The sequence below is a fragment of the Melopsittacus undulatus genome, chromosome 5 (genome assembly GCF_012275295.1).
Source record: "Melopsittacus undulatus isolate bMelUnd1 chromosome 5, bMelUnd1.mat.Z, whole genome shotgun sequence".
Lineage (NCBI taxonomy): Eukaryota > Metazoa > Chordata > Aves > Psittaciformes > Psittaculidae > Melopsittacus > Melopsittacus undulatus.
In genome coordinates this window covers 37,969,744-38,036,757 of record NC_047531.1, presented here as the reverse complement: position 1 = coordinate 38,036,757, position 67,014 = coordinate 37,969,744, and the positions used below count along the sequence as shown (strand labels likewise).

Here is a 67,014-nt window from a genome sequence, read left to right as displayed (position 1 = left end):
GACAGAAACAACAGACTTCACAGTAGCCGAGACCTAGGACCCATAACTGAAACGTCAAGGAAGGAGGCACCATTTGGCGACAGTGACACCTCATCTGAGACAAACAAACCAGTTCCTGAGGTCATCATCTCTGAAGCTGAGGAGGAAGCACTTGATGTGCTGGGCAAACCAGATCCACAAACAGGGCGCAACACAAACATGCCAGAAGAGAAGCTCCAAAGGAGCCTAACTGAGACAAATGTGAGTCTTCTGGACGATCCTTTTTTCCCCCCAGAAGTCACTACATACTTCCCAGGCTCTGAGGTGCATCAGTCACTTCCCACTGTGATAGGGGAGCCCAAACGTGAACCCTATGTTAGTAACTTAGCCGGTTTCATAACGGATCAGGAAAGAAACATTCAGCGATGGAGTTTACCGAGCTTCCATAGTCAAAATACAACATCAAATGCTGACACTGCTCCACCTTTAACAGATTCGGAGACATCTTCACAGCAAAGAATCCCCAGTGATGGAAAAAATGTTACTTCTGCTGCTGCTCCAGAGATGTTTGAGATGCAGCACCTGTGGGAAAACCTGGATAGTAAAGAAACAGCCATAGTGGAATTTTCTAATGAGAAAAGTGAAAGAAAACTTTGACCATGCTTGCTCTGGGTTTGACTGAACTTCTCGTCCTCTCTCGCAAGTGGTTCTCACACGGGTTTGCTGAAAGTGCGAAGGGCAGAACACAACACTCACACAAATCCTAAGCAAGAGGAACTGGGCACCCAAAGAGAATGCACTATGGTGACATGCTTTAAGCCACTTGGTTGAATCTGTGACCTTGTAGGTAAAACTGTAGGGAGCCTCAGGAGTGAATGCAAGCTAGCTAGCACACATGGCAGCGAGCTGTGCAGGCTCACCCACTGAGTTGCTCAGGAAAGCAGAGGTGGCTCTTCTGTCCACTTTGGATCCACACTTAACAATGGGACCTTTGGCCGCTCCTTCATATTAAGGCCCATGACATCTCTGTAAGATCTACCAACAGTTTCAGTTTCCACTCAAGTGGCTAGAAGGGGAGGTGTGGGCTCAATGCCCTCCTCAGCCTGGAGAGATTCAACCCACCATCTCTGCCTGCAGGAATGCTTGAAAAATCAGTCTCCCCACATGTGTGGGGCAAAAGCCCCCCCTCTCCTGCTGAAGCTGTGCCACTGTAAAGTGGGGAAATAAAAGGATTAAATGTTTAACTTCATTAAGAAAGATGGAAGAGGCAAAACTGTTTATGAGCTCCTTGGAGCATGTATACGTTGTACCTAATGGCTGTTAATTGTAAAATGCTGCTCCCATGTGGCCTCCTTGGTGATGCCAGGACTGTGGATCTCTCTCAAGAGGTGATGGAGCTGCAGGAGCAACTGAACTTAGGACTCCACTCTTGCAGAGATCCTCAGATGGAAGGCTGCAGATATCCCAGGTAGACAAGTAAATGGCCCAGGACCGCTAGCAAAAACTGATCTCTGCTTCCTTCCCTGGTCTGCTCCCACACTGCCCAGATGTATCACACATGTCTTCCATTAACCCAAACCTGAGCCAGTATTAGGTGGTTCCTGCTGCTCCAGGGATGGCTAAGCTACCTCCCTGAACCTCCTGGTAGCAACCTGGCCTTTCAGCTGCCCTTCTACAAGAAGTCTCAAAGCAGGCCCTGAAAACAGCGGCAGTTCTTTGGTTTCAGCTCTCATCCACATCTACACAAACACTCCAGAGCATGAGGCCAGCATTCCTCCATGAGTGAGCATCCAAATAGATGGTCTCACTAGACAAGGGAGAGGCCAGGTAGCTCAGTGGCTTGGAGGAACAGAGGGAGAGGAGATGCAGGAATGATGGGACTGCAGCAGCCAGCAAGTGGTATGGGCTGTGTGGATAGCCTGTCTACCCAGCAATCTTGCTCAGAAAGTTGCACTTCAAGCTACAAACCAGGGTTTCTATCAGGATAACTGGTAGCAGAAGTGGCTGCTCAGAGTCTTCAGGACCCCCTGAACCTGGGATAGGAATGAACAGATTTGCTTGCTCCTGCTCCCCTGGCCAATTTCTTAAGTGAAGAACCCCTCCATTAAGGCTGTCACATAGCGCAGGACTCTGCTATTCCATCTGTGTAGGCCTGGGAGGGGAAAAAAATCAACCACTCTCCTCACTTCTACTTCTTCCAGCTTTGTTTCAGTCTGGGAACTGCTGGTGTGTTTTAGACATGCTCTGAGCAGTGTCTCCCTTTCAAATCCTTCAAAGACACTAGGCAAAAGCACACATATAAGTTTAGGAAGCAGAAGACACTTCTTAGCCCTAGGAAGAGATGTTTAAGCTCGGATAATGGGAATTCCGGGTGTGCAGAAAAGCCAAACACAGATTTCACAGGCACTTACAGAGGCACTTCTCCATGCTGTGGGATGAGGTGGTGCCAGTGTCTGACAGCAGCTGAGTACTGAGATTCAAACACAGTTTTGCACTAAGGCGTTCTGGTGCAACCTCACCCTTGCCACCCGCAACAAGTCCTCAGGCAAATCAAGTTGTTATGGTCAGGTTTGGCCAACAGAATGAGAGCTTCAGCAAAGTGAAATGATATTGAAATAAACAGCACCTTAACCGAGCAGTCTGATTCTTTGGGTGGCTGTTACCAGGTAATACCAGCTTCTGGCAGCATCCTCTAGCTTTTCAGCCATCAGAGCCCTGGACTGCTGACTCTCCCCACAGAAGAGGACTCTATCAGCCTGTGACAGTGGTGAAAACACATAGCTTTCCCTTCCTTACATCAGCAGAGAAAAAAAGGTATTCTTCCAGCATTCACTCTTTCTTCCCTATTCTCTATTTTTTCTTTGAACCAAAGGGACACTTTTCAATTCAATTTTTTCTCAGTTTAATTGCATCTGCAACTTTAAAGGAACTTCATTTACCAGTGAGCTTAACTTTAAGAAACAGTAAAGTTTAAGTATAAATGATACCTTTTATAAGTCTCACACAGCTAGACACAAAGTTAAAGCAACTGCTGTTCTCCTTGAAACCCTCCTCTATAGAACTTTGTTAAATTCAGGAGAGCAATACAAGTTTTGAAGGAGTTTGGCCATTCTCCCCCCAGATGTGCATGTACAGGAACGATTCTCAGTCGCTATAGAGGAAGTCTGCCCTGTTCTCTAGCTGTGTCCTCACAGTACGCAAGCTTGAGGAGCTGTGCTTCTCTCTGTAAGGGAATTTCAGCAGGAAAAGAGAGATAACCATAAACTGTCCAATACAAACCTGCACTGAGGGTCCAGTCCCACTACATCTCCTTACTCTCTTCTCTCACCTTACCTTCGTCCAGGGCTTAAGGTGTTGGAGCAAATTGCTTATCCTCCCCAGCCCAGACATCAGCGTATTTCATGAGGCAGTGCTAAGCCTGAAGAAGCCATCTCAGCTTCACATCATCCAGCTCTGCTTATCTTCCATCACATTCTTCTCAGCCTAGCCGCTACCTGGGACACTCACTGCTGCTTTCCATCAGGACATTATGCATCTTATAAGCAATGATTTTGCTACCTCTGCCAGCACTCACTGGCCCATCAACTATGTTTGTTCTTCAGTAGAGGGTAAGAGTAACCACACCATAGCTATTAGGAAGATAAAAGCTTCAGTTAAGTCCCATAGAGGTGTCTGTTAGACATGTAGACACATTAAATTAGGAATGACTGCTCTGTGAAGTCCCACAAATGTAATCTGCACTACACAAATAGCACTGTGCACGTAATGGGCCAGCTCCAGGTTAGCTGCAATATTCTGTTTGTTGCTTGCAAAGAAGCTAGTGCTGGGAGGACTTACCAGAAGAGATTTTGTCTCCTCATTTAGTCTGTTATCCCACTTTTGCAAACATCCACAGGCTCTGATTTTGGGGTTCTGTGCTCTGTTAGGCACGTCTCTCAGTACACTATTCGCCTCAGCATGGTAAATTTTAGCAAGCCCAACAATTTACAGTTCATGTTCACTTATATAAACAATGTCGAATTACTGCGTGAATAAAAGCACTTTGAGAAACGCAATTGTCTTGGCTGTATTGAACTGTCAAAAAGCACTTCTAGCAAAGGTGCGACCTATCATGCAAGTCAGCTTGATGTCTACCAGGAACAGCAAGGCAGACCTACAAAGTCTAGGAAGGCTGGAGAAGACTGAGGATAGAACAGGGCCAGGATAGACAAGTCAGAGCAGCAGCCTGCTCCCATCAGACAGTGTTAATCTTGAGCAGGATGAGATGTATAAGGGCAAAGAGAGGGCTGGTCCCTGCACGCACTGCTGGACTTTGTGTCTATGGCTTGGATGTGTTCACGCTCTCTGCTGGAATTTGCAGAGCTGAGTTGTTGGTGTAGGGACCGACTGGCTGCATGGGCATGTCCCATCACCTTTAAATACCTCCATCATAAATAACAGATCTCTAAATCTGACTGCAAGCTCATGTTTGAGGAATATATAGCTATTTTAGAGAAAGTGAAAGGTACCAGTGTGTTAAGTCTGCTGCATAGTAGGGAAAACAAAAAATAACCGCCTGCTGTTAATTGTCTGATAAGGCTTTATGGATGTTTGTTTGTCACGGTTTAGAATCATAGAACAGTTAGGGCTGGAAAGGACCTTAAGATCATCCAGTTCCAACCCACCTGCCATGGGCAGGGACACCTCACACTAAATCATGCCATGTAAGGCTTTGTCCAACCTGGCCTTGAACACCACCAGGGATGGAGCATTCACAACCTCCCTGAACAACCCATTCCAGTACCTCACCACCCTCACAGTAAAGAATTTCTTCCTATCTAAACCTCCCCTGTTTAAGTTTTAACCCATTACCCCTTGTCCTATCACTACAGTCCCTAATGAAGAGTCCCTCCCCAGTATCCCTATAGGCCCCCTTCAGATACTGGAAGGCTGCTATGAGGTCTCCACGCAGCCTTCTCTTCTCCAGGCTGAACAGCCCCAACTTTCTCAGCCCGAATTTGTATGGTACCATACAATTTGCATGAACCATACAAATGACATTTTCTAGACCAGTAAGTTAGCTCATGGTCACTCTGTTCTTTAGGAGTGACACAGACAAAGGGGAAACAAGGCAAGACTGGCCTGAAATACATGGTAAATTCATACAGCTCCATCTTGTCTGCAGAGAGACAAGTAACAGCAGGTCCCCATCGCTACAGGTTGATAGCCTGGATGCCAAATGCGGAACATAATGTGGCTGCAAAAAGAGTTGTGAAAACATGTACCAGAGAAAGGGAGTATTTCGTATTGGAAGGCAGGATCAGTATTTCAGAGATAGCTACAAGAAAGCCATCTTTCTTTGACCCCAATGCTGCCAAGGCCAGTAATGGATGTTGTGTTGGGTCTGTGCTAAGCACATCCAGACAGGGAGCAGCAGCAAGTCCCCTGGGGCCACCAGCCCCTGACACAGCCATGCCACAGTGTGGCCAGTCTCCAGCCCCCCCCCACAGCCCTACCTGGGAGGTGCCTGCTGCATAGGGCTGGAGCTGCAGGCATTTATCAGCTTTGGGGACACACAAGCAGCCCCAATGTCCCTCTACAGCTGCAGAGCAACCTGTGTTTTCAGTTTCTGTTGCATGCCTTCTTCCCCTCCTATCTGGCCCTGTAAGACAACCCAAAATGAAACTGAAACAGCGCTAAGACCAAAGCAGGTTTTGTTTGGTTAATTTTATTCACATGTACAGGGGCAGTATTGCTTCTAACAGTCCACATACTCCAATGGGTATAATTTGGATAAATCTTCTTTTGCCAAATGAGCACAGCTACCTATGGCTGTTTCACACCTATGCCGATGCTAAAGCAGCTGCCACCAGTGACAAGAAGTGGCTGAGCAAGAGGCGATAGATACCTAGTGCTGGTGCATTGATCCTGTAGCTCATCTGAGGTGGGGAGGATGCATCAGTACACCTTTGCACCTCCCTTTGCAAGGGTTGTGGTCTGGGTCTAGTAACGCATCTAGATTCTGCTCTCAGCTGCCCACACCACCGAGGGACAGACGTGTCAGCCACTAAAAGCAGTATCTGACCTAAGAAATAGGCATTGAATGCTGAGACCCAAAAGAGGAATAGGAAAGTGACGAGTGAGAATGAACCCAAGGGAAAAATCAAATTTGAGAGATGGCATAAGGAGCAGGAAATAGTGTGCAAGTAACAGTAGTGGACATTAGTGCTCATACAGGCATCAGTCAAATTCCCCTTTATATAAACTGGCTAGAGCAAGCCAGTATAAAAAGAATTTCCATGGCACTAGGGAAACAAGGATGGACAAAGGACTAGCCATGGAAAATAATGAGGAAAAGGAAAGCAGTGGGAAACTAGCACAGAAGAAAAAAAAAAGAATACCCAGACCGGCCCAGACTGGGATTAGTCTCCCCTGCTCATAACTGCTATCTTGTCAGCCTGGCACTGTTCAGCCTATTTTATCCTTCCTGCTCTTTTGCAGACCTGATTGCTGAGCTGTTTGCACTTCACCCTGAGAGCTGTGATGTCCGTCAGTTGTTCAGGAAAAATTGATTCTCAGATGTAAACATACAGAGATTGAACCAAGCTGTGTAATTTGGGACAAGGATCACATCAAAGCCCTTAAAACCTGGTGGGGGACAGCACAACTGCATTTAGGTCCAGAGTTTCAGTTAAAGCCCTTCTTCACACTTGTGTTGAAGATCATTACATTAACATTCAGGTTAAGGCAGAATAAATGCTGTTTAGGACTCAGTCGTAATCCTTCCTATGAGCAGCTTTTGCAAATCCCACTCTGTCATTCCCACGGTCAAAAATGCAGTAAAACGCAGACATAAAGACGTCTCCTAAAATCCAGAGCAGACCATTGCGAGTGGGGATGTCGAGAGACTGAAAGCCGCTCATGCAGAAAGTTTGGTCTTCAATAGACTCCTGGAAGAGAAAGCACAAAGTGTCATTGGGATAGCCTGCTCCAGCCCCATCTAAAGAAGTAGGATATATGGAACAGGGAGATTGCAGATGCGCACCTTTATGATGTACTGCTCTGCTGTCAGCTTGTACTCATGGTGTCCAATCGTGAAGCTTATGTGAGGCAAACTGGACAGTCTTCTGCAGTCTACAAGAAACTATGTGATGCACGGATTGAGACAGAATAGGTTTGCCTTTTTTTAAGTATCTCCCTTTGAATACAAGACTTTAGCAGCAGGTAATAGTGAATTTGCTACAGACAGCATCAGGCTGACTTATGGCCCAACACTGCCCTCCAGCTTTCTAGCTCCTGCACTGGGTCAAACCAGCCTAGCAGCTCAGACGGCTGCACCAAAGCCCCAAGGGACCCAGTACTGATGAAAATCCCTGTGTGCCTCAGAAGAAATGAGGTGAAGGGAGATGCTGATGTGCCCGGTGTAGCACACAGAAGCAAAACTGAGTGTGTTAGCCCCAGTGAATCCATATCAGCAAGCAAAAGGCTTGGGCTGGATGGAGGGAACTGCCTCCAGCCTATATAGGGAGCACTCACCCCACTCCCTCACCTAACATCATCATTTTAGGGGAAAAAAGACAGTGAGGAATACAATGCTTTGTGCTTATACTCTGCCCTGAAGTGGGATTTAAAGATCAGAAGAACTAAACTCCGGCATGGTCATTAATTCCCATAAGTAATACATCCACTTATAGTAATACAGAAGATAATTTCCTGGCCTTTCTTGTTTATTTCATGAAACAAGGGGTGTGTTAAATGGCACTGCAGAATGCCCCAGAGGGATCTTTGTGGAAACCATAGTTTTAAAACTCATTGTTTTAGAGACTTCCTAGAAGGAAGTATCTATTTTTTGTTGCTGTTAAATCTGCTTTATGAAAATGTATCTCTAAATCTTGTGTATACTTGTCAGGTGTTATACCATTAGAACAAATAAATGATGGGATACAGAGGATAAGACTGAAAAAGCCGGTGCGATAGTTTGTAGGATACAGGAAGCAAGACATTTTCATTTACATTTATTCATTTACATAGCTAGTATGTCCAGAATAAATTAATCCTTGCTGGAAAGAGATATAAGTTCTGGTAAAACCACTGACGTATGCACCCACTTATAGTAGGATAAATTTGAGCCTATATATTTAGCCTGTCTGTGCTTGCTGCAAAAAGAGTCACAGAAAGTCTTGCTTTCAGGATGCTTTTTTGCAGAATCTGAGATGCTGACTGGGTGTTCTTATGTCAGCACTGAAGTATATAAACTTATACTGCCACGACATGTTCCTGGTGTATATTATACTAGTATAAGTACATTGGAAATACACAAGTGCCACTTCAGGTCTTCCTTTTACAAAAGGAAGCAGATTAAAAGTCCACTTTTGTCTTTGATCTCTGCGCAGCAACCATAACACTCAATGTTCTTCCAAGAGCAGTCATGGTCAGGATCAAGGCAGCTGCAAAGTTGACAGAAGCCATACAGGGCAGCTTCACTTGGGGCACTGCAGCTGTGGTGGTGTGGCGATTACCCATGGGAATCAGCCAAGGGCCAGCAGTAAGGCATTAGGGTAAAAATAAGCTACTCTTTCCCTGGCAGCAGGTGGATTTAGCTGTCTCAGGCTTGCTATCTGAGTGCTTAGATGTTACAAGGGTTCAGTTACACCATGTGAAAACTGCCAGCAGGGAGATGCAAAAGGCAGCAGAGAGAAAACTCAGCCTGGGATGGCAAGGCCATGGGAAAGCCTAACATACCCCAAGCAACTTCAGCTCATGCAAGCCCCCCCAGGACTGGTGCAGGGAGTCAAGGGTTGCAGGGGTGGGGTCACAGAGGCCATCAAATGGTACATCGAAGATGTTCTGTCCCACTGCAGGAGAAGGAGGTTCTCCTCAGAAGGCAGGCACAGGTGGGAGAGGGCAGGATTTGAGGCAGAATCAGCAAGGGGAATGCAGGAGAGAGCAGAAGGGAAGTGAGGAAAACCAGTGAGGAGACAGAGGAATATGAGACAGCGAGGTCTGTCCAAGCACGTGGCCCATCTGCCAGGAGCCAGCGTGGTGAGTGACTCCCAAGATCCCTGGCACGACACTGCCTGCTCCACTGCAAGCTGACAGTGAGAGGTCCTGTCTGTGGAACCATTGTATGGTGTAATTAAAATGCCTTTCCCTTTTCATTTGATGCTGATGGGGCTGGCTGTGGCAGCATCACTGGGGAGCCAATGGCTATAGCTGAGGACAGTGAAAATCCACTGATTTTACAGAAGAGAATGATCTCTGTTGTAGAGTACTGACTGAGTCCTCAAACAGATTCCCCCATTACTTCCTTACACAACCGTACAGATGAGTGTGGGAAAGGAAGAGAACATTTGTGAGGAGGACTGGGGCAGCAAGGCAGATGGGCCAAAACTAGCTTGGTTGTGAGTTCAGTGCTGTCCTGGAAGCAAAGCTTTTGCTGGGCCATTTCTGAGCACTTATTTCGGTTATTTTCCCACCCCCTATGCTCTTTGCACCAAATACCAGTTTCTCTTCCTGTTTCCTGGCTGGTTTCTGGCTCTATAGTTTTTACCTCTCCAGTGTGTGATGGACTTGCCCCAATATACTCCTGTAATCGCCTGATTTGTGAAGAGGGGCCCGTGATAAGAGAAGTGCCTGAGTCAACGATGGCTTCGCAGCCGTGGGAGCAAAATGCCACCTGGCCCTGGATCTTTATGCTGCAAGAGAAAAACAAAGCATCTTAAAGCAAATGGCATATACACAGTGACTGAAGCAGCACATTATTGCTAGCTAAAGTGCCAGAGTACGGACTAAGGTTAAAACTAGCTGCCAAGCTTTGCCAATCTTTGAAGACAAGAATGTCTTTAGAAGACAATAAGGTAATAAAAGGAAAGCGCATGAGGAAGATGTCCTGTCTGTGGACTCACTTTACTCTCAAGACTCCTACAGCCCTAATCATTTGCTTCCTGCAGATGAATTTGTTCTCACCCACAGGTATGTGTTGTCCTTGATTTACACAGCATGCTGGACGAGGAGCAAAGAGACACTGACTTCTTTGACCAAGGTTAACAGGAAAGATGAGAGCAGGACCCAGAGCTGGATTCTGTTCCTGTGTGCCTTGACTTCTTAACTGAATAGTCTACTAAGAGTCAACTTGACCACTGGTGTATCATACTAAAACTTATTAACATGCTCTGCCAGAAAACAGCCACCCATATGTCAGCAGATTTAGACAGCTAATATATCCCTGCCTCATCCTGCTGAAACGCCTCTTTTAAAGGCACAAGGGTAAAACACTGCAGCTGAGTCCTCCTGTATAACCAAGTGTTTCTGCCTGCAGGTTTTACCTGGGGAGGTGAATTCCACCAGATATTTCATACATACATACATACTTGTTCACGTGTATTTGCCAATAGCTTTTCTCGGTGACTGGAACCCAGTGGATTGAACCTTTGTAGAGAGAATGGTCTATCCCCCCCAGAATCAACTCACCACCGTTCTCGGTGTCGTCTCCTCTGAAAGCAGAAGACAGGTTAACACAGACATGGGAGTGTGCCAGCAGACACTTACAAAGGAAAATACAAACCACAGCCCTTTCTAAATTCAGGTATGGGAGCTGAAAGGGATTATTTCTAACCTATAACTGCATATGTCCAATCTCAGAGCCTCCAAACAGCCTCTGAGGAGACATTCTGTAGACTGCCAAGAACTAAGATAGGCAGCAGGAGAAGGCTGAGCCAATTGCTGCTTTTGCCTCAGAATAAACAAAACAACAAAAAAACCTCCCAACCAAAACCCAAGAAATGGGGAAAATTCCTTTCTTGAGTCAAAGCTTTATAGAGGTGCATGGTTGTCAACAGTTAAAACAGATGTACTTCTCTTTTGGCAGTGTTGCTTTAAAGACTGACCTTTTCAAATAGAAAGAGAAGACTGGCTCCTCTACCAGCTGCTGGTTCATGATGCTGTCAAACACAGGCAGAGCATTGCCTACTATCAAGGAGGGATATCCCAAGCCCAGCACACCATCAAAATGTGCAAGGGCAAAAGTTGTTCCTGGCTCAAACACCGACTCGCCAAAGTCCTGGCCCTTGATGGAGATGTTACTGATCTGTTTGGTACCAAACAAAAACAACAAGCCCAAAACAATTGAAAGCAAAGACACCATCAATTACAATGCATTAACCACATTTCAGATCCATATCAATGGATTCATTCCATTTATAAAGCCTGCACAATATTCTTGTGTGACTTGCATCAATAGAACAGGTGCTCATTTAGCAGGTAGGCTGCACCAACTCCTTTGAACGCTTTAATTCTATGGCTGCTTGTTTATAAATCCATGACAGGACCCAAGGAGATGAGCAGAAATGAAAAACAGAATCTTATGGGTTTGTCTTGGTAGTGCAAAGCTGGAACAGCACCCTCACCTCTCAGCACCCAGCTTGCTGGTCCCTCACCCTGCCCTTGCCTAAACCAAGTAAGGCTTTCCAGGGCAAAGCCAGTTTGTGAACTGCCTTAAAACAGCTGACCTGGAGGCTGACACCCGTTTGAGGTGGATACCTACCTGCAGTGTGTCTTTGCCAGCGATGCCCAGAAGCTGTCCCGTGCCATACTGCAAGGAGAACGCTTCCCCGCCGTGCTCATACGAATCTGACAGGAAGGACTTGAATTTCTGGTGCACCCCTACACAAAACAAATGACATCTGTGCACCGAAGGGAGGTAGTGGGGATGCACCTGCTCCCCAGTGCAGAACCAGATGAGATGCAAGAGGAAGGTGTTGATGGATGCCCTGCAGGCAGCCCCATTTTTCTGTACCTTGAAGGTTATTTGGGGTTGTAAAGACAAATTAAAACAAAAAATGGGCATTTTCACCACTACTGGTAGCTCCCTCAGGTTTATTTTCATGCCTTTTACATTAGACACCTAATGGTGCAGAAGGACCCTTGGCAGTGCAGCCAGTGCCTTCCCTGGCTGTGCGGTGATGTGAAGGGACAGAGACAGAGGATAAGCCAGGGAGAGGAGAGTGGCCCTCAGGGGTGTTCCAAATCTTCCCTTCCCAAATCTCTGCTGCAGGCAAGCTCCTTGGGAAAGGAGCAGTGTCCAAGGAACCCAAGACACAAAGAACAAAAGGGAGAGTAAGATTTCTTACTGCACGCTTCACTGATGCAATAAGCAGAAGGGACCCAAAAGTTGGAGGAGCCGGTGTCAAACACGACGGTGAACTTCTGGGGCGGTGTGCCGACACTCACAACTCCATAGTACTGTGCCTGGGGGGCAAACAACATAGTCTGCTCTAGGCTGCAGTGCTATTCCTGAGAAACAGGCAGACTCGGGAGCATCACACAATGCTTTCTCAGGGGGGTGGGTGCAATTTGAACATGAAGGCATGCACTGGGCAGAGTGTCTGGCTCCAGGAGTGGGTGCGTGCAGCAGATTTCACTCCAGCTGCATGCATAACAGCGCAGGGTTTTTAAAGCCTGTTAAGCAAACATTCGGTTGGGTTCCCCCATGAAGTCAACAAGCCCTCTTGCACTGACATCAGTGGTCAACCCCGAGACAAAACCCTTGTAGAACCACAAAGGCAACTCCTTACTGATGTCAGTAAGAAACCAGTGGTGCAGAAACAGCACAACCAGCCTCTGTCAGCATCAGAGGGCTCCAACCGATGGCACACTGTCATGTGTGGCTGAGCTTTTTCCTTTGTAATTGTCAACCCTTAGAAAGTCAAAAATTTGTTCTGTTGCATTGACTGTCTGATGAACTGAACATATTCGTCCAGTGGAAAAAAAAAACAAGTGACCATTACTGGATACCAGCTGAGGATAGAGATAATCTGTGAATATGTGAGTGCTGGAGTGAAGAGCTTATCCACATCACGAATGCAAGTGTCTAAGTGCCCCTATCTGGCCCTAGAAGAGCACTTCAGCATTAAGAGGCCTATTTTTAGGAAGAGGCATTTCTGGAATTCAAATGCAGATAGAAAAGCAATAGCGAGTGCCAAGCCTTTTGTAGCAATGCAAATATTTGAATGTGTATCTTCAAGAGCATACTTGTTAATTAATACACTGAATATGGTTTCTGACCCCGGAGTTTAGGGTCTGGATGAGATAGTCATGAAAAGGCAAGCAAGTGCACCATTTAAGAGAACATACAGTAGGATTTTATTCCTTCCTATATTAAACAAACCTGTATTGATTAATCTGTAAAGTGAGGCAGTTCCAAGACATATTCATCAAGAAGAAAAAACAGAAAAACCACAAACACCCTGCACTGAAATCTCCACAAAACTGATCCTGGTGCTAGTTGGATATGATGGGGAAGGGGGTTTGTTTTGTCCTTTTGAGATTTATCCCTCTTTGATAAGCTTTAAAGCAGGCTGAAAGGTTTCGGTCTCCTTTATTCTTCTTTTACAGAAGAATACATCTTACACACATCTCTAGCTCATCTTGACATATTTCATGTCAAGTGTCAGGGAGTTCTTGCTGAATTAATTCAGCCTTCCCTTCCCTGCTCAGATGCAGCCTCCACAACATCTCTGCAACTTAGCTTTTCTTTACATAAGCATAGCAGAAGGATCAAATAAAAGAGAGAACAGAGACCATCCAAGAGGGCAACATGCTAAACCCAGGAAAGACAATCTACAGAATGGCTGACCTGCTGACTTGTCTGTCTGAGATCCAATGGAACTCCTTTTTTAGCTTTTTCAATTTAGGTGGTCAGTTCAGCCAGGTTAGTGTGAGAGCCAGGTCAGTCTCCAATATTTAATACACATTAAGCCCAGGAGATAAAAGCAGGCAAATAAAAACCCTACTTGGGTCTTTACTATCACTAATGTATGATACTGCATGATCAAATAAATGAGATTTGGGGGAATTTTTTATACCATGCAAACAGCCAAGTTTCTGATAAATAGAATACAGCTAAATGAAGCAATCAAGTTCTGCCACAAAAAACCCAGTCATGAACCCATATTGATACAGGCAATCCTACGTTAGTCTGGATTCCCAATCAAGTCCAATCCAGATCTATACAAAAATAAAACTTGTCAGAGAGCTACCACTGCTAGACTACATCAGCTTTCTACCCAGGTCCCATGCTAACCAGGATCTAGACAAGCTGCATACTGCAGACAAGCAGACTAATGTTTTATGATCTAATATCTAATGATATTATGATCTAACAGTTTAGAGCAACAAGCCACCTCAAGCCCTGTATATTCATTGAGAAACTAGATTTGAAATGTGCTGGAAAAAAATAATGTGTCTTCAAGAGAACGAGTCCTTATGATTGCATTACCAAAACTGTACTTACATTCATGTAATCATACAGCCTTTCTGAAGCGGTTCCAACTGATAAAGCAATATCTGCAGGGAAACAATGCAGGTACCTCCGGGCAAAAATGTCAGGGTGGTGATTCCTCCAAAACTCTTCTAATTCTCCCTTTTCCTTCAGCTGTTTCTTGACAGATTTGAATTGAATGAGAGGGATTCTACATAAACAACATAAATGCACAAAAATTCACTGGTTCTCCTTTCTAGAGCTCTCATAAGCTCTTTTATTGTTAAATTTGCTTCTTTTTTGAGACCTCAGGTAGCAATGAACACCCTGGAAAGCATCTCAAACGTGCCAGTGATGCTAGATGTATTTTCTTACCGTTCCAGGGCCAGGGTTAACGGGACATAAAGCACAGCCAACAGCATCACCCACATGGCTCCAAGCAGGTCAGAGTCTAACAACACTCATTTACTCAGAAATCCCTTTTTTATAGCCTGCTGTCAGCAGAGGGCTGTTCGCCAGGTCAATCAATCACAGGAGGTCAGTGCTTTGGCAGAAGAGTGATTCATTTGCTCTCAGAGTAACCGCTGGATTGTGCAAATAGCAGTGTCCAGTGGAGCTACTAAGACACAGATAACCAGGGCACAGTGTAGACCAACTAGACTTTTTATTTGTAGACCAAATAAACATGTTATTAACAATCTTTACTGTCATTTACATAAATCCATGGTATGAGCTTGGCTATTGTTAGGATGGGAAAGAGGAGGTGGTCCAGGAACTTGCCTGTTTCCCTCCAAGTAAGCTTCTTTTCAAAGTTATTTTAGTGACAAGCACCCCAGATGTGTCCAATGCAGAGAAAGAGGACATAACATGTAACCATTTCCCTTTTACATGAAGGCATTTCAGCAGGGCATTTGTAGGGTTATGACAAGTCATCCCCTAAAAACTGAAGTTTAATTCCCTATTTATGCGAGAGCTCCAGACTAAACATAAATGTGACTGCCACATGACAAAATAGGGTTCGAAAGTAAAACCCATGACAGGCTGCAACACACAGTAATAAACAGCCAGTGGCTTTGTGCGGGTTTCAGCAAGACATTTGGAAGCACTCACTTGGGTTTATTTTCCTGCGAGCTTCCTGAGGTTAGCAGTTCCCACTGCTGCCTGACACTTGGGTCCAACTCCAACTGGCGGAAAAATCATGGTGTCAAAGAGGCTGATCTGGCGGAGAACAGCCCCAATCCCATTAACTGCCTGCGAGGAAGCTCAGCACTGAGACTGTGAGTTACTTGTGAGACATTCTGAATCCTTCCTCTGCATGAGGAAGCACAGTGAGCAATCACACGCTGCAGCCTGGCATGCGTCAAAAGCTGAATGTGAATAATCAGCCTTTTTTGTTCAAAGGCCTATGCTAGGATGCTGGGAAAAGAGCAATGACAAATTTTTCCCTGGAATACATCACTTATTTCAGGTGGACTGCTCACCACATGAGGGTGAACTGGAACTCAGTACCCTCCCAAGAAAGACAGCAGAGGTTTCACACAGTGAAGAGTGAATGTTAAGAACATGGAGGAGGCAGGAGTCATCGTCTGCTCTAGCAACAATGCTCCAGTTAAGAAAAAACAGAAAAAAAAACCCCAAACACACAGTGTTTTGCCTTAAAACAAGCTAATTCAGAGCTCTAGTCTTTAGTCCCCTGGATTTTGAAACACACGTTCTACTTTTTCAAATTTACCTGCAAAAGCATGAGGGCTACAGAAACCCAGCGAAGGCTGGTGTCCAGAGCTGTGTGCGGAGCTTTGGAGCTGAAAAAGCACCTCTAGTCTCAATTTGTATAAAAAATACTAAAATTAAAAATCATGCTTTTACATTGGTTTCCATGTTACTGCAATTGGTCTTTAGTTCCCTAGCTCTGAGCAGCATTCCCTGTTTCTTGCTCAGAGGTTTTACACAAGTTCTCAGCAAGCAACCAGATTTTCTGCCCCACAGCTTTCCCAGCCACCGAGCTGCAGGAGCTGGGTGCTGGCAATGAGGACAGTGAGCAATAGCTGTGGTCATCTGTGAACTTCCAGGGAGCAAAGGCATTTCTCAAGGAGCCTACAGGCGCCACCTGATGCACAGCAGAGCAGATGTCATGCCCTCTGGTAGAGCAGTGTCACTTTGACAAGAGCAAGACAACGTCTGTGCTGAGCACCTTTATCGCTTGGACTTTTCCTCAAATGCCACAAACGCTTCTGGGAAGTCATTAATGTTCACATTGGAGGGCATCAGGATAACTCTGAAGACATGAAGTGGCTTTCAAAACATTGCCCTGGGTCTTGTGAGGGGACTGCCTTTGCCTTAGAGCTTCCACCAGGTCGCTGGTTCTCAGAAAGCCCAAGATGATTCATTTATTGCAAATGTAGCCCTTTGTTATCCCACCACACAAAGGTTATATTTTCCCCACATACTCTGATCTCACCGTGTGTTCCAAGCAGACATTCATTTCGCCAACAGAGGTACAAAATGAGGCAACAGAAGGTCATCGTGACTTATTCTGATAAGCTGGAATAATGATTAAACTACAATGCAGAGGATCCCTAAAAAACAGTGGTCTGCAGCTTAAAGGTTTTAGTGGAAATAATTCAAGTAGAAAAAAAAATGTAAGCATCTGTGCCTATAGACACAAGTTGTATTGCAAAGTTGTTTCTCTCCATATGAATTATTAAGGAAAATATGACTAAACAAAACAGCTAATATACTTTTGCCTAGGCTTTTATGTTGTTCTGATCTGCAGGATATCTGATGAGATTTGTCTAAGGGACATGTCTTTGTTATGAATGTTAATTCATTATTATTTATGCCAAATGTGTTTGGTTTTCCACCCTTGTAGCCTACAGCGCCTTACAGGGTAGGGAGCTTTGCCTTTAGAAGGTGCCACAGCTCCTCAGAAATGGAAACACATACAAAAACCATGAGGGCCATGGGGCTATTTTCTTATAAGTCAGATGACATTCCAGGGTACCTGCTTGGAAAAGGATGCCCTGCGAAATCTGGGAATGAATGACAGGCCCCCACAGCAGTGCTCTGTCTGGGTGTGTAGTGCTCAAGTAGTAAAATGGCTTCTCTGAGATGCCCATTCAGTCCGAAGCAGCTGGTGCTGTTGGGATGCTATGCCCAGCATGTCCTGCCTTCTGTCATGACAGCTAGTATTTTCAGCACCTCTCTTCCACAGCACAGCCACAGATGACTGCGGCGTATCTTTGTTCTCCAGGCTTGATACTCTGCCCAGCTTCTCCATCCAAAACCTACTTCATGGTGTTCATGTTGCAGCACTCATTGTTCTCTGTCTTGCAGCAACACTGGTTCCCAGATGTTCTCTCTGTTGTCCTCTCCCAGGAAACCCTCCTTACATTTCATAGCATTGCTGGTGCATGGCACAGACACATCTTGCAGGGAAAAGACTAGGAATATCCCACAGCTTACATTCGATTGATCGCTAAGAGCTGCTTTACACTGGAAAACGAGTGACAGTAGAGAGCTCTCTATTCCCAGATTTGACCAGAGATCAGAGGCCACCTTAACTGTTTGACATTGCCTTTTTCTCAATCTTCTGTTTGCTCTGCCTTTTGTTTTCCCAAGAATATGTAACTCTCAGCAATCACATATTTTGGTTGTGTAGAACGTAACACCCAGAAACCTACTGCAGGTTGTTGGAAGAAAGTATCTTCCCTAAATTATGGTAAGCGTGGAAAATGACAGCAACAAGCTGCAGGTATCAAAGTAGAGAGACAGCTGCTGGAAAGGCCGTTTCACCTGAAAACAGGAGAAGGCTTGCTTGGTGAAGACCTTAGAGCAGCCTTCCAGTACCTGAAGGGGTCCTACAACAAATCTGGAGAGGGACTTTTTACAAGGGCATGTAGCGATTGGACAAGGAGGAATGGCTTTAAACTGAAAGAGTGTGGTTTTAGATAAGACATAGGGAAGAAATTCTTTACTGTGAGGGTGGTGAGATGGTGGAAGAGGCTGCCCACAAAAGCTGTGGTTTTGAGCAACCTGGTCTAAAGGAAGTGCACCTGCCCATGGCAGGGGGATTGGAACTGAATGAGCTTTAAGGTCCCTTCCAACCCAAACCACTCTATGATTCTGTGAAAACATTCTGTCAGTTTTCATACCTGAAGGTCATGGTAAAGCCATGTCCAACACACAGGTAGGATAATCCCCAGGGAAGCTTAAAACAGAAGCAGCTCAAAAAGTCAAAGTATACAGAGGTGCCTGCACATGGGAAGGCAAGTTTTCCTCCTGGAAATCAGAGGTGCTCCTGACCTGAACAGCAACGGGTCTTCCTGGGAGAAGGAGGAGAACAGTTTACACTGTCACATCTAAATAGTCGTAATTCTTAACACTGTATTTATCTCACTCATACCAAGTGAGAATCTCGATGGAATTAAATTCATGGCAGTTTCTTGTCAGGACACAGGGACTGCAGTAGCACAGTTGGAAGGTGGCCGGAGGACAGCGTTGGCAGGTTGTGATAGCGAGCATATTAAACAGGGGTTCAGACAAGACGTAAAAGACAATGTAATGAAAAAGGCCCTACAAAGTCAAGAGTGCCAGGAGCTATAGTAAATGCCATTAAATTAGGAACATAAACAGAAGAGCAGCTCAAGATAGCAGTTTGCCAAGTGTTCGTGTTAAAGCTTTAAGATAAGCACTGGGTGGCAAGTTACACTCTGAAATTATGCATTTGGCACCTTGCAAAGTAAATCCCTAGAAGTGCCACTCGTCTGGAAAATCAGTCGAGCCCTGGCAGGTATTTTAAACACCAATTCGATTACATCCAACGTTTCTGCTGAAGGTCTCATGAAAGCTAAACATCTGCATTTAGAAATCTGGTCTTCTGTGCTGTTTACTCTCCCAAGCCAATCCCTGCAGAGAGCACCGGCTGCACAGACAGCACAGCTGGATAGAGAAGTGAGGGGCTGGGGCACTCGGGAGATGGTCTGGGGCAAAATCAGTGAGCATTTACAGTGTGCATTGCAGGAAGAGGCAAGAAGGAATGTTGTTGGGGAGGGGCGAGCAGGAGTGTGAGAGAGAGAGACCTGCGCTCTGCATCATCCTGTCCATAATCCCCATCACCAAACACTCATTTGGTTATCAGAAATGTCTCAGAGCCCTTGAGATTAATGGCTGGTGCCATGTAAACAGAGCCTTATATTGGGAAGACGGAGTTACTGGCAGGCCAGTGCACAGGCGGGCCTCTGTCCCGTACATACACACCCAGCCATCCCCAAAGAAAAGTCACAGGATGGGCAACAGTCTGAAAGCTGTAGCTGCTTTTGTGCCCTCTAATGAGTGCCAGAAGTACCTCCTGGAAGATCTAGAAGAGATGCCAGTGGATAAAATGGTGGATCTGAGTGGCAGCCAGCTGAGGCGGCTGCCTCTGCACATTTGCTCTTTTAGGGAACTGGTTAAGCTGTACCTGAGTGACAACAACCTGAACCATCTGCCTCCTGAACTGGAGCAGCTGCAAAACCTGCAGATCCTGGCACTGGACTTCAACAACTTCAAAGCGCTGCCCCTGGTTGTGTGCACGCTGAAGCAGCTGTGCATCCTCTACCTGGGCAACAACAAGCTCTGCAGCCTGCCCCTCGAGCTCCGGCTCCTGCAGAACCTCAAGACCCTATGGATCGAGTCCAACTGCCTGCAGTACCTGCCCGAGGTGGTGTGCGAGCTGACTCTGCTCAAGACCCTGCATGCTGGCTCCAACGCGCTGCGCACGCTCCCCACACAGCTGCGGTACCTGCAGGAGCTGCGCACCATCTGGCTGTCGGGCAACCTGCTGTCTGAGTTCCCCGCTGTGCTCCTGGACATGCCTTTCCTGGAGGTGATTGACGTGGATCGCAACTCCATCCGGTTCTTCCCCAGCCTGGCTCACCTCCCCGGTCTGAAATTGGTGATCTACGACCATAACCCCTGCAGGAACGCACCCAAAGTGGCCAAAGGGGTGCGCAGGGTGGGGAGGTGGTCAGAAGAGACTCCTGAACCCCGAAAGCGGTCCGGGGCAGTGGTAGAAATCCCACTCGATGAGAGACCATCGCCACCTCCTGCCATCAAGCCTGAGCTGGAAGTTGAGCTCTATTGATGCTTCAGCTGCCCACTCTGGCAAAGGTGGCAGTGCACTCACACCACCACCCAGCCTCTACTTCGTTCTCCCTTGCTTTCTGGCATACAGGGAGCCCCACACTGCCTTGCTAGTCTTCAGGAGTAGGTGCACCAGCTTCAAGCTAGATGAGAGCAAAACCCTCTTGTACAGTGACCCCTTTTGCACACCACCCAGCACTCTCTACAGCAAAGACTTCATCCTTTTCCCCCTCCACCCATGTGGGGACCACTCAGAGACGGCAGCAAAGATGAGACAGTTCAGATGCTTTCTGTGGATGGACTGTGCAGAGCATGAATGGATTTGCTACTCTTCATCCATGGGCTCGCCCTTCTCCCCTCCAACTTGCTGAGGTGTCTGACCTCAGCTGGATGCTGCTGCTCAAAGTGATAGCTGCTGAGTCACTGCTGTAAAGCACAGCATTTGTCTCAAATGCCTTATCTGAAACACAGGAATAGCTTGAAGGTTTCGCTCCCGGTCGCATGGGAAGCAGTAGCAGAGCCCTGGCTGTGCTATCAAGGAAACAGTGCATATGTACCAGCGAGCTCTCCTCTTACCAGTGCAGCCTTCTTCCTGGAAAATCTGCAACCACCCTTGTTTTGTTACTGCCAAGCAGCATTCTAAATGATGGTGAGGAAAGCAACAGGCTTTGCTGCTAGTTTCCGTTACCAACAACACTGCCATTAAGGGCAGCTTTACACACCAAATTCTCATGCAGCAGCAAGAAAATCAAAGCCTGACTAAAACAGAAACACCACAAGAGCTGTAAAGGTAAACTTGCATGAATAAAGCCCTGGGGTGGGAGCCTGCTGTTACAGGCTTGCACAGAACTTGAAGCTGGGGCAAACTTCACTCTGTTGACTTCAGCTGGGTATTTCTCCAGCTAGTAATTCAAACAAGTTCAGATCCCCTTCAAAATGTACTGAACTCTTTTTCATTGTTTAAGTATGTTTTGCTTCCATTGTGTAACACAGAACTCTGGCTCAAAGTGACATTTTTAGCTTCTGATTCCACAGCACAGATCACTGCATTTGGTAAAAGACAGCTTCTAAAGAGGGTGGGGAGCCCATGGTGGCACAGAACAGCCACTTAACTCTCTGCCTCACTCATCAAGTGGAACTGTCTCACCAGCGCAGCCTGCAGCAGCAGCTGACTTCCCAGAACAGATTTGAGCCAGTGCCAGTTCGTGACTGCTTAATGTCATTTAGATGCTTGAAAAATGATCTGGAAACACATAGCCTCTGCTAGCACTTGCTGTCTTGTTAAATGAAGTCTGAATTTAGATCTGGCTGGCACCAATGTAGCATATAGTCAAATTAAACAAAGTACACTAACACCTTGGCGAGTTAAAAACAGCCTTCTTTGGAATTAACCAAATTCTCTATTTCCAAATTCTTTATCTAACCTATTTCTTCCTAGAGAATTATTCAGCAGGACAAATGCTTTGGGCTTTTTTAACATCCAAGTTCAATGGTTTATTCCCTGTGGAACTGACCTGCTACTTTACTTGTCTGAGCGGGTGGGCAAGAAGGTGCTTTCACTTGCTGGTCAGTGATTGTATTTCAGTGTAGCATTCCTGACACATACTGTCACTTTTGGAGATCTGAAGATGTTGTCAGTTTAAGTTTGGAGGAGTGTTCTGTAAGCAGACTCGCTTTTGTTTCAGGAAACCTAATGACAAAAATGTTTGCACAGATAATTTGAAATCAAGAAAGTACTCTTGCTGCTTTGGCAGCCTTGCCCCGGTGTCTGCCAGGGTACTGCATTATGCTTGCAGGGCCAGGAGGGTCACAGCTGCCTCAGCTCTTGGGGCTCCCACAGGGACAGTGAGTGCCTCTGCTTTTCCCTGCTTCCAAATGTTGAGAAGCATCATAGACTTCTTTATGAGCTGAGCATGAAGAAACTAGTCCAATTAAAAAACACTGCCTTTGCACCAACCACTGGAATAGGAAAGGGAATATAAAGACAGGCTACAGCAGATATGCCAAGCGAAGCAGGGGGCAAGGAGCACACTGTAGCCTGCTACTCTCACCCCCAACCACCCTCTAATGTAAGGTTTTGTAAAGCTGACCCAAGTTCAGTATTTCACAGATAAACACACAGAACATTTGGTCATCGCTCTCAGACTGCACCTTCCCCTCAGCAGAACTCCTACCCACATAAAATTTTTATGGTAAAAAGCTGTAAAATCCCTGAAGTCATAGTTCTGGGTGCTAAATTCCTCTTCAGCTTTTTCTCTTCCTTTTATCATCAAAAAATGAATAATCCTCCAGTATCACCAGAAAAACGCAGCATTCTAGGATCCCAACTCAAGGCCCCTACAGCCAGGACTGGAATAAACTGCTCTTACTGAATGCACCAGGCCAACCCAAAACAGCAAGCTACAGCAGCCCAAAAGGTTGGGTGCCCTTCGTGCTGATGCCTGAAGCATCTGAGGGGGTGCGCTGCAGCTGTCCAGATGGAACTGCTCTTCTTGCCTCTACACAAAGACAACTTTGTTGAATATGAATTTCTATTTATTTGCATGTATTTTAAGTGGAACGTGGAGAGGAACAGAAGGAAACAGGGTTGTACAAAGCCCCCAATTTACTTGAAAGTAAATACTTCCCCATAACATATAGAAACTGAAATAAGTTACAACCAACTGAAGTCAGTTATTTCATGCTATTGATGGAGATCTGCTCTTTTCAAGCTTCTGTTCCACAACCTCACAGGAAACAGATCATTAAAAAAAAAGCTACTAGGTGAGATCTGGTCCACACATCCTCACTGTGCTCATCCGGTACTGAAGAAAATTTAACATGGGCGATTATCCGGTACGCGTTTTCTGGGGAGAAAAAAAAGAAATCACAAAATTCCTCACACACAATGATGTCCACCACCCTCCCCACCTATCCTTATTTTTATGTTGATATTTCGTGTTTAGTGCTTATCTCACAGCACAAAAGGCAGCATCATCTCAAAGCTAATACATCACCTCTGACCACAGTAAAAACCCCTGCAATGCACAAAGCAGTGCAGACCACCTGGAAGCAGGCATGCTCAGGATAACCTGCCTAGAAGAGGCATTTCTTCCTGAACTTTTTAACAAATGTGGTTTTGTTTTAGCCACAGATTCTACTTGAGAAGCAGCTAGGCATTTCACTGCAATTCTTCCAAAAAGAAAAAGCAGCATGATCCATCACATTTTAGTCAGCCACTTCTGCAAATGTTTTACTGCTCTATGGCACATGAGTAGCTGGTGACCCAAGATTAACTAGGCACTGCTCAGGCATGCTAATTTAAGTGCACTGATGGCTCAAAAGGCCTGCTTATACTGCTAACACAAAAAAATCCCCCTCATGTAACATGAACACTAGCATGTCAGATGTCAGTCTTCATTATAAATGGAAATATTTCTAGAACAAGACTTTTCTGCAGTTACTCTTCCACAGAAGGTTGCTCTATACCACTGTAACTGACCATGCAGACACTCAGCTCATACCTTGGTGCTGCTTTAATAATGTCATCTACACGAAGAATCATTTCTGCTGCTTCAGCTGCGCTCAGCAAAACTTGTCTCTTAACCTGGAAACTTTCTGTTACTCCCAGGGCTGCCATGTCTCCAATGGTACCCTGTCTCATATCTGGAAGGAGAAATACATTAAGAGCTTGTTTGTTTGGTTTTAACTTGTGGAGGTTTTTAAGGAAATTACAAGGAAGCTGGCAGTATGTAACTCACCTGCTCAAATGAATGGCATTAATAGTAAGGAAAGTATTAAAGTCTTTTACTTCAAGGGTCCCGATTTAAGCCTAACATGTTGCAATTATATAGATAAAGGTTTTAAATCAATACCTTTCTTTTTATGCTTCATGCAACTAGACTCAATGTGAGTGAGGAAAGTCTTCCTTGCAGGTGGAACCCATCCCCTTGAAAAATAAAGCATTTCACTCTATCGTGAAAAGTGTGGTAGAACAGTAAAAAACTGTAAGTGCAGCCCATGCTCTGTGCAAAGCAAACAGAAATCAGTGTGCTTTCAACTGAATGTATCAAAGACAAGTGAGCAAGTTTCATAAGCCTTGCTGCCCCACCAAACAGCAGTCCAGTAACAGAAGTAACACGAAGCCCCTTACCAAGTCCGTAAGTAGTCTTCCCTTCACTGTGAGCAGCTCTGAGCTGAGCAACCAAATCTGCACTGTCATAGCCAGCATTGTCAGCTATTATTGTTGGGATCTATGGGGAGAAACACAGGCTGGTTTTAATTCATGCAGGGCCTGATCCCTAGCAAACAGGAAACATACTTTGATATTACTATTTACTGTTCAGTTTCAAGGAAGTTTCAAAAGTATGGCAGATGTGTTACAGTGATCAGAAGATAGAGAAAAAAAGAAAAAAAACCAAATCAAACTACTTCTCTAAGGATTTTGCTTATCTGAGAGGGCAGGATCATGTTAGCAGTTTTTTCAGTTCTTTTTACACAGGGAGAATGAAATCTTGTCTATTTCAGACTACAACTGGAGAAACAGTTTCTTTTTAAGAAACATGAGCTTCCTGGTAACCATTAACCACCTGATCATTCTGTTCACTGTGTAAGTGGACAGGAGTGCAAATTGCAGGTGCTGGCCCAAGAACTAATGCCAAGTCTTACCATGTTTTAGTTTTCTTGGCAGGAATGTTTTCCTATGGTCTTTCATTTCCTAAGAAAGGTTTTCCCTAGATTAAATAACAGGAAGGCATTTTTTCCTCCCCTCAAATTGATAGCCTGTTAACACAATATTCTACAAACATTTATTGTGATGCACCTTCTAGGAAGTAAGAGTAAACTCCAATGCAAGTTAGAAACTTCTAGATGGTACTAGAGCATGAATACAATCAAATAGCATTAGCGTATCAACAGAATAGAAAGGCTGCTCTTTCATAAATCAGTTATCACAAAAAAACCTCAGCTTATTCAGCTAACATTTCTGCCATACTTTTAACCTTGCAGGTTAAGAGGAGGAAGAACTACTTAAAAGAAGGCTAGCATTAAACATTTAGAATTCTGTAACATGCAGCATTATTAACACACCAATACTTATTTTCTAAGAGAGAAAACAGCAAGTTTTCCCATTTGTTCATCCAAGTTGTGTTGCTAAATTTCATGTTTTTACTTTCAGACAACCAAAACTTCAAAAGAGAAACAATTATCTGATGCCAGAAGTTAGCAACTTTGGTGAAATTTTATGTCTATTCATCCAAGCAATCTGACTGAACAAACTTACCATTCGTAAGGCTTTAGCGAAGGACTCCATTGCAACAGACTCTTTGCCAGGTGTTCTGATGGCAAGTTCTGCAACAGCATTAGCCATCAGCATCTCTGAACAACCTAATCATTAAAGACACACAGATGTTGATGTCTCACTTGAACAGTATTACAAAACGCATGTCATAGACAAAGAATCTAATATTCACCTCCACCATACACAGTTCTAGTGTCTTTCACAGTCTGGGCAAGAACACAGAGAGCATCATGCAAAGACCTCTCTGCTTCATCTAGAATCTGCTGTGTTGCTCCACGCAGAACTATGGTGCAAGCTTCACCTAAAAAGCGCAAATGTAAAAAGATTAAAAAAAACCCAAACCAATACACAAAAAAGAGGCTATTGCAAAGCATTTCTAACAGTTCTGCTATCACTGCGGTCAAGCTCTACCCAGATCAGTTTTGGGGGAAAAATGAAGCATGATGACATTTCACAGATAGAATGAAATTATGTACATTATGCTATCATCAATGGTAAAACACTTACCCATTGCCACTCCAGAGAAATGAATGAGCTTATCTTCTCCAATCATGACTTCCTCAATAAGCTTGCAGCTTCCTAGTTTTACTAGCTCAGGGTGATCAAAGGTTGATGCAATTTCACCACCTACAAATGTAAGATCATACTAATGTCAGAGCTCACATTGAAGACATCCATTCAGGCAAGATTTAACCCAGGGGGGATGAGGGGTTATGAAAACAAACAACAAACAAAACACTATTCGTAATTGCCCAGGTTTAAATTAATAATACTGATAAGCCAAATTCTTCCACTGTCAGCATACAGTACCAGAAATTTTCTACTTCCTTAACAAACCAGTATTTTGTTTCACATCAGAAAAATTACAATAGCTGCAATGCTTTTGAGTTCTGTCTGGGTAAGAGACTAAACATTAATCTTTGCCAGTATTAAAATGTCAATCCATTTAAAGTTTAACAGCATTTATTGATATAGTATTTATAAAATACTAGGTCAAGTTTTTTTATGTTTTTAAACTTGAGCTTGTGCCAGTATTCATCTTGCCTACTTAATGATGGCTGAGAACCACTAGCCACCACTCTCCTGAATTACAAGTGTCATGCAGCATTGTAGCAGCAATATTGTGCACCACTTGTAAACTCCCATATTGTAAACAAAACTGATACTACAAAGACCAAAATGCTTCTGAATATTGTTCTAGTACTTTGCTCTTCCTATTGAAAAACCATTTAAATGTATTCACTCCCAATCTATGCTCAATTACTCCACATTGGCTTGCAGCACTGCTATAGCTGCTGCAGTACGAGGGAAGACAAGATTCGTAGTAGAGAGCTTATGCTTACTAAAAGCCTGTCCATTGTTTTCAGCTATACTATCTGATCCAGTGTGGTCTGATATGGTCCGTTTGCTCTGCCTACAAAATTTGCTTTGAATTTGCTCTGGAACATAAGCAACATTCCTCTCAATCAAGCGTTTGCCTGTGTCAATGAGTCCTCAGTCACACACAACTGCAGCTTCAGCTGTGCTAAGCTAAAAAAGTCAGCCTATTTTCCTTTTTACCTGCAAAGCAAGTTCTTCATTCTCATGAAGATTTCCACAAAAAGCTTTTTAATAACACTCCAGTTAACTATCTCTAACTTCAGCAACAAGAATAAACTGTAGCATTCCAGATGTTTTGTTTTCATTGGTTATTAGCATCACATTTACACTGAGACTACTAAAAATATCCAGGTTGTTCATGTTATTTGAGGTCCACCTCAAGATGATAACTCAGGCTCATTTTAACAAGGGATGACCATTATTACAATCAAACAACAGATATTTATAACCAGATGGCATTCATTAACTAGTGGATTCATCTTCTTATTCTGTCGCTAAGTTTCATCTTTTCTCTAGAAAACAAATATTTCAGAAGCTTACCAAGCAGGTACTTAACTGAAAGTATTCTTAAAATATGAAAGAAAATTACTAACTGGCACTACTCTCTGGATAAATGAAATTCCACAGTTCACATTATGATCCTTTACTCACAGTTACTAGAGAGAAAAAAAAAAAGTATGTTTAAAATATCACGCAGGAAGGATCCAGAATCAGAACAGACAGTTTATGGGTGAAGTATAACATACTAAATATAGAAACTGAGTTACCTGCTTCTAAAAAAAAATACTGACAGTTATAAAGGAGTTAATAAATCAACAAAGTAATTTCAGTTGCTTACGGCCAATTTCATATTGTATTTAAAGCTCTATAAAGCTTATTTGGAGTACTTTTCATATTCACAAATCTGCTTAATAATATAAGCTTCAATGAAGTGATCACACATTAACATTTACTAAAGATCAAACAAATAATGTGACCTTTCAAGTTTCATACAAGATACTCCACATACCTGTAACAAGAGCCAGACGTTCAACACCAGCAAAGTCTGCGTGTTCAATAGCCATGACGCCAGCAGCTCCAAAGAGCTGTTCAGGGTAGTTGTAGATCAACTGCCTACAATTAGAACACAGACACATCTTCCCGTTACCCACATGACAAAACCAGAGTAATAAAAGGATGCCTGATTCTCAGTAGCATGGTCACGCAACAGGTTTCTGAAAACTATGAAAGCAGTCAACATTTGAGGCACCTACCACACATGGAATGTTACACCACACAGAAGCAAATGCATTGACAGTAAAACACACACAGCTAAAAAAAAATTTAAAAAATTTAAAAAAAATCAAACAACAAAAACCCTCATAGCTCTTTGAAATACCCTTCCCCTGAAGACACACTGTCACACTAAGCACAAGGACCCATACACTTTAAATACTAAGTCCTTTGATCCAAAGCGCCTGCTGAGCACTTGACTGCCTATTCTAGGTGCACTAGAACAACATGTGAAGTAATTTCTTTAATTCCTTCACCAATAGAAAATCCAAACAGTTTACAAATCTGGGAACAACGAATGGCCAATCTTGTAACATATACAAATAGCAGAGCACAGAAAAGAGTATGTGTTCCCTTACTAACACATATCCCCATCTCAACAAAGCAGCCGTCTACAGCTCAATGGCCAATGCCCATTCAGGAGTGCTACACCAGATTATTTTTCCATTCCAAACTGAAGACTAAGTGTTGTAGAAATTCAGCAGGAGCTGAGAGATGTAATCTCCAGCAAGAAAGGTGTTTCTAATCTACCTTTAAAGTGACAAATGGCACTGCTGAGCACATGCAGAGAAGATACCTTCTACCCCAGAACCACATGCCTTGGCCTTTATCACACATATCCTCAGGGGTAATTAACTGGCTAATATTTACAGTATCTGATGTGATGCTGATCTACAGTATAAGAAGTCAATTTTATCAGGGAATAAATCTGAAAGTCAAAAGTCAATCTAACTGCAGCACCACTAGCCTGGTTACAGTGACTGATGCTACCTGAGCTTCCTTAGGGCAACCACCCATGTTCCAAGCATAATGGATAGCAGCAGTGGAGCTAAGGATTTTCTGAATACTTCAAAGGATTCTCACATCAATTTGCCAACAGGACTCCTGACTCTAGGACTCTGTACTGTTTTCAATGGAAAGAGTACTCATTTTGCCTGAAGTAGACTGCAATGTGTATGAAACATGCCATAGATGGAGGGGCTGTAAGATTCATCAGTCTGTCAATGGTCCTTAAGATGTTTAATACAAATTTGTAAGGCGAGTTATAAGATGCACCATGTCTTGAAAGAGTAAATTTTTGCTTCTGTGGAAAACAGTGCCACCTGTACAACTTTGTGACTCTCCCCATTTTCCAAGAAAGGACATACCTGTTAATAAAGCAGTTTATTCCATGCTTCAGAATACTCTCAACCTTCTCCTTCATTTTTTCTTTTTCTGCCTGTTCTATTTCTGCCACTTTTGCTGCAGAGTCCACTCTAACACGGGAGCCAAAAATCTATATCAAAGAAAACAAAGAATTCGGTCTAAAACTAAAGTCAATTTACAAAAACATTGTTTCACAACAGTAGCTGAACCCCATACCTTAATTTTGTCTGTATCCATACCCGTATTTGCAATTAGAATCTTTGCATTTTCAATTCTTTTTGGCTGATTTACACCAATCTTCTTGTCAAGTAAAAAGCCTGTTGTAACAGAAAGGCCTTGTAAGACTTAAAAAGGAGAGCAATTAATTTAAATTATTATAAACCACCCTCATATATACTATTCAATTTAATAAAAACATAGCCATGTTTCCTAGAACAACTTGTTCTTAGAACAAATTTAACACCTTAATTTCTCAAGCATGCTTTCAGCCAACACACAGACTTACCCTCATCTAAGTAGGAATCAGCCAAACTTCCACCAAGTTTCTTAATGACATGGATAGCCTCCAAATTACCAGAACCTTTCAACCTAAGGACAGCTTCAACAGCTAACTTGACAAAGTGATCTTTATGATGAGTAAGTAATTTGGATGAAAGGGTCGTTCCTGCAATGTTCATCAAATCTTCACGGAACTTCACTTCATCATCGCTAAAATAAAGGCAGTACAGTTAAAGTGGAAAGTCTGAAAGCTTGAATTATCATTAACCTATCACTGTAAGTCTCTCCCCCCTTCCTGTTGCCTGTGTCTATATGCATCATGTTCCATTTTGAGGAATGATACCCAGAATCCTGCCAGTGTCCCGGAATACAACCTTGCAGTTGAAATTTCAATTAGAAAAACCTTTGATTCAGCTTTAGAAAAATCTGTGCTCTCAAAGTGTTGGGTAAAGAAAATAGTCACATTTAAAAATCAGAGCATGAAATCTGAAATACCAGCTCAGATTTTTGTTCTAAGGAGCAACTTACTCCTTGTATTTAGTTTCTGCACATCATAACTAATTTTAAATCATTTCATAAAGCAGCTTATAAAAATAAAAAAATAAAAAATAAAAAAAGCCTTTCTTAACTGTTACAACTTACAAATTCAGCCTTTACACTACTTAAAGCAAAGAACTTTGTAGTGGTATTTAATTCTTAGTGATGTTTTAATCCTGACTGGTTTATAAAGACCTACAGCAAATGTACATTACTCACCCATGATCCACAGCTGCTTTCAGAAGTGCCTCTCTTGAAGCTTTTGTGGCTGCTCTCCAGCCTGCAATAATGGTCTGAGGATGAATCTTCTTTGAAATCAGTAATTCTGCCTCCTATTTAAATGAAATAAATAATCAGGTTTTTTCCTCCCAAGGTAGTTACGCTAACTATGAAAGACACTTCCAAGTAATAAAAAAATTCTGAATGGCAGTGAAAACCAGAGAGCTGTGACAATGAAATGAAAGTGATCCTACTGGCAGCTTTGTTTCCAATCCAGGCAAATACAATCTGCCCTTGGAATACTGACAAGAAAGTTTGATTAATTAAAAAAAAAAAAAAAACAGAACCAGACACAGACTTCAAAATAGCTATCTTTAGCTTCTTGCTTGAGATCAGTTTCCTGTTCACTTAAAGCTGCAACTTAAAATGTAGTTGGAAAAACAAACATCTTCAAACTGCCTTTTTGAGAGGAACTTGGCAAGCTGACGGATCGTTTCTCTGGTGCTTTTGATCACAGCTTCTGGATCTGAGATGGTTAGATTTACTGGCACAGCTCTGCTAACAAGAATTCCTCACTTCTGAAGTCTCTTTCATAGTAATTTCGAATTTAGAGTTTGGCAGTATAAGCTTTTATGTAAATATGAAAACCATACAGAATTTAAAGGAACATTATTTAAGGAAATGTAATAATAATTTAAGAAATTAAAGGAGAAATTCAAGTCTTGTACACACAAGAAGAGAATTTAACATGCCTTTTATTTTTTTCTCTCTCAGTGATGTTATGGAAAAGGATTTCAGAGGCCTGAATGTCACAACTAAGCCGTGCTGTATGCTGCTCAGTGCAACATCCAAGAAGTGACCCATGAGAGATACTTGTGTGTTTCAATTACATACTAAAGGAAGAGAAAATAATTTTCTAAAATGTACCAAGTTAAAATACTAGTGAATTTGTAAATGGCAATATAAGGAATATAATTTAAAATATTTTTATATATATTTGATGACACAATATCTAAATTATTTTTTCCCCTATCAATTTCAATGGCAATGGAGCAAGGTACTCCTATACTTACTTCGTAAACATCAAACAACACACCTCCCATTGATACCACAGGAGCATATTGCTAAATAGAAACATATATGAAAAACTGTAATACATCACCCTCAGTAATTCAGCTGCCAACACTGTGACAGACGTAGTCCCATCACCAACTTCATCATCTTGAACCTTTGACATATCTAAAGGAAAAAATCTCTGTGGTAATGTTTTGATTCGAAATACCACACTCCCCAGTAGCAGCTTCAGACACAATTACTTTCACTTCATATTTGTTTGGAGGAAAAAAAAGAATCTTATTCTTTGATAGTTTAAAAAAGTCACTCTGTAAGTCACAGAAAAACCTGTGCATATCAAAATCGGCATCCTCCAAATTCTTGCTCTTTATTTGCAACCTACACACCAGTTCCAGCATAGTGATGGTCAAGAGCTATTCCCCTCTCTCCTCATTCCTAAAGATGGTCATTAACAGGAAGCAAGGTCAGACAGAAGTTATAAGGTATCCATACTGGATCAGAGAATATATACCAATGAATGCTGCATGAACTGCTGATACAGAAGGAGCCAGCAAACACGAAACTATTAAGAAACGTGACACTGAATCAGTTGTTCAGAGTCCTGCTTGAAACCAGAAGTGGACCACTGGCACACTGAGACAGTCCTTTACAAAGGTAAACTAACTGTCCAGACTACAATGTTGATTAAGTGATAAAAAGAGATTTACATCAGGGAGAACCTGAGAGATCCCCTGTACTCCAGTAGATTTCTGTTCCAAATTTTCCCAGTGAAAAAGAGGGACACAGTTTTCTTTTGTCTCTCTGACTCCTGGAACAAACCAGAGCTGAGGGAAAATGAGACACCAGAACAGTTTTGCATGAGCAGCATATATCTCAATTTTACTTTTGCAGAGTGCCACAACTCTTGCAACACCTTGGCCTCCCTACTTCAGGAATTCTGCCCCTGCTCTGATTCTTCACATTATTTAAGAAAAGTTAATTCTAAGCACCAAAAAACCCTGCAATAACAAAGTTACAAATGAAAAAACGCTAAGTACTGCAATGACAAGCCATTAGAAACTCACCAACCAAGACCTTGGCAGCTGGGTTGTCAACTCCAATAGCTTTCAGGATGGTTGCACCATCATTGGTAACTGTTACAGTGCTAACTCTCCCAGTACTTAGAAGAATTTTGTCCTAAAAGATGCAAAATTTAGAATACCGCTTGAAAACGCACTGCGACTATTAAAATTAAATGAACAGGTACGACTACTGAGAATTTGCAGCTGACTTACCATGCCTTTAGGCCCCAGAGTGCTCTTGACCAGGTCACCAATAGCAATGGCACCAACAAAGGATGACTGAAATGAAAGCAAATATACCAGAGAGAATTACTTATTTCTACTTTAACACAAGAATTATAGAATCATAGAATACTTACGGTTGAAAAGGGCCTTAAGATGATCTAGTTCTAACCCCCCTGCCATGGGCAGGGACACCTCACACTAAACCATGTTATGCAAGGCTCTGTCCAACCTGGCCTTAATTTGCAAGGTGACATCTTAACCCAACCCTTCCACAGCCACACGTCTTTCAGCAGAGCCTGGGGTGAAGTTTCTTGAACTGATACATTTTTATAACCAGATCAAATATACTGAATTACCACAGAAACCATAAAAGCCTGTGTCACGGCAAGAGAAATGCCTCTCAATGAACACCAACCTCCCGAGCTAGAGTTACTTAGTTTCTGAACAACTATGAGGAGTTTCTGTAATTGTTAGCATGAACAACATTCCTCTTTCCTTCTGTTCACAGAAATACAAGAAAGAAATAGTAAGAGAAAGATGAAATTCCACATCACCATAAACTGAAAGCACATTTAACAGCAGAAAAGACATGGTTTATCGACCCCAAGTATTACCAGTTTCTTAAACTTACCAGCCGAGCTGTTTCTGCCTTTTCTTCATCTGCGCCTGCCTTGAAAATGTTCACCGGAGCAAGGGAAAGAGATGCCTAAAGCACAGTTAACGTAAGAATATTCCTTTAGCTTTAATAACACTATGCATTTTAGAAACAAATTCCTGGCACTAACAACCTGAACAATTACTGCAATTATTTATTTCCATACCCAATTTGGTTTTGATAAAAGGTATATTCAGGACAAATTCACTTTGACTCTTTCTTTAAATCTACCTTGCAATCTCAATCACATGAAGAGATTACAAGACTGACTGCAATCTGCTCGTACAGACTGCACCCCATACTCCCTGGTAAAATCTAGGCACTTGGAAGGCTGATACCAGAACCTTACTTCATGGTCCTGCTCTGCATGGCTGTCACACTCAAACCACTCAAAGACAGACACCACGAGAAGAATCTCGTAAAGTATCCATTTCGGGTCTTCAGTATTTGTGTTGAGCCCTATAATTTTATTGCATTCCCATGCAAATCAATTACTGCAGTAACGAACAGACTCCTTTAAAGACCAATACTTGCAAAGAACTCAGGGCATTAACTGGATTAGGACCAAATCCTGAAACAAGTACTACAACCTTCTTAAGGGAGTTCGGCGACTTTTTACTTTGCTGTGTAGCCAGCTCACCACTTTTGCTACTCTAAGTGTCCGTTACACCACTGCTTTGACAACAAAAATGAAAACGCTGCTGCGGTAGGATGCCCCACACAACGGGAGGGCAGCTCTCGGTAGGCGATCGAGACCGGCCGCTCACGCTCGGGGTTTCTGAGAGATGCGAGGAAGGAGCAGAGGCTTCCATGCCGCCAGCCGCGCCGAGAGCGCCCGGCACGGACAGTCCCGGAGCCCCTCTCCTGCGGGGTGATGGGGACGGGGGGCAGCGGACCGCGACTCGGCCCGTACTCCGCCCCACGCCGGCCCGGCCGCGCCCTCACGGGCCCTCCTCGCGCGCGCTCTAGAACCTTCCAGACCCAACACGCCGCCGCCACCTCCTCCCTTTCCCCTCCCTCCCCGCCCCCACGCGCGCGCTTCAGCTGCCGGGCCTGACAAAGCGCGGGAGAGGGGCGCGGCCGCCGGGCCCTCGCACGCGGGTGTGCGGGGAGTGCGGCCCCCGCTCCGCCCCGCCCCGCTCCGCCACACCGGGCAGGCCGAAGCGCCGCCCCGCCGCGGGCTCACCATGGTGCCGGTGCCGCTGCCCACCAGGACCCCGCCAACCGCCGCTTCCAACAGAGAACCAGCGCAAGGACCCACAGTGCCCACGAGCCCCTGCCGGAACTGGCGTCAGAGGAGCCGCCGCTTCCGGCAGCGCGCGGCACGCTGGGAGCCGCAGTTCCCTCCGCCTCCTCAGGAGGAGGGGGCTGGGGCTCGGCCCCCAGTGGCTGTGCAAGGAAGACGCGGGTGTGGGATGGGGGTTTCTGGGTGTTTTAAGGACTTACGGGACCTAAAGCCATGCTGTTGCCCCCCCTCGCTGTCTAACGCCGCCTCTTGCGCGGCAGCACCTGCTATGGGCTCTCCTGGCAGTGCCGCGCAGCGCGCCACCCTTTGTCCGAAGAGCTGCCCTCTGGGCACTGTATTTCTGCAGTTATTTCTGCCCCTCCGAAGGAGGCTGGAGCTGCCCCATTTTAATTTCATCATACTTCCAGTTCTCAAACTGGTCAGAGGTACTTTAAATTAGCAGTTCGTGTCTTCCAGTGAACTTGCCAGACTGCCCTGGATATCTGCTGCTGTATCATGCAGATCACCAATTAAAAGTAGCGAATGGGAGACAACCCCAGCACAGTCTCACTCCATACATTCTTTTAACAAGGGCATGTAGTGACAGGACAAGGGGCTTTAAACTGAAAGGTGGATATTCAGATCAGATATTACAAAGAAGCTCTTCCCTGTGAGGGTTCTGAGGCGCTGGCACAGGGTGCACAGAGAAGCTGTGGCCGCCCCATCTCTGGCAGCATTCAAGGCCAGGCTGGACAGACTTTGGAGCAGCAACCTGGTCTGGTGTCCCTACCCATGGCAGAGGGGTTGGAACTGGATGAGCGTTAAAGTCCCTTCCAACCCAAACCACTGTGTGATTTTATGGTTCATTTCAGTATTAAAAAATTGGTAACTGCTCTCTTGGCAGCTTTGCAGACACAAGACCACATCCAAACCTTGTTCTGTTGCTGCTTTTCCTCCGCACAAAAAGCCCATTAGTTACCTGTTAGTTACTATGAAAAAAAGTGAATTGCTTTGTGTGATTTGTTCCTCAAGAATTAATACCAGCTGCTATTTCTCTTCCTGCTCCCAGATACAAATCTCTTTGTTCTAGATTCAAACTGGCCCAAGACAGCAGACACCTATCCCAATGGAGACAGCAACTCTCTTACCGACTTTTGCATCTGTCTCTGGTTTTAAATATGCCAACATCTTGTTAGCATTTTGCTGGAGTTCTCTGGGCTTTTCACTTTGTTAGATATGTTCTCCCACGCCCCAACCTTGTTCTAAAAACTAGAGTGCCAACTGAATTCCAGTATCTTCAGTTTTCCCCATTTTGTCATGTACAAAAATATGTTTTGGCTAGGGCTAACATCCAACTAAAACAATGTTAAGTGCTTTTATCTCAGAATTAGAGCATTTATAAAGATGTGCACTAAACCAATGATTCATTTTAATTCACGTTTTCTGCTACTGAGGTGTGAGCTAGGAAATTAAAATAAAATAAAAAAATTTAAAAAATGTAAGTGCCTCAGAGGATTGAGCTGTGGCCTTTGGAAGATCAGATTCTCACAGAAAACCTTACTAGAGCAAACCTTTAAGTTTGGTTTAAGGAGCTTTTGTTTATTGCCAAGCTATGTTTTAATGGGTAAAAGCAGCAACACCAGAATAGGAAGAGCCCAGCAGCCACACTAGTTGTCTTCCTGCCTCTCACTTCCAGCTGCACAGTGCTCTCACCTCTGTCGTGCCAATGGCAATTTTTTGGGTCATACTGTGAATAAGGAAAAAAGAAAAAGTGACTCATTGTAATGGCTTTGTAAATCCATGTCCTTTGTAAATACCCTCATCTCTTTCAAGGTTAAAAACCAGAGCATGTTTCAGCCCCAAGGACCATTTGACACACTGCACAGCTCAGCAAAGCACAGGCTTGGTTGCTCAGGGATGAACTCTCAACCAGAACACCACGTGTCTTAGTATCTACTGACTGTTTTCATTCAGATGGAGACCTCCTGCTTATAGCCGAGCTATGAATGATGTAGGAGGAGTAATGCAGCAGGAATCGCTCTCTGGTTTGTCCGGGACCAGTAACTGCAGCATTGATCACAGCATCTAGTTTGAGGTTTAACTTCAAGTCAGGCCAGTCAGTTAAGCCTCTGAGCAGATAGCATTTTGAGGGTGGGAGGAAGGAAGATAGAGACTCTTCACAAAATCAAACTCTTCAGGTGCTCCCAACAGAGAATGAACAGATATATTACTGTTGATTTATGTATAGGGATTTTAACAAGGCCATTTCATAGCATTACTGGAAATCCGAGCCCTAGGCACCTGCAACTGGAAGGTTGGCTCTTTAATGCTTGGCTGCTCAATGCCATCTTATCTTGAGCTGGCTTCAAAATTTTATTTCAGAACAAAGCATCATTAGCTTAAGGACATGAGGCATATGCATATTTTAATTGGAATCACATCAGCTGCATTATGTTTTAGTTATAATATTGCTAGAAATTAAATTGTCTGACTGCATATATTTTACCTGCTATCACATCAGGAAAGGTGCACAAACATCTGAGTTTTTTTCCTGTTCAAAATGAACATTAGGAACAACCAGAGTTTCTGCTGAACTCTGTATCACCTTATTATGAAATGTTAAGTGTCCTGAACTGCTAAGCAGCCATTCCCATTAAGAAAGCTGCAAAATTATGAAAATCTTCTTGAGAACTGAGGCTTCAGCTAAGTTTTCTAACCAACATGTTGTCTCTTAAGAGGTTCTGAAACCAAAACATCTCTTCTTGTTTCTAGGGTTTTGTTCATTGTTGACTACAAATTATTAACAATATGCCTTGAAACTGTGACTTGGGAGAAAAGAGGAAATACTTAACTTTGATAAATCATGAGTTTTATAGTCTGCAGAGAAAAAGTGACAAGGCCTTCTGGACAGGACCTCAACTTTGTATGTTCTTACTACTTTGTTTCTGAATTTATCAGTACTATCCCAGCAAAGTCCATAGGGGTTTTGTGATATCTTAGGCCCTTTGTAACTGAGACAGGAGCATATCTGAATTGCTAGCACATGATTCACCAGCCAGTAGTTGATAGCAACAGTACCACCATAACAACAACCACAAAGATATCTAAGTGTACTTACATGAGAAAGTGAAACAAATGTTGGAGAAAAATTAGGGTAAAAACCTCCATGTTAGCACGTTCTAGTTCCTTTTTCAACCACTGAGTAATGAGTGGGATGCACGTGGAACAAGTTAAACTGAAGTGGAATTGAAGCAACAAGTTAAGGAAAAGCAAAAGTGATACTAACGAAATAGAATAAGCAACACTGACACCGGGAAATCCTGAAGTAATCCACAGGCCATTTTCCATAAAATCAATAGTTTATTGCCATGCTACCTTTTTTTTTTTTTTTTTTTCAAAATGAAGTTGGCACTGGTAAAGGGGAAAATGTTGTCATAATACAGATACATGTAGAAAATGTGCATTTGGTAAGCTTCCTCAGTAATGACAGCTTCAAACAAGTGAAATTAATTTCTTTTCAAGGTAAATGTGGAATGGCATAAAAATACACTCTTTTCTGCATAGTATAATATCACTTTTTTCATAAAAGAAATACGGAATGTTTGTAAAAGCAAATTCACTGAACAGGGCAAGTTAATTGAAATTTTATAAACAATTTGGCAATTGTACTCCCACTGTTTAGACTTTTTTATATAAAAGAAATAAAAATCTAGAAAGCTACCTTTATACAAAGTTGCTATATTTATGCCTTTAAGTAGGAAAAAAACATTTTATAATGCAAATTAGGACATACAATAATCTTACAATATCATACAATGTAATGACAAGAAAAGAACATACAACATAAGATTTTGGCCTTTGTAGAAGTGTCTATTTCTGCATTTAATAAATGCATTTGTGGCACACTGGTGACTATTGTATTCTCACTACTACCAGTCAGCTTTCGTGCGAGCGCAGTATCCAGCTGTACTGTCATGGCAGGTCTGCAGTTGAGTTTAAAACACAGCCTGTTTGTTTGTCAGGAGGCAAAAGGTGATGACGCTGCAGCGAAGCGAGATGTGAAAAAGGCAATGGGCCTGCTGGTTGAGACATCTGTATTGCGGGACACCAGACAACACTCTCCTTTTGTACCAGAGCATTTCTTATACATTCAGTTACTAAGTACCAAAGTGTTACAAGTGAGAACACCTGTGTTGGAGATTTGGCAAAATTTCAGGGGAAATACAAAGTTAGTACCAAATATATAACATATTATATATAAAATGTGGGTGTATGATATACACACATATTCTAATGCAAAAAAACTGCATTAATATGGAGTTAGATTTGCTGACAGCCATTCCTAACTAATACAACCATCACAAAACAGGTGTAATCCTGATCTTTCACACACTTCAGAATCACTTCCTCTTTCATACGTAATAGTTAAAGCAATATATATGCAAGTATGACTAAGAAATCAAAATTCACATAATAATCTGAACTCTGATCACAACAAATAGGATGTTTTTTCAGTACATGTTATTAAATATATTTATATTTTTACAGTATTTTTAGACCTTTCCTGAAGAACTTGACCAACCAGGTTTTCAGGTGTAACAGAGCTGTTACGGCAGCAGAACTTGATCTTGCAGGAGCACGTCCAGTGGCCCTTGAAGTCAATGTAAATCACCTTTGGCTTCAAAGGACACTGCATGAGGCCTGAACAAGCTCCAGAAGGATTACCGTGCAAACAAGAAGATTCCCTGATGACATCAAAGCTCCTACCTCAGACTTCCTTTCCTACTTCCAAATGAAAGGACTGAAGCAGAGGAGACACGGACTCTGGGCATCCTGGTTGGCAGCTGGTGTTGGGCATGACCACGTACAGCACAACCCCAGCATGTGGCAAGGTGAGTTTCACAGCACCTTTTGTACTAAGGCTTCTCACGGAAAGCAGAAGAGCTGCTCCTCCACACTCACTGCTTAACAATTAGGTCACCAGGGGTCTCAGACATGAGCTGTGGCTGTGACATCAAGGCATGAAGTACTTTGCAGACACAGAGGAAGACAGTCCCTATTCTGAAGGGCTCAAGCCTATTTCCTTATCATCTTTTTTACATAAACTCCTTTGTATATACACGTATTTGCTACATAAAATAGAATTACACCAAAGTAATGGATATAGCAGAAAACATTGTCACAATATATGTATGTAACCACACTAAATATTAAAACTGCAAGAAAATTTTCAAAATGCCCATTGTAGTATATAAAAATATAGAAATGTCCAACACTTGTTTCATCAACTTTGAAGGTAACTATATCTCTCATATTCTATTACTATCTGTACACCTATATATTTCCAAACAAAACACTGCGTTAATCTGGAGTAAACACCATGTTTTAATGGCTAATATCCTAATAAGACATCTGAAAGAATCACATACCTTACAGCATGGTATCACAAGACATAATGTATACATGGTCAGAGTTACAGCTGCTAAGCTGAGGGGTTTTTTCCTCCTTATTCACTTATCTTGTTCTGAAGAGGAAGTAATTCCTAAAGATTGTGAAAAGAACCTTATTTGGTGACTTAATTGATGACTTTCCCATCTTTTTTGTATATGCTCTACAAGAAGGACATCAGGAACCTTGACTCCATCTTAACGCAGTTTTTTGTGGTTGGAATTTCTTCTGGCTTTTTTTTGGAGTGTATATGAATTTAAAATAAAGACATCATAAATGAACTTATGTTTATATTAAGCAAATACTGTCAAATATAAATGCCTGAATTGCTACCTCAGTGAAAAGATGGAAAAGATCATACTAAATTCCAAAAATACCTAATTCTGTCTATCACACTGAAGGACCAAACTTCTTCAGGGGAAACAGGAGAAATTCAGATTTAAGTCCACAGTTAGTTCTTACTAAATCAGCTTCATCTTATTTGCAGCCATTAAATAAATTAGTACAGTGCAGAATCAGAATTTCACCATTGATCCCACCTTACATGGAAAATACTGCTTAGAAATAGAGGTCCAAATCAGATACATCATTACATGCTTAAAGAAGTAACTGACATTAGTCAGAACTTGCATTTCTGCTTCACCAACAGTGAATAAAGACAATCTGCTCTCCTGACCCTGTCTCAACGAGAAGTGGTTAAGTATAAAACAAAAGCAAGGACAGACAGATTTTGAGTCAATACACACTGTTATAAAACCAGCAAAATCAACTGCTGGTCTGTCACCTACAGAAGAGCAGCCCTTTTTTGATACTGGCTCGGACGCCGTACAGTTTGCACCTTTTTGTGGCCCTTTTTACACCCAAAACCTGGTCAGAGGGGTAAAACACACAAATATCTAAACATCTCGTGGAGAAGGGAAATTAAGCAGTTTATAATATGAAAGGTATTTTTGAACACTTAACATTTCTATTGAATTTCTGCAGACTTTTAGTAGGAACAGGATTAGTGCTTCAAAACTGCTACATTGCCTTGGAAACTTACTCATCTGGGGAAACAAAACCTGTTCTAATGAGAATTAAGGTTTTCAGAATGGTCTGGTTTATGTTATTTTACGGAATCACCAAGAAACACCACAAAATTTAAAAAAGTTGGTCCTTCTCTTGACATCAATCGGGGGGGGGGGGGGGGGGAATCAAATATTTTCCCGACATAATCAATGGATTAAATTCTCACTAACTGTATTTCTAGTACAATCTTTATTATGTACTTTTGGTCACTGTTTCATCTTTGTCAACTCAGTTTCTTTGTTTAAGAGATACACTGATGTATGTCTTTCCCAAATCACTGCGTTAAAGGAATATCTACAGTTAAAGGCTTTCCCTTGTCCAATGTGCTTAAAGGGCATCAGCCAACAGCATGTAATGGATGGAAATTATAACCGACGGAGATGTTGCCATTTTTGCAGGATCTAGTTTATGTAAACTTAACATGGCTTGGTTACTACAGAAAATGGTTACATATTTGTAGTTTCTCAATCTACACACCTGTGGGCCCAAAATAAATACGACCTAAATACTGTGGAAAAATTTCAGCTGAAAACTGAATCCTAGATTACAGACACTAAACCTAACATCACAGCCTTGAAGAGACTGAATTGAAAAACTATTTACTAAGTCTCAAAGGGTAAAGTGCATTGCAACTACATCTGCTTCAAGGGGAAGAAAATAAGGACTGCTACAGATGAGTAGCGTGGGTAGTGGGGACTACCCAGTATGTTTGCAGTGCACACCGAACAAGAAAGCATAATCCCACCTGTAAAATTTAAGAGGGTAAGAAAATAGTCCTGGCAAATATGTCAGACTTGTTAATATAGTGAGGTTACAGAAAGTTGAAATTTCAGTATGTTCTCAATTCTGGGGACCAGAGCTATGAAAACAACCCTTACCCTACAAGGTACTGTGAAACTTGCAACATTAAAATAATAAATTACTCTGAGCATCCCTTGTATCTCAGACTATTCAGAATAAACACATAGGCCAGCACACGAGAACTAAGGAGGGATGTGGTTGGTGGCTGTAATTGCAACAGGTCACTCAGAATCTACCTGAAGTCTCAGTTTTCCTATTTGTCAATTAAGAATATTGCCTCCCTGCCTCAAGGGTGTGTTTATTCACAGGTCCAATTAATTAGTATTTCTGAAACACCCACACCATACAGATGAGAACCAAGTATTTCTACCCATCTGGTTAGATGAAACACACTTTCCTCTAAACACATGCTGAAGCAGTAGTTCAGTTCACAAATTAAAGTGAGCTCCAAGCTGAGAGCCAGAATTACACCAGTATTATTAACCTACTACTTATTTTGCAATATCTGGTAGTTTATCTTCCTTATAGACCAAGACTGGTCCATAGCACTAGCACTGCAGACCTGTAAAATGTTTCACTGCAGACAGTCATTACCTTCTTGAGTACCAACGTCTCCCCACAAAGTCAACTCATCTATCACAAGAGCATGCATGGGTTGACCGTGAAATTATTAACAAGTTGGGGTTTTTTTAAATCTCATTTAAGTTCCTCACAATGATCTTAATGACTCACATATTTTACTTCTGCAAATTATTTTCTTCGTGCATCTGGTATTTCAGTACCATACAGTCTGTAAAGAACAATGACAGAGTGTAAAGGTTGCCTGGTATCCCTTTAATGGTGTGGCAAGACACGTGTTTCAGGTGCTATTAGTGCTGCCACTACTAAAGTGAGAGAAGACCAAAGAAAAAGTTAACAAAGGAACAGGGAACACCAATTTAAAAGACAGAAAATAATCATAGTTTGTTTGTTACAAAACTTAAATTCAGATATTGCATGAAGACCCTTAATTATTTTACAGATCTCCAAATGGCTTTTCTTGCACGTTTTTCTCACTCACAGTTTAAGGATTATTTTATATCACACCAGTTCACAGAAGTGTCATTTCCTTTGCAATCACAGGCTCAAGATTAATCTCCTCTGCTGCTAGTACCAAGGTGCACCTGCAATACTGCCAGAATTCTAACATTATTCAGAGTATTAGAAAAACAACAAAACAAAAAACTTCTGTTAAGGGTGCATCTGGCAAACTCAACAAACAACATTCTACCTGGATGTACCTGTTACACTAAGCAGCCATCACTGAAACCAAGTTCACCAACTGCAAAAGGAAAAGAAGTATGCTCATAGATAATACTACCTTCAGATAATTTACTACATATCTTTCTAAATTAAAGTATACTATCAACTATGGATGCACACTGTTAGGATGTACAATTTTCTATAAAGAACTATCAAGTCCAGTACCCTGCCTCCCATGTAACCTGTGACTGATGTGTTAGAGGAAGACAATAACTGCATAATAAACCTTTCCAGTTGTGCAATCATGCATGTTGCTGGAGAGCTGGGATATCTCTGTCAGGCATATAAACGTAGAACACTGGACAAAGACAACCATTTGACCTTCAAGAGTCTTTCTTTGTCAAATGCAGAGTAAGACAAACACATAATGACCCTGAACAATAATTAAAGCTATGTACAAAATGTTGACTTTCAAAACAAGACATTATCGAACAGGTAAAAAAGAAACACACACATACAAAGGAAGGAAGGCACACTGAACTAAGAAATGACAAGAGAGCCTTAATTCATAGAGCAAATCTGTGAATTTCTTCACAAAAAACAAACTCTAATGACATTAAAGTTGTCAGATTTCACAGGGAACTTGATACACCACTCTGAATTCTCTTCTAGTGGAAGGAGCTTAAGGTTGGGTTTAGATGCGTTCATAGCTCTGATCAACAGACTTTGATGTGACCTCTCAAATATCACACAAGTTAAGAAAACTAAGGAATTATAGGCCTTCTTGTCTATGTGGTCTAATACAAAACAATACAAACCAAAAAACAAAATAACCCAACAAAAAACCAAACCAAAACCAACCAAACAAAAAAAGACAAAAAAGGTGTGGTGTTTATACCCCTTGAGATGAACCAATATATCTTGTGTACGTCAAACCGAGTGAGTTAATGCATTAACATACATTTCATTCTGGAGGAGCCACTTCAATGAGGAATGAATGCAAGATAGGTATTTTGAAAGATTAGGTTTACCTGCTAGTAATGCACATATCAAAGAGGCTTTAAAAAAGTGTTATAAATGTCATTAACGAGTATAGGCACCAGACCAGAATACTTATAAATTCAAAACTGGCATGTCACTCGGAGTCTAATCAATTTAAAGAGGCACTGTGAAAGGTGGTGATGCTGCTATGCAGTAATTACTACTACCGTAGAATGAAATAGTGTTATCTAAATGAATACTTGCTCTACATTAATTCCCCTTAGTTAGACAAGTACATGAAGTAGGCAGAAAAAGTTCTATTAGTCTATAAAAGGCGTTAGTGTTAAGAAATGCAAAATACTTGCATCTTCAATTCTATAAACTTCACAAAAGGTGCAAATGATTTAACGCTTCCCAGGCTCACATAGGCAGGTCAGTACTGTTATGTCTAGTTTTCCTAGAAGTACCATCATCTCGGGGCAGTGCTTTTTGCAAGCTTGACATAGCAGCAGTTCTTTCAATGTCTATCACAGCATACAGCTCTGTGCGCCTGGTTGGAGTCTGCGGAAGTGGAGTGGTGGGGGTTTTTGGAGTCTGAGGGTTGTCGGAGTCACTACCACCTTCCAAGTCAACCTGTATGTAGTTGAGCTGCCTGTGTTCTAAACTTGGACGCCTAATGTCAAAGTTAAAGACTGTTGGGGTACAGTCCCGACGTCGCGTAAATTCTACTTTATGAGCACTTGCTGGTACTGTTACATTCTCTGTATTGACATAATTATGCATTGGATCTAGGTTATTGTGGTAGCCATTTAGAGATGGGGTCTTTGGTCCTAAACTGTCATCTTCATCTCTACTCAGCTTACGGGCTTCCCAAACAGGAGGCAAGGATGGCAAGTTCTCATAGTTCAACAGCGCAGTTCTCCTCTGAGCAGAGTTGTTAATGTTCTGGGTGTCTGAGGTACTGGTTGATGTCAAACGACCTCTCCTGACCCCTGAGGCACTAGGGATTGACAACCTATTTATGTTTTCATACACCAGTTTATTACCAGATGGTGTATCTCTACGTTCATCACTGTCGTACCCAGTGTCCCATTCAGTATTGTTTGTGCTGCTGCCACTAACTTGGTCTCTCCCAAGTTGTTCCAGTTTCTCTCTTTCCATTAATTGCCTTTGAACAGGTGTTGGTCCTAAAACAAACTTGACTCCTTCAGGCTCCAGGAGAACCTGAGCATCTCTGTCATCAGTACACATCTGATCTTCTTTTGCTTTAGTTGTTTCAGGGTTTGAAAGCTTTGATTCCAATGGCGCATGCACACTTGATCGACTTTTTCTTTCCTCTTGTACCCCAGTAGTGTTGACGTAAGTGTGTACCTACAAGGGGAAGAAAAAACAAGTAAATTTAAATGCTATTCGTGCCTTTTCTCCCCCTCCAAATTTCTTTCCTTCTCAACTCCCTGCTTTTTCTAATCAGAATACCTGAAAAGCAAATCTCATGATAGCAGCTGTTTAAGTGCAGATGACATATATTTCACATGTTGCTGAACTGTGCTGTTTTAGGAGTTTTTTTCCTTTGTTGGTTTAGTTAATGTTACTCTAACAAAAGAATAGAACTTACACCTACACTAGTGACTATTTTGATTTCATATTTTACCTCAATTGTGCTCTAGTTACAGCTTTTAAGATTCTATTCCAGCTCTGCTCTGGTCAGGGCAAGCTTCAGCTGCTTCAACTTAGCTCATTAGTTCAAACAGACAAATCAGTGAGAGCTCTGCTGTCCCTCACTATGACAGTGACCAACAGTTCAACAGTTGCTTTGGATAAATTTGTCTTTGTAATTTCCACACTGCAAAGGAAACGTAACTAACACAGCCACCCACCCCACCACCCCTAGGATCTCGCCATGTGTACTACTCAAGCAATGAGAAGAGAGGTTGGCTCTACTGGAAGAACAGTCCATTCTTTCTTCAAGAGCCAACAGTCTCCTAAAAACAAACTAAAGGAGAAAAACATAATTCTGTATGAACGAGGGCACTCAGAATTAGAAAAGAAGAGGAGTTGGCACTGGATGCCACTAAGAAAGACAAGAATATACCCCTAGGTTATCCCTCCAAGTTCCCACAGTAGATCAATGGGAATGACTGGAGTAATGAATTCCTTCTCTAAATTTTAATTCTGTGTCTGGATACCTAAACAGCAAAAGCAGTATTTGACAGCAGCAGTCATCTAGCCTTCCCTACTTCTCTGTCAAGCTCTACCAGCTGAAGTGTTATTTACTGCTCGCTTGACTCCTACACTCATTGCTTTCTCTTAAATTGATTTCTCTTCAATAGCTCCAACAGCAACACTTGGACTCTTCTGTGGGGGCTCTTAACAAATCCTTTCCCACAAGATGCTTTGCTGCATTTGGGTCCAGTTACCTTCTCTGATTTCCAACACTGGTTCTTGTCATACACATATTCCTAAATGACACCATAAATTTTATTAAACTTGACTAACATTTTCAGCAACAATCTGAATGAGGAGACAGAACACCCCCTTCTGGAAGTCTTCAGTCTATCTCAGATTGGTAGGGTTTCCACTGAGAGGGATCTCAGCAGAACTGACCTCACAGAAACCTCATGAAGTTCAGCAACAGCAAATGGGAAGTCCAGTGCCTGATAGGGAACAACTATACCACAAGCTTGGCACCAGCTTGAAAAGAGCCTTGCAGGAAAGCACTGGCAGTCCAGGTGAATGGTAAGCTGAATGCAAGTCAGCAGGATACCCTTGCAGCAATGAAAACCAAATGTGCATTGGTTTGTGTTAGTGAAAGCACAGCCCAGTAGGTTAAAGAAAGTGATTTTTACTGTCAATCCCACACTTGTGAGACTGAATCTGGGCTCCCCAGTATGAGACAGACATCACCACACTGGAAGAACTGCAGTAGGAAGCCATGTTTAGAAAGGCACATGACATACAAGGAGAATTTGAGAGCGCCATCCTTGTTCACTCTTAAGAGAAGGTGCTGTGGTTTAAGCCCAGGCCGTAAATCAGAACTATGCAGTCTTCCCTCCGCCCCAGCTCCCAGAGCGATGGGGAGGAGAATCAAAAGAATGTAACTCCCACGGGCTGAGATAAGAACAGTCCAGTAACTAAGGTATAACAAAAACCACTACTGCTACCACCAATAATAATAATAAGGGAAATAACATGGGAAGAGAATACAACACCACCCGTCAAAACACAGCCCGACTGAGCAGTGAACCAGCCCTTCCAGGTAACTTCCAGTTACATCCCAGGCATGACTTGCTGCAGTATGCAATACCTCTTCAACTAGTTTGGATCAGGTGTCCTGTCGCTGCTTCCTCCTGGTTTCCCCTCCTCCCTGGCAGAGCATAAGACTCACAAGGTCCTTGGTCAGACTAAACATTTGAGCAGTAACTAAAAACAACGGTGTTATCAGCGCTGTTCCTGGTCTGAAAGTCAAAAACACAGCACTGCACCAGCTACTAAAAAGGAGAAAAAAAATGACTGCTACTGCTGAACCCAGGACAGAAGGCCAGAAAACCACCTAACAACTGTTTTCAACTACTGAAGAGGTAAAGAAAAAGACAGAGCCAGACCCTTTTTGAAGCTGTTCAGCAAAAGGCTAAGGAGCAATGAGTTACCAGCTATAACAAGAAAAAATCCATAGATGTACTAGGGAGAAATGCTTTCACAACAAAGGTGTTGAAACACTGGCTCAGAGTGTTATAGAATCCCCTTGGAGTATTCAAAGCATGATAGGACAAGGCTCTGTGCAGCTGCCTCTGACTTTAAGATTTGACCTAGAGGACTCTAGAGGTCCCTTCTAACCTAAATTATTCCACGATTTCTATTCACCAAATAGAAAACAGCTTTTTGACCAAAATCTCTAATTAGAAAGTACAACTCAGGTGTTGTAAAATATATTTACTGAAATTTTTGAGTATATGCCAATACATACTTTCTGTATCTTTATTAATATATAAGATGAGCAACTTAGTTAATTTCCTCCACCAGCTATCCTACAAAGTGTCATTTTTAAAAGGTGAAGCAAACATTTTTTTGAGGCAGTTAATATATTGTAGAAATACATTACACCCTATACTGAAAAACACAAATGAAAGCCTATAGAGCAAGCATTAGAAAAATCTGAACTAATGCAGAACCTAACTTGTATAAAAGTAAAAAATACCCACTTGGTCCTCTGCTACAAGTAAAGGATGTGTTGATTCTTCACCAACAGAGGGGAGGCGTGCACTTCCGACAGAAGGATGTCTGCTGGAAGGATGTGATGAAGCATCTCCAAAAGATGGATATCTGGGATAGCCGTTAGGTAAACTTTGGGCATTGAACCCAGGAGCTGATTCAATTAGAAAACAAGTAAAGCCATATTAAAATAGAACATTTTACTGTATATGAGTAAGATGCTTTGTATCTTCATTTTCGATTTTCAAAGGAGAAATTAAAATATGCAAACCAATGTTAAATATTCACAAGACAATTTTGCTGGGGGAGAGGAAAGGAAATGCAAATTGGAGAGTACAGCATCCCAGTATTTACTGAGAAACATCTCTGAAGCAACTACTGAAATCCAGGTGTATTACACATCGTAGTTCCCCCAGTAAACTCCCTATACAACTTCTCAGTTTACCATTAGCTTGTCTCCTTAACAAACAGTACACTTATAATAATAAGCTTCTATTTCTCTGAAATCATCAATAACCTGGAAATCCTAGTTTCAAATACCAAGCCATCTGTCTGAGATTACTTAAAATCCTCTGGTATTTCTGAAAGGACTTCACCCATCCATCTACTTACAGCAAAATAAATATTAGAAACCCACTGCAGATGTGATATTACCATTACCTTTTCCCCCTTAATGAAAAGGTTGGAACATTACCTAACATTAACGTTTCTCAGAAATGCTACAAGTAAAATATGGTGACATATTATAAAGCAACACTGCTTCAGTGTTCTTACCCATACACCTATTGAATTGTTTTATAGTGCAACACTGCTTCAGTGAAGCAGTATTCTTATGAAACAACTTGTTTCTTAAAGCTGAAGAACTTGACTATGGTAGTTTTGTTCCCAAGACTTAGGATTCCCTAAAAAAATCCTCAGCAATTACCTCAAGAGAATGCATTACTGGTACTTAGGCTCTTAGCTTTAAATTAGTTTTCTTTTTAATTACTTAAAGATTTAATGCAAATTAAATGCTATTTTCAGCTAAGCACCACATTACATTCAGGTATGTCATCTAATAGCACAACCATACTTACTGGTAGGCGTTCGAGGGGTTCTTGGAGCTTCCAACTCAGTTTGATGATTATTCCTTTCTACTACTGGTTCTTCTACCACATTTATGCTATTATTCTGCATTATCTCTTGCAACATATTAAAGAGCTCTTCTGCACGGGCACATTTAAAGGCAAAGATTCCTATAAATACACAAGGAAAAAATCAAAATCCTTTAACTTAAGAAACATGTCTTACAATGTATGTAACTTTCAAAAAACAGAATTGGAATCCACGGAACGAATACCTGCCAAGGAAACAAAATGTTAAGAAACTTTTATTTCACCAAAATACACAAATTACTGTGAAAACCTTAAAAGTATTTATCTAATAGAAGAATAAGATTCCCATGCACCAAAAGTTCAATTAGAACAGAAAACTGGTTAAGTGCAAACTAAGTTCTGAGTGCTAAACGAGGGGTTTAAACAAAACAAAACAACACAAAGCAGGGCAAGGTTTTTTTCTTTTTTTTTTTTTAAGCTGAGGAAAAGGATACCTGTTTGATAAATTAATTAAAAAACCCAAAACAAAACTAGTAAATGAAACTACTGTGGTGTTACACGGTCATATTTTTCAAATCAGGTTTCTATTGAATTACCATAAAAATAAGATCCCTGTACAACAGGAAAGAAGAATTTAAATACTGGATAAGAGTTTGGTTTCTTTGAAAAGATTAAAATGAAAAGCTAGTAAGACAAACTGTGTGAAACGGACAGTAACAAACCAATTGCTTTAGGCTAAAGGATAGACACAGAAAACAAAGTTAGCAGCAATACCATGTCTTTTGCGTGTGTATTGTGCCACTTTGCCTTTAAACAGCAGGGAGCGCCCCAACTTACCCTCACCAGCAAAGTCGCAGCTTTGGATTATTCTTCCATTGAAAGCATGAAGTTAAAGTTGACATGCTTGTTAAACGTGGGTGCAGGTGCTCATTTTTTAAAGTGAGTATTACAATCTTAAAACACTCTTTACTAAAACTACCTACCTAAATAACTAGTTCTGTAGGTACAATTACGGTAATACACTGGCAATTACTATCAAAATATATTTATTTAAGGACAAAGAACTGTGACAGATCAGAACTACCAGAAAGGCTCCACATGGCAGAAGTTCACAAAAACCCAGCTGGGAATATATCAAATGGACTAAGAGGAATGACGCTCCACAGTTAATATTCAGCTGCTGCAGTGAATAAGCTTCATGCTTGCAACACAGCAGCTGCAGAGCTGCCTCTCTGCTCCATTTCTCCAACCCATGATCCAGTTCAAGTATAATCCATGTTTAATTTTTTGCATATTTATGAAAACTCACACAAGATACTTTAATCTTAAGGGACAAAAAGTAAAATAAAAAAAAATCTAGGTTCACAAACTTTAAAAAGCTCACAGTATGTTTCTGAGAAATTCAGCTGTCTTTACCTATTTGTTTTAAAAAGTGCTTCCAAATTGCTGATTCCTTAAAGTATGAGGTGAACCAAATTGTCACTGAAATTGCAAGCAAAACTAACTTGATGAAACCTTGATTTTTATTAAATATGTCCACTTTAATACAATGTGATCTGTCATTTACAGAACATGGTGATACACAATCTCCTCCAAGTTTTCTACCCTTAATTATCTATTTAGCTGCACTCCCAAAACTCATCAATTAATATAATTTGAGATTAAATGGAAAACACAAACAGGAATACCAAGTAATGCAATCAGTAAAAGTTGCTGGGCAATATTCAGGGTACACTCAAATAAAACTCTTGGTCTTCACACCAAGTGAAGTTTTGCAGCTGTGCCCACAAAGCCCAGGGTAGGTCTCAGCAACAATGCTCCACTGCAAAAAAGGCAGCAGAGGGAACATTTTCTGGCAGATTTCTTTTTTCTCAATATGCACAGAATTTTAATATTACATAAGGAAGGCAAGAAAGGGCTGCTGCTTACACAGGCTGCTTAATCTTCTCTATTAAAAAATTAATATAGGAGGCTAGCAGAAAACTCATGTAGACTTGGTGGAAAATTCTGCACATTTGCTAACAGGCCATGGGAAAGAAACTTTAAAATAGTATTTTCAGTTTAATTTTATCTAATTTACGTATTTAGAAGCAGCAGTAAATTAAATCTGAAATACCAATTAAAGTGATTTCCTTCAAGATGAACTTTATCACTTTCTTCAAGGAGTCTGAGAATTTAGGTCAATATGGAGTGTACTGTAACATTTGAAAATATCTCCATTTCTCATTAGGAAATAAGCTGAGAACGCCTTCTAAGCTCTTATTAAAATACCCCAACTGTCTGCTCTTATCTCTGCTTGGGCAAAGAAGATTGAATGGTAAGCTCTGTTTATGATAAAGTTCTTTCATCTTACTGATATTTTACTGGCAAGTTTTAAAAAACTGCAATTGCTAAATATCATTATTGATAACAGCACTACTAAATGCTAAAAATCTTCAAGAAAATGGAAATGCGACTTAATTTCACAAGGTACGAATACGTAAGAATTCCAACTACACACAGCTACGTTCCAGTAGAAAGATGAAAAACGAGGCCAAAACCACTACACCCTTGGGGACTACTGCAGTGAAGAGAGAGAAAAGCCTAAATCTTCTCACTGGGAGCCAACCTTGGCAAAGGCAGGCATGACTAGGAACTGCAAAGGTAACCAATCTTTTCCAATTAAAGCCACACAGAAAATAACTCAGCATAACTGGAGATTACACTTCATACAAATAATATGAATTCGAAAATGGCATCACTGATATAAATGGAAGTGGCATTTGTTTTTGGAAGAGGATGAAACACAAGTGTGCTACTGAAGACAATAATAGACTAGCAATATCCAGTTCGCATCAGTGATCCAATCTTTTAAAATCTAAAAGTTGAGAATTCTTTGAATTCCAAGGAGATTTGTCCACAGTTCCAGGTTTCACTGCCCTTCTCTGAAGGTCAAGTCAGCCTCTGAGGTAGGAATTCCTTGTCAAAAACACCTCCTAAGTTGATGAGAGCTATCCACACGTACTAGCATGAAGTGCTCTAGACCTACAATGCCAAAAACTGTGTAAAACTGAAATCCTCATTTTACAATAAGACCATTCCTCATAAGGTAACACACTTTCTTCCCCCAGAAACCACCTTCCCATATAAAATTATAGCCTTTATAACTCTTGCCAAAGGACAGGCAAATATACTTTTTTGTTTTGGGGATGGGGGAGAAGGAAAGGAAGTGTCATCCGACATCAAATAATTTCCAAAAAGGTTTCAGTACAAGAAGCTCACATACCTTGTCCAGTTTGACACCTTCGGCCACTTTCAAAAGAGAAAAGATTTGAATCATAGCCATAGCGACGGAGACAGAGGTAGTGCCATTTTACAGAGTCCCTTTTACGGGTGTACAAAATTAGTTCTGTATCTGTAAGTTCCATTATGCCAGAACCCAGTTCATTACCATCATCATCCACATTAATAACCTGTAAAAAGGAAGTTAAATAGCATTATGTCAGTACTGTCTGAACACCAATAGTACTACTACTAATGTTTCCCTGATAATGCTCCACTTGCTCTATCATACCGGTTATGATCCTTGAGGTAAAAGTAAAAACACAAAACACCTCAAACCAGTTCCTTTGCTTCCCCCCACCTAGAATTAAAAGTAATACATATTTAAAAGTGGTATGAGTAAGACTACATGACATTACTGTAAAACCCAAGGAGAAATTTAAAACACAAGAGATTTGTAAGTTTAACTTTTTTAAACTGGCTTTATGTACATGTTATAGTGTTTTTACCCAGATAAGGCATACCTCAGATAATGGAATCTTTTTAGAGACCCATTTCTGAAAAAATATTTGATTTGTCATATAACCCCACTTACAGTCAGGTAAAGGAATGAAAAAAGGATAAGCAGCTCCAAGATAAAGCTTTTCACATACGTGTATAGCCTTGCACTGTGCTGAATCACCAGACTGGTTGAGACTTTTTTATGCCCTTTCAAAAAAAACCCCAAAATAATTCAAATATCCTATGATTACCTTGTGTGAAAATGTGTATAAAGATTAAAACCCTTCTTTCTGCTTTTAAACCAGTTTGAGGTCACCTGCATCCTTTAGGCAATCTGGACAATGTCTATTTTCACAGACTCATAGAAATAGTTTGGGTTGGAAGGGAGCTTCAAAGGTCATCTAGTCCAACACCCCTGTATGGACATCTTCAATTAGAAGATTCCTCCGCATTTCTTTTATCTCACAATACTTCTTCTAATGGGATTCTGGTTTGCTCAATAAAAAGGCTACCAAAAAAACCCTTCCCTATGATATCGATTAATGTTACTTCTTAAAGAGAGATTTTCAAGTTGAAATCTAGTCAATTGAAAAGAATTAAGAATAGTTAAATCTGCCACTGAGGCTTATGCCAACTTTCTTCATTTTACAAATTACATGCTTGCATCTCCTCCCCCCTGCTGCTAAATCGGTGACCCACACAATCAATAGAGAAATTCTATGAGGACAAAAATAGGAACTAGTTACACAAAGTGATGTCAAATGCATAAAAAGCAAGAAAACAGAAAAATATTTTATCCTTCAGCTTTTTCTACTGATAATACAAAACATTTCCAGAAATTCCCATGGCTTCAAAGCTCCTTTTGGTGTTGCCCAAAGGCAAATCATGAATCATTTTTCACTATGGAAGCATTACATTCCTTTGCCAACTCACAGAGACAGTTTGGAGCAGAGAAGCAAATCTGACTTGTGTGACTATGCAAAGGTATGTTTACTTAAAGTCACTGACTTCAGCAGCTTCATGTGAAGCATGTTAAATACATGAACAAGTGTTCACAAGCTTATAAATTCCAGGGATATGAGGGCCAGAAGCACATTTATAAATAAAATTTCTTAAAGGACAAATTAAAACTTTTTATTATCCTGACAAAAATACTACCATTAGTAGTGGGCTTCAAAAATTTGCCATTGCTAACTCCACATACAGGTTCACAATCACACTTCTCCAACAGACCTTCCCTTATGCTCACAACTCCCTTCCTAACTTCCATAACCTCACAGAGGCAAAAACATTTACTAGGGCCCTACCAACAAAAGCACAGGACTGCTCCTCTTTCCTGAAGATCAAAACTATCACAAAAAAGCCTACCCATCTAGAGAATTCCTGTCACTGCTGGTAAGAGAGGATTTCTCAAAGGGGCAGTAGAAGCTGGTAGCTATAGACACCTTCAACTCTGTAATGTTACAACTGTTCAGTAATTCTCACCCTTTTTTTACATAATTTAAGGGAAAAAAAAACCTGCTGTGCAAGAAAGCAACAAAATAATTAAGAACATATCACACCATTTGCTTACCTTAAACTTGTTTCGATGGTTATCTGGGACAGTTTCTTTATCTGGACAGCTACAACAGCTACCCATGACTTCTTTAGAAGACCATGTGATCTCTAAAGGCGAAAAAAGACCCAAGCAAACATGAAAAGTATTGTTTAGTTGAATAAAAATTAAAGTATCATGAATAAAAACCCAAAACAAGTTGCTCTGTGAAATTACAATTCTTCATGATGAATTTTACAGTCATAAGCAATTAAAAAAAATCAACATAAATATTAGAAATATTTTTAAATAGTTAAATTAGATTTGGCATTTAGGAGTGGTAACACAGAGCTGTTAAAGTCCTACCAATAATTCAACTCTAGGTTACTACAAAACAGACCCATTTGATTTGTCACCTTAATTCCCATGGCAGCAGCTTGGGGAAACAAAACTCAACAACTTACTGGGTGCGATTCTCATCTCCTGAACCAGGGCCTTTACACAGGGCAACTCTCCGGATTCCAGTTCTAAATGAGCACTCCCCAGCCGAGACTGCTGAGCACAGCCCTAGTGACGCCCATACAAGCCCTGGGCTGTAGGAGGTTACCAGGCAGAGGCAACACAAAGAGCCTGCATGGCAGTCCTGAAAGGCTGCCCTGGCTTCAGCAGCTCCAGGGCTGGCTTGCAAGAGAGTGGAGACATTCCAAGCCCAGAGGCAGCCCTGTGCTGGCAGCAGTGCAGCGACACTCTGTGCTTCACATTTAAATACTTCCCATATAGCAATGTACATAAAACTATGCAATCAAAGTCAAGAGAAGGAAAAAAACCCACATTCAACACAAATATTTCAAAACTTGAAGGTTTTTTTATTTCAGTTCTATATGGATTGTGTTACAGAGTCTACTTCATTTGCTATAAAACTCTAAAATATTCAACTAACCTAAAATAAGGAAATAAAAATATTTGGCATTTCCAATATTTTCATTTAAATATTTTTCTATGTGTGGTAGAACTTTCATAAACCAGTGTGACAAAATGTTCATAGAACCAGGTCTCACAACAACCTTCTCCTCCCTCTACCACCTTGCAGAATGGGGCAAGTCTCATATTTAAGAAATATGAGAAAGTCAGACAAAAGAAACCTTGACTATTTACCTTATCTTTATACTGGGTAAGAACTAGAATTTCCACTACAAAAATGAAAAGTGGGGCAAAATCCTGCAAGAGTAAGTCAACACAAGATATGCCATTAGGAATCAAGAAAGAGGAACTGGTTGGTAACTCTGCCTGACTAAAGGGGAAAAAAAAACTGGTATTACCTTAATAAAACTGAGACTTGCTTTCTAGACAGGCATTTGTATTAGCATGCAGAAGTAGTACCCAAGTAGCACTTTAGTCTGCTGAGAAGTAAGGTGCAAGGAATACAGTGAAGAGTGGCTAACTCTTCCACTCTTCTTGACCTGAAAGCCCATTCAAAAGAGATACTGCTATCCTAGAGACTGTATTTATCTGCCACTAAAACCCGGTATAGGTGAAATGAAGAATTTAACAAAAGGTAATGATATGGCTTGGATTAAACCCAGTAAGAGGCAAAGCACCAGACACACAGTCATAATCATGGATTCTCTACTGTCATTTCTGGGCATAACACCAAAACATGCATTAATTTGACAGACCTTTTTTCCCCCAGCTCAATATGAAACTGGGGTGTTGATTGTTTGCTTGTACTGGTAGAGAATGAAGCTATGCTACACACAACTGATTTTCGCATAGTGAAGTCCTAAATCTTTTTCTTCAGTCAAATCATTCAATTACAGACTATTTTTAACAGTATTCACACATACATGCCATAGTTAGTTCAGCAAAATTTTTACTTCTGAATTCTGCCTCATTTGTTTAGAAAGGGAGATACAGGTAATAAAACCTGTTACTCATTTCCTACCCTGCACTCCACAATGCTTCACTACAGTAATGTTCATGTTGCTGGTCTTGCTAGCCTACTGACAGCACGCTACTCATGCTGAGAATTCACTGCTAAAAAGAGCAACAAGTGACAATAGCTGCAATACAAATTCACAATGAATACATAGATTTGCAGCAAAAGTTTTCAAGCTCTGATCCATACAGCAGTCATAGCTGTAGATGCTTCCAGCAGCCTTCAGGCACAGACACTTGCACTTAATAAAGCTCAGTGTTAGACCTCCCCAAGCATTTTGACAAAGTGGAAACAGAACCAGATAGCAGCATGCTGTTTTAGTATCATGACTTTCTCAGCATTCAGTATAAAACAGATGATAAAATCTGTTGTAGGCAGGTGCTTGCAAACTTAAAACAATTTAAAAAATCATTAACTGCAAAATAGTTTGGGATAAATCACTAGAGTTGCAAGTAGAAAGCTTGCAATAAACTATATGAAAATGTATGAAGTATGGCCACTGTATCTCAAGAAAGACAAAAAGAAAGGGCAGGGTCTTGATAATCATATAAGCTTGTTACTTTGTCTCCAATATATTCCAATATTAATACATCAGAAAATCAAGAACTGCAATGTTGATTCAAAGAAGAGATGCAAACTAAGGCTATGAGGAATAAATGCAACAGCTAGGGAACCAGAAAAATTAAAAATCACTCACCCAGATTTGGCCATTAATATTCCCAGCCTCTCCTGCAGCATCAGGGCTTCTGTCATACTCGAAGTATCATGCTGCCTTGTCACAGAACTAATCATTTGACCTAGAACTAGAAGAGTACAGACAAATGTAATTTTTCTGGGTTTCAAGATACAAGTTGGTAAATAACAAAAATACACACTTGAAAAATTATTTTGGTAGTATTATGTCAAGTGAGGTACTGATGGTGAGGATGCATTTTAAGTGGAGTTTTAGACAAGAGACTGATCTCTCAGAGCTTCCCCAGCATTTCAGTGCCTAGCTGGGTCTTTGAAAAAAAATCACCCGGTGTCCCTTTCTGCATTGTTGCCTATGATACCAGGGACTCCACTCATTCCCACTCACTGCTTACCCAATTCAGTGTGTTCAAGTGACAGATATGAAGCTTCCATTATCCTTGGCACATACTGAACCAAACCACAGGACACAAACAGAAGAACACATACAGCTTCCTCTGCCTAACTCCCTCTTGCTTGTCCTACTGAAGACACACAAATGCTGACTTGTATGGCTAACACTGCAGCACTGGTAAATGCAAAATAACACAGCTAGCATAGAAGCTCTATCTGGTAGGAAAAATAGTCATGTAGTCATGCAGTTCGATGATATACTAGCTCAGTAGCTATCATAAAGCAAATGAAACAATTGTTTGGAAAGAACTCAAAGAGCCAACCAAAAATACAATTTTACTGTATGAATCCCCAGTGCACCCACAGATGTAATAATGTATGCAATCACACCTTCCCCTGTCAAAAAAGGCAGAGTAAAACAAGAAACATAGCACTTGGACTGCTCAGCCTGGAAAAAGGAGCCACAGAGGTTAGAAAAGATGAGTACAGAACCATAGGTGACATGGAGAATATAAAGCACAAGTATTTACCAAGTGCAAGCATTAGGGAGCAGTAGTGGACACTATTAAGAGGCAGGGTCAAAACCACACAGTTTCGCACATGGTATTAAAATTTGTGATCCACAATATACTATGGGAATGAGTTCCAGAAATTTAAAGACTCAGAAAGTAATTGGGCAAACACAAGCTCCATGAATAGCTTTTAAATTCAAGGATGTCACATCTGGCTTAAAAAGTCTATAAGCTGCAGATATTTAGAAGGGTCTTAGAATACAGACATGCTCCTTCTTACTGTTCCCTTATAGTGAATTCTGACAGTCAGTATTAACTATTTACTGCCAGAAACAGGATACCGGAGAAAGTGCTATTTGAAGTTTGATTCAATAAAGCTATCCTAGTTAACACTGAAGGATGACATGGACTAAACGTAAGTTAGATTGCACTGCAATAAGCTATTAAAAAAACCCAGAAATAATAACCAACTTGTATTTAACTTGAAACTAAACCCTAGATTTCATGAAGGTAGAGGGCTAAATTTACTGAGCAGCTTGACAGATATGTTATTTTACATATACATACAGATTCTCTGCAGTGCGTAAGTGATATTTAGTACCAGGAACTTGGAGCAAGTCACATACCCTTCCTCTAATTTATTTATTTATTTGCCCTTTAGCCATAAGCTTTCTTTACCTTGGACAAAAATCATACACAGTTGTATTGAAGATCTATCCCTCTGAAACATGCACAGGGCTCTGGTTCTATGACGGCCTGACCCATCTAGCTGGTATTATTTAACTATGTTTTTTGGTCAGGTTACATTTTTGTTGGCTCAACATACCAGACCAGCTCAGCAGAGAGCCTAGCAAATGCCAGAGCCAGCTGGGGACAGAATCACAGCGTTAGCCATCTCTGCCCAGTTTTCAGAAAACTTACCCCTGCACTAATGACTGGGATTTACTTAGTTTATCAAATTGTCTGCTAAAAACCTTTAGGATGGGAGAAAGGAAAGAGGGAGCAGAAAGCACACACACACCCCCACACACACACCCCACTACAGTGGAATCTTACAGGTAGTCATTAGGAAAATAAAATTAAAACTTTTCACAGGCAAGCTACACTCATGCAGGTGTGTTTGCACAGGTATTTACCCTGATATTTTTCTAGCAGAGTTATAAAGTCTTCACATGGTTTGGCTACCCAAAGCAGAGCAGCCTATTTCAGTAACCTAAGAATGATTCTTCAGTGATCTAAACAAAAGTTTCTAATGGATAAATGAAAGCTCACAAATTTACAGCACCTAACTTCTTTTAAATGTAAAGGAATAGCAAAATTCTCCAACCAGTTGACTCCAATTACAAGTTGGCCATTTACTCTGTTTGGGATTTTCTTAAATCTTCCCAGACTGCAAAATATTTACCCAAACTTAAACATACAAGGAGAAGTAGACATTTTCACAGTCACAACCCTAAAAGTTAATCTTTTCAGTTATGTCTACAATGTCAAATTTAGGAGCTGTAATTTCCCGTTCACAAACTATCAGTGGCGGTCAGAAAGGGGTGAGTATTTTCTGATTCTCCCCAACACATTCATTACTGCTCTACAAGGTAAAATCTCAGGCAAGACAAACCAAGACCAGCGCTTACCTAGACCTTGTTAACAGAGTTAAAGTTAGGAACTGCCATAACTTCAGAAAGATTTCTTACTTGGCTCTGCAAAGTGAACCATGTCCTTTTCCCTTGAACTAAGCAGTGGCAACAAGTCATGCTAATCTCTGAAAAGTCAAGGAAGACAAAGCATCAATGTAAATACAGTAGATACTGTTTTAAAGTCATATGCCAAAGCTTGTAGGAATTCTGACACTTGCAATCGTGAAATGTCCCCAGCTTGGGAATGGTCAGAACATGTGTGTTCCCTTCATGTAAGAAAAGCCACATGGGGAAGCTGCAGTCATATTCCTCCTTTTGCTCATGGTAGCTGGCTGACCCATTAAACTCTGCTCACTGTTGCAATGCCAATGTAAAATCTGGCATTAAACTAGCTCTGCATGCTCTGGTTGCAGAATCAAAGATTAACTTTGGGGGATATTTTAATTCTTAGCACACAGCTTTTAAAACTCAGGGAAAGAAAAAACGCAAACCATAGCATGGCCCAGAAGAAGTACGGAGAAGCAAAGATGCCTTGTCTCTAAACCCATCTTTTGCACGCATTCTTTTCAAATGAAAATGTGAACTTTCTAATCACTAACTGGCACAATGCGAGATCCTCTGTATGTCTTTGCTATTACACCTACAGGGAGAGCGCAGAAAACATAGCTATAGCACATTAACATAATTTTAAAGTGTTTTGTACCACAAAACTGTAGCTTAAAAAAACTTGGGCTTTTTTAAATTGGGGCTTCAGAAATTTTAGTATCTAGAAAGGCCAATGAGTACAATGGAGTAACTGGCGAAAGATGCCTGTGTACAGGTTGTTAGCACTCAGGCTGACAAGCACTTGAATGTATTCATTCTCATATTATCAAGCATCAAAATATTATTATTTTGATCACAGCTAAGGAACAGAAATACACACTTAGAATGTCATTTTTGCCTATAATATTCCAAATTGTCCAATTTAGAAGGCTACATACACTTTTAAAGTGTCATAATTGACCATTTTCAAAGATTGTTTCTCATTTGGCCTAAGCTATGTAGAAAAAAAAGATACATATATATACACATATGTAAAAGGACATAATCCCAACTACTAGAACACCAAAATCCTCTGCACTTTCATTTCCTACTCATTTAAAATATTTACTGAAAAGGTAGAGTAAAAGGAAGTATTACCAACCCCTCTACATTTAACATCAATTTTTGTGGAAATAAGTCATTTGGGAACATGAGATACACACATTTAAAAATAACTGTTCTGCTAAACCAGTATTTGAGGGAGTAAGGCAGCTGAAAAATGGCTAGCACCTTTTCTTCCTAATTTCTTAAAACCATGCATGCCATTTCAAACTCAAATTGTGTCATGTTTCAGTTCACATGTATCATGCAAAAGACACTTTACCACAAAAGTGAAAATTTTTAACTTGCACAGGACTCTCCATCCTGGAGCCACCAATGCCATCAGGAAGTAATCTCATCTCAACAACTGGCAATAGCCCACATAACGGAGATGCGGTTTACTTGAATACCTAACAAAAATAGTACCCATCACAGAAACCGTGACCTTGTAGATATCATAGCCTGTTTAAAGTGATGCACACTTGGCTGAGAGCCAAATTTCAACCTTCTGATCGATGGCTGTAACAGCAGTTGGGTCCAGACCTTGAGAAAAATCAGGAGGCTCCTGGGATGCCTTCCTGAATGCCTTGTCATTGACCTAAGCTATATGCCACATTGGAGCCATGTTTTCCTGTGACACAGCTGCATGTCTCCACATAAGCTGTAGTGCAGGCAAGCATGAGCAGGGGTTCTTGTTCCTTTATGCCTGTTTGAAATGGGAGAGCTTGAGAGTGCCCCTCCTGAAACTTCTCCCAGGTAAGATGCAGCCTCAAACTACGAAATGCAGAAGAAAGTGAGAAACAACAATTTTTCTCTTTTTTTGTTCTGAAAACCCATAAAGTCCCCACCAAGGGACGTGAGTTCTCTTGCATTTGTAACTTGGAGAAGTAGAATTAGCAATTTACAAAGGATTGTCTCAAGCCCAGAAAGGGCTTTCTCCTTCTTTTCTCAGGAATTATCATAGTGATGATGATGGCAAATTATTTTACCTATACAAAAAAATAGACACAAATGGCTAGGTATTAAGCAAAACTCCATTTTCTCCCTCCATTCATGCATATAAATGTTGCCACCTCTTATAAACCTCCTCAGAAGTATATATTAACCTCCTCAAAACTATTCCTTAAGATAGCTGACACTTAAAATATTTTTGCATAGGACTAGAACCATCACATTTCTAGATTTGATCTCTTCTAGAAATTTATTTTTTCCCTACCTCACTTAGGGGAAAAAAAAAAAAAATTTACTTCAGGTGGAAAGATGCAAAGGGAAACCAGAGCAGCACAGAGGAAAGGTTTTTATTATTCAAGCAGACACCAGATTCATCGTGCATTTTAGGTTACTAGCCTAAACGCTGTTAGTCAATGCCTTCACTCCACAGACTGACCTCCTTCCATTTAGCATATGAGAAACTGAGTCCAAATTTTGGTTGTCTACATTGCATCTGACTTAGACACTAGCCGTAGACATCACAAACAAACTGCTAGACAACAGAACACATTGAAATAGGAAAAATTAACTTTGATACTTTTCTCTCAAAGTTCAACATTCCTGGCCTCCAAGTGTTTGGATGTTTACATTTATACAGGTATTCAGACACAAAGCATCCCCAACGGTATTATTGCTACCATCAGTTGCCAGCATGTGCTGCAAGACTAATCACAGACAAAAGACTTTTGACAGAGGTGACCTACACAAAACAAGAAATCTAATTTCATTAAAGTTAGATGAATGGCTTCTTACAGGAATGTTACTGATTTCTTTTAAAGCAGAAGTTGTTTTAAATCTTTTTTATGGCTTTGATTATATGGAAACAAAATTGCTGTCAGACAGATACAAACCACTCCACAACTTACTTTTGATCTCTCTTCCTGTCCCTCTTTTTCCCTTAAGGACCTATTTTTCCTTATAAACTCTTTACAGAATGATACTAATCATAAAATTATTTCAGATTTTATACCCTTCATGTTTCATCATTTCCACCCTTACATAGCATGGTAAGTATTGCTCGATATTTTATTACAACTGGTGTATTTACGTTTGTTTAACAATGAACCTTCACACTGCAAAACAACAAGCAGCAAGGATGGGATGCAATTTATGAAGCAGCCTCTTCTTCTAGACCCTTCATGAAGAATATTGAGGAATTAATATGTCAAAGGAAAAACGTACTTTAAGCGATATTGCATGAACTGTGGATAAAGTCCTCTATTTAAAAATCCACCCCAAAAAATGGAAAAGTTTACCTTACCTTTACCAGCCAGAAATCTTATGATAGAACCTGAAGCTTACACACTCAATTCCTTCAAACACTAGCAACTCCACTCGACTTCTGTTTTGTTTTTCTGTTTGCCCTATGATGAGCCACACAGCATAGAACTGCCCCTCCCTGAAGCTCATCTCAGTACATCTTTCTCCTCTTTTAAACTCTCACAATTGGAAATACTTGAAGAAAGCACAGCCAAATCCCTACGGATGCATTATGATAAGTCATTTTCTCAGCTGAAGGGTTTTTGAGTACTACTGATGCTAATGGTTATTCTACAGCATGGAATTTCACCTGGACACTGTCACCTTAGATATTAAGTACAAACTGAGAGTATAAATCTGAGCATTCAGGTTACACATAGTCAATTTCTAAGTGACACATTACACATCCTCTGCTCGTTAACCAGAGCTGTCAGTAAAGCAAAGCAGATTTGATTTTTTTGCACATAACAAATTTAGGATGCAAGTGCAAATCCTACAGGCATTTGAGACAGCAAACAGACTAATAAACAGAGGAACCAACTTACCACATAAGAAAAAATGTTACTGAGTAAAATAATGATTGGTTTATTGCCATGTTTTTCCTTCCAGAAAATAGGTGAAGAAAGCTGAAATGGTACTGCAGTCAGTTCTTTTGAGTTTTTCTGGTAGCCAAATACTGCCCGCTTCGTAACTGGCTAATACAACGGATTAAATGGATAACCTATTTATCTGATGTGGCAAATCCTGTGTCTTCAGAGTCATGATGTAATCCATGGTAGCAAATTCTATATGATTTAAGAATTCTGGTATCCTACTTAGGACTTAAAATAGCCCATGCTTCGACCTTCTATTTATTTTGGCTAGTGTATCTTCACTACCACGAAGCCAAGTTCTTTCAATTGGAAAACAAAACTTAGGTTTCTGGAACACGGGACTCCCACGTACCAGACCTCACATGCACATGAGAGATGTAGCACCAAAATAAGACATTGCCCTGAACTAGCAATTACTGAGTGTGGTCAGCTCCAAGAGCCTCATTCCCTCAACGGTCACAAAAAGCATCTCTTCACTTTATAATTACTTGGGAAAAAAGTAAGAGATTTCTGTACATCAGCAAAGGCTGACTAATTTACTTTAATGTTTGGAGACTGAACATATGTAAGAGGTGCCAGAGCTGGAATGTTCTCCTGTGGAAACAGGGCTTTAAAGGGATACGAGTGTTCAGCAGAACAGGAAGAAACCCTGAAAATAGAGCAAAAGGGGCACAAAATGTTCTCCTTGCCTGCCCAAACATGCCACCATCCTTAAAATCAACTCCTCTTCTTCCAGGTGTCCTGGAAGGCCCTTGTCTTGCACAGTCTGACAAGTAGTGATTTAACACTTCCAATTCACCCCCAAACAGCAAATGTATTTTGGGGAGATGGTGTTTTAGCAGTAAAGCAAGCTGAACTAAGGTCAGACATAATCCTTGCCCTTCATTCACTTGGCAATGATTACTAAGAAAATTAATATTGAAGGTACCTAAGTACTATAAGGATGAAAAAGCAGCACTACTAACAAACCATAACAGAGTTAAGAACAGTGAAGGAGATCCAAGGAGAAACTAAACATGCTGAGAAAGAGTTTGGTGCCGCTGGCTGCAATTATGGAAAACAAACTATGAATGGTAGAGGTGAAGTTGCAGAATCCAGTTTATAACTTTACTTATGCTAACAGGTGGAGTTTTACCTCAAGATTTTCTATTAAATGAGCATGTTGTCAGACTTATGATTAAAATACAGTAATAAATGTATGCTCCTTTTCTCTCTTCAGCCCTTTTCCAAAGGGGGAAAAAAAAAAAAAAAAAACCCAAACAACATCAAAAAACAAACCTGGCAAGACCCAAGCTAAACTGAAAAGCCTTCTGGCTCCTATGAAAACAAAATTACAGCAACCACACACAAGCTCCAGCACACAAGCTTGCCACTTCGGCACGCCGCCCTCAGAGCCCGCTTTGAACACTCGGCGAGGAGGCTGATGCAGGATCACACCAGGAACTCGCCCTCTCAGCAACATTCCTTCGCCGGCACCTCATGCCGCTGCCAACTGCCTGCTCTCAGACTCATAGGAGGCTTTCTTTTCTTTTCTCACTCGTCCCTTTTAGCACCCAGATCCTCACAACTCGATCTGTTTTGCTGTATATGTAACAGTACATTTGGATTCAAAGTGAACAGCAACTTATTCCTCCACACCTCACTCTGCCTTAGTGCAATGTAAGAATAATCAATACCATTTTAAAAAGCAAAGGAAAAAAAAAACCATAAAGAAAAGCAAATGAGGAGCCTTGTTGATTTGTTTAAATTGAGGATTGCTAACTGATCCTGAAGAGTCAATATGTAAAATTTCAAAATGGCATGTAAGCATTAATTTAATTCTCTACAGTTGTCCTTAAAAGTGATCATTTTAGCAAAATGCTCAAATTTAGGTAGGCTAGTTAAACATTTATTGGAACACTGTTCATCCGTAATTACCTAAAAACACATGCTCATTCTGACTGAAAAGCTCTTATATTTGCCACAATTACATTAGAACTGACGATTAAAGACCAACTCAAACAGCCGAGTTAGACAAGCAGAGAGAACTGCAGCAGGCAGCAATGTTGTGCCAACTCTTAAATACTTCATGACATACAAGACTGATTTATGTGAATCTGATCCTAAGACTTCTCCACTTCCCACTAGCATTTAATTCTAAGACCCACAATTCCTTATCCTGAAGTGAAGCACCCCCATATTTCAGCCTATCCTAACGTGATACAGAAGGTACTAGGTTGATAAACTGTTCTATTCAATATATATATACACAGCATTAAATGGAAGTTTCAAATCTTCACTTCAGCACACTTCAAAACCTCTAGGTCTTTAATGAACACGTATCTTGAACAGAAGCACACAAGCTGTTTGCTCCACTATCCCCATTAATCCTTCTGAGGATGTGGGACAACATTCCTTGTTTCTACTCTTTAATCACTCTCCAAAAACCAAGCCTCTTGCTCTAAACTTCCAGAGAAACAAGACTTATATTTTACTTGGTATCATTTTTAAAACAACTTACACATATGCAAATATTTTTCAATTTCTTACTAAAACAATTTCTCCAGATCCACACCACCATATTGTTTTCTGTGAATTACTGCCAGATTAACTACATCCTTTTAAAAGAAACAGCCAGAACATCAAACTCCAAACCATGACATTAGGTTAAACAAGCAAGCACTTCTAAATTATTTTATTCTTGGAAATTCCGAATCTTTTTTAAAATGTCCTCTCAAGAATAGCATACACGAAAAGTATCATTTTTACACAACAATAAAACAGCAGAAACGGGATTGAAGTTTTAAACATCGGTGCTATGGAAAGGCTTTTTGAATACAGGATCAAGGAGAAAGGCA

The 67,014-nt window shown here is 41.2% G+C and overlaps 5 protein-coding genes across 6 annotated transcripts in view; 2 read left to right on the top strand and 3 right to left on the bottom strand.

The window, feature by feature from the left end:
• Window positions 1–4,014, top strand: part of BEST3 (bestrophin 3) — a 24,247-nt gene extending 20,233 nt beyond the window's left edge. For both annotated transcript variants that reach the window (XM_005142576.3, XM_031043274.2), the window contains one exon: window positions 1–4,014. This exon is cut by the window's left edge and continues 271 nt beyond it. In XM_005142576.3, the coding sequence (XP_005142633.1) occupies window positions 1–636 (636 nt within the window). In that variant the 3' untranslated portion in view covers window positions 637–4,014.
• Window positions 4,015–6,625: 2,611 nt separating this feature from the next.
• Window positions 6,626–14,646, bottom strand: LOC101877813 (cathepsin E-like). Its single transcript, XM_005142594.3, has 9 exons — window positions 14,591–14,646; window positions 14,249–14,426; window positions 12,087–12,204; window positions 11,501–11,619; window positions 10,845–11,044; window positions 10,329–10,451; window positions 9,509–9,653; window positions 7,004–7,102; window positions 6,626–6,908 (listed from the first exon to the last, which is right to left on the bottom strand). The coding sequence occupies exons 1-9, from the start codon at window positions 14,644–14,646 to the stop codon at window positions 6,729–6,731; spliced, it is 1,218 nt and encodes a 405-aa protein (XP_005142651.2). The 3' UTR covers window positions 6,626–6,728.
• Window positions 14,647–19,499: 4,853 nt separating this feature from the next.
• Window positions 19,500–20,336, top strand: LRRC10 (leucine rich repeat containing 10). Its single transcript, XM_005142595.1, has one exon. The coding sequence runs from the start codon at window positions 19,500–19,502 to the stop codon at window positions 20,334–20,336; it is 837 nt and encodes a 278-aa protein (XP_005142652.1).
• Window positions 20,337–22,856: 2,520 nt separating this feature from the next.
• Window positions 22,857–34,986, bottom strand: CCT2 (chaperonin containing TCP1 subunit 2). Its single transcript, XM_013127332.3, has 16 exons — window positions 34,867–34,986; window positions 33,657–33,731; window positions 33,014–33,079; window positions 32,804–32,915; window positions 31,828–31,904; window positions 30,666–30,778; window positions 29,917–30,119; window positions 29,628–29,728; window positions 29,414–29,541; window positions 28,003–28,106; window positions 26,121–26,240; window positions 25,786–25,914; window positions 25,596–25,699; window positions 24,468–24,567; window positions 23,839–23,980; window positions 22,857–23,181 (listed from the first exon to the last, which is right to left on the bottom strand). The coding sequence occupies exons 1-16, from the start codon at window positions 34,867–34,869 to the stop codon at window positions 23,151–23,153; spliced, it is 1,608 nt and encodes a 535-aa protein (XP_012982786.2). The 5' UTR covers window positions 34,870–34,986; the 3' UTR covers window positions 22,857–23,150.
• Window positions 34,987–43,035: 8,049 nt separating this feature from the next.
• FRS2 (fibroblast growth factor receptor substrate 2) lies at window positions 43,036–55,554 on the bottom strand. The gene is made up of 6 exons (XM_031043270.2): window positions 55,509–55,554; window positions 55,084–55,175; window positions 53,014–53,200; window positions 49,731–49,889; window positions 48,645–48,808; window positions 43,036–45,816 (listed from the first exon to the last, which is right to left on the bottom strand). The coding sequence occupies exons 1-6, from the start codon at window positions 55,522–55,524 to the stop codon at window positions 44,866–44,868; spliced, it is 1,569 nt and encodes a 522-aa protein (XP_030899130.1). The 5' UTR covers window positions 55,525–55,554; the 3' UTR covers window positions 43,036–44,865.
• Window positions 55,555–67,014: the final 11,460 nt, after the last annotated feature.

Coding starts and splice junctions, on each gene's coding strand:
- FRS2 (XM_031043270.2), bottom strand. Junction 53,201..55,083: donor ACCATCGAAACAAGTTTAAG/GTAAGCAAATGG, acceptor TCCTTTTTACAG/GTTATTAATGTGGATGATGA. Junction 49,890..53,013: donor AAGGTGTCAAACTGGACAAG/GTATGTGAGCTT, acceptor GTGTATTTATAG/GAATCTTTGCCTTTAAATGT.
- LRRC10 (XM_005142595.1), top strand. CDS start 19,500: ATGGGCAACAGTCTGAAAGCTGTAGCTGCTTTTGTGCCCTCTAATGAG.
- LOC101877813 (XM_005142594.3), bottom strand. CDS start 14,646: ATGTGGGTGATGCTGTTGGCTGTGCTTTATGTCCCGTTAACCCTGGCC. Junction 7,103..9,508: donor GTCCATCACACACTGGAGAG/GTAAAAACTATA, acceptor TGCATCACATAG/TTTCTTGTAGACTGCAGAAG. Junction 6,909..7,003: donor CAGAGCAGTACATCATAAAG/GTGCGCATCTGC, acceptor TTTCTCTTCCAG/GAGTCTATTGAAGACCAAAC.
- CCT2 (XM_013127332.3), bottom strand. Junction 31,905..32,803: donor AGCTGCCAAGGTCTTGGTTG/GTGAGTTTCTAA, acceptor TTTTTCCTTTAG/ATATGTCAAAGGTTCAAGAT. Junction 23,981..24,467: donor GAAGACTACTTACGGACTTG/GTAAGGGGCTTC, acceptor TTCTCCTTCCAG/ATATGAGACAGGGTACCATT.